This window comes from Danio rerio, chromosome 18 (genome assembly GCF_052040795.2).
Source record: "Danio rerio strain M-AB ecotype USA chromosome 18, GRCz13ab, whole genome shotgun sequence".
Classification (NCBI taxonomy): Eukaryota; Metazoa; Chordata; class Actinopteri; order Cypriniformes; family Danionidae; genus Danio; species Danio rerio.
Window position 1 is genome coordinate 34,162,786 of NC_141038.1, and position 72,089 is coordinate 34,234,874.

The 72,089-nt window shown below is 35.4% G+C and overlaps 2 long non-coding RNA genes across 2 annotated transcripts; both read right to left on the reverse strand.

Annotated features, from left to right (window-relative positions):
* Nucleotides 1-17,828: 17,828 nt before the first annotated feature.
* LOC147839774 (uncharacterized) lies at nucleotides 17,829-22,496 on the reverse strand. Its single transcript, XR_015515087.1, has 3 exons — nucleotides 20,637-22,496; nucleotides 19,594-20,449; nucleotides 17,829-18,849 (listed from the first exon to the last, which is right to left on the reverse strand). It is a non-coding gene; the product is annotated as an uncharacterized LOC147839774 (long non-coding RNA).
* Nucleotides 22,497-29,362: 6,866 nt separating this feature from the next.
* LOC147839775 (uncharacterized) lies at nucleotides 29,363-46,581 on the reverse strand. The gene is made up of 3 exons (XR_015515086.1): nucleotides 45,782-46,581; nucleotides 33,102-33,534; nucleotides 29,363-30,868 (listed from the first exon to the last, which is right to left on the reverse strand). It is a non-coding gene; the product is annotated as an uncharacterized LOC147839775 (long non-coding RNA).
* Between the last annotated feature and the right edge of the window lie 25,508 nt (nucleotides 46,582-72,089).

Consider the following 72,089-nt stretch of genomic DNA (forward strand, 5'->3'; position numbering starts at 1 on the left):
TAAAGCAAGTTGCAAGTGAAAATCTATGTCTCTGACTGAGTTTGCAACGTCCAATTCAGAATGTAATAAAACCTGATCCAGCTATAAAATGCATCATTCTTTTTTGTTTTAGACAACATTTCATGCACTGTTAAACATGTTAAAGCAAGTTGCAAGTGAAAATCTATGTCTCTGACTGAGTTTGCATTACTGTGATTTGACCTGTCTGCTGGCTGAGATAAGCTCATTTTCAACGTCCAATTCAGAATGTATTAAAACCAGATCCAGCCATAAAATGCATCATTCTTTTTTGTTTTAGACAACATTTCATGCACTGTTAAACATGTTAAAGCAAGTTGCAAGTGAAAATCTATGTCTCTGACTGAGTTTGCATTACTGTGATTTGACCTCTCTGCTGGCTGAGATAAGCTCATTTTCAACGTCCAATTCAGAATGTAATAAAACCAGATCCAGCTATAAAATGCATCATTCTTTTTTGTTTTAGACAACATTTCATGCACTGTTAAACATGTTAAAGCAAGTTGCAAGTGAAAATCTATGTCTCTGACTGAGTTTGCATTACTGTGAGTTGACCTCTCTGCTGGCTGAGATAAGCTCATTTTCAACGTCCAATTCAGAATGTAATAAAACCTGATCCAGCTATAAAATGCATCATTCTTTTTTGTTTTAGACAACATTTCATGCACTGTTAAACATGTTAAAGCAAGTTGCAAGTGAAAATCTATGTCTCTGACTGAGTTTGCATTACTGTGATTTGACCTCTCTGCTGGCTGAGATAAGCTCATTTTCAACGTCCAATTCAGAATGTAATAAAACCAGATCCAGCCATAAAATGCATCATTCTTTTTTGTTTTAGACAACATTTCATGCACTGTTAAACATGTTAAAGCAAGTTGCAAGTGAAAATCTATGTCTCTGACTGAGTTTGCATTACTGTGATTTGACCTCTCTGCTGGCTGAGATAAGCTCATTTTCAACGTCCAATTCAGAATGTAATAAAACCTAATCCAGCTATAAAATGCATCATTCTTTTTTGTTTTAGACAACATTTCATGCACTGTTAAACATGTTAAAGCAAGTTGCAAGTGAAAATCTATGTCTCTGACTGAGTTTGCATTACTGTGATTTGACCTCTCTGCTGGCTGAGATAAGCTCATTTTCAACGTCCAATTCAGAATGTAATAAAACCAGATCCAGCCATAAAATGCATCATTCTTTTTTGTTTTAGACAACATTTCATGCACTGTTAAACATGTTAAAGCAAGTTGCAAGTGAAAATCTATGTCTCTGACTGAGTTTGCATTGCTGCTTATTTTGACCTCTGCTGGCTCTGAAAAGCTCATTTTCAACGTTCAATTCAGAATGTGATAAAACCAGATCCAGCCATAAAATGCATCATTCTTTTTTGTTTAAGACAACATTTCATGCACTGTTAAACATGTTAAAGCAAGTTGCAAGTGAAAATCTATGTCTCTGACTGAGTTTGCATTACTGTGATTTCACCTCTCTGCTGGCTGAGATAAGCTCATTTTCAACGTCCAATTCAGAATGTAATAAAACCAGATCCAGCCATAAAATGCATCATTCTTTTTTGTTTTAGACAACATTTCATGCACTGTTAAACATGTTAAAGCAAGTTGCAAGTGAAAATCTATGTCTCTGACTGATTTTGCATTACTGTGATTTGACCTCTCTGCTGGCTGAGATAAGCTCATTTTCAACGTCCAATTCAGAATGTAATAAAACCAGATCCAGCCATAAAATGCATCATTCTTTTTTGTTTTAGACAACATTTCATGCACTGTTAAACATGTTAAAGCAAGTTGCAAGTGAAAATCTATGTCTCTGACTGAGTTTGCAACGTCCAATTCAGAATGTAATAAAACCTGATCCAGCTATAAAATGCATCATTCTTTTTTGCTTTAGACAACATTTCATGCACTGTTAAACATGTTAAAGCAAGTTGCAAGTGAAAATCTATGTCTCTGACTGAGTTTGCATTACTGTGATTTGACCTCTCTGCTGGCTGAGATAAGCTCATTTTCAACGTCCAATTCAGAATGTATTAAAACCAGATCCAGCCATAAAATGCATCATTCTTTTTTGTTTTAGACAACATTTCATGCACTGTTAAACATGTTAAAGCAAGTTGCAAGTGAAAATCTATGTCTCTGACTGAGTTTGCATTACTGTGATTTGACCTCTCTGCTGGCTGAGATAAGCTCATTTTCAACGTCCAATTCAGAATGTAATAAAACCAGATCCAGCTATAAAATGCATCATTCTTTTTTGTTTTAGACAACATTTCATGCACTGTTAAACATGTTAAAGCAAGTTGCAAGTGAAAATCTATGTCTCTGACTGAGTTTGCATTACTGTGATTTGACCTCTCTGCTGGCTGAGATAAGCTCATTTTCAACGTCCAATTCAGAATGTAATAAAACCAGATCCAGCCATAAAATGCATCATTCTTTTTTGTTTTAGACAACATTTCATGCACTGTTAAACATGTTAAAGCAAGTTGCAAGTGAAAATCTATGTCTCTGACTGAGTTTGCATTACTGTGATTTGACCTCTCTGCTGGCTGAGATAAGCTCATTTTCAACGTCCAATTCAGAATGTAATAAAACCAGATCCAGCCATAAAATGCATCATTCTTTTTTGTTTTAGACAACATTTCATGCACTGTTAAACATGTTAAAGCAAGTTGCAAGTGAAAATCTATGTCTCTGACTGAGTTTGCATTACTGTGATTTGACCTCTCTGCTGGCTGAGATAAGCTCATTTTCAACGTCCAATTCAGAATGTAATAAAACCAGATCCAGCCATAAAATGCATCATTCTTTTTTGTTTTAGACAACATTTCATGTACTGTTAAACATGTTAAAGCAAGTTGCAAGTGAAAATCTATGTCTCTGACTGAGTTTGCATTACTGCTTATTTTGACCTCTGCTGGCTCTGAAAAGCTCATTTTCAACGTTCAATTCAGAATGTGATAAAACCAGATCCAGCCATAAAATGCATCATACTTTTTTGTTTAAGACAACATTTCATGCACTGTTAAACATGTTAAAGCAAGTTGCAAGTGAAAATCTATGTCTCTGACTGAGTTTGCATTACTGTGATTTCACCTCTCTGCTGGCTGAGATAAGCTCATTTTCAACGTCCAATTCAGAATGTAATAAAACCAGATCCAGCCATAAAATGCATCATTCTTTTTTGCTTTAGACAACATTTCATGCACTGTTAAACATGTTAAAGCAAGTTGCAAGTGAAAATCTATGTCTCTGACTGAGTTTGCATTACTGTGATTTGACCTCTTTGCTGGCTGAGATAAGCTCATTTTCAACGTCCAATTCAGAATGTAATAAAACCAGATCCAGCCATAAAATGCATCATTCTTTTTTGTTTTAGACAACATTTCATGTACTGTTAAACATGTTAAAGCAAGTTGCAAGTGAAAATCTATGTCTCTGACTGAGTTTGCATTACTGCTTATTTTGACCTCTGCTGGCTCTGAAAAGCTCATTTTCAACGTTCAATTCAGAATGTGATAAAACCAGATCCAGCTATAAAATGCATCATTCTTTTTTGTTTAAGACAACATTTCATGCACTGTTAAACATGTTAAAGCAAGTTGCAAGTGAAAATCTATGTCTCTGACTGAGTTTGCATTACTGTGATTTCACCTCTCTGCTGGCTGAGATAAGCTCATTTTCAACGTCCAATTCAGAATGTAATAAAACCAGATCCAGCTATAAAATGCATCATTCTTTTTTGCTTTAGACAACATTTCATGCACTGTTAAACATGTTAAAGCAAGTTGCAAGTGAAAATCTATGTCTCTGACTGAGTTTGCATTACTGTGATTTGACCTCTCTGCTGGCTGAGATAAGCTCATTTTTAACGTCCAATTCAGAATGTAATAAAACCTGATCCAGCTATAAAATGCATCATTCTTTTTTGTTTTAGACAACATTTCATGCACTGTTAAACATGTTAAAGCAAATTGCAAGTGAAAATCTATGTCTCTGACTGAGTTTGCATTACTGTGATTTGACCTCTCTGCTGGCTGAGATAAGCTCATTTTCAACGTCCAATTCAGAATGTAATAAAACCAGATCCAGCCATAAAATGCATCATTCTTTTTTGTTTTAGACAACATTTCATGCACTGTTAAACATGTTAAAGCAAGTTGCAAGTGAAAATCTATGTCTCTGACTGAGTTTGCATTACTGTGATTTGACCTCTCTGCTGGCTGAGATAAGCTCATTTTCAACGTCCAATTCAGAAAGTGATAAAAACAGATCTAGCCATAAAATGCATCATTCTTTTTTGTTTTAGACAACATTTCATGCACTGTTAAACATGTTAAAGCAAGTTGCAAGTGAAAATCTATGTCTCTGACTGAGTTTGCATTACTGTGATTTGACCTCTCTGCTGGCTGAGATAAGCTCATTTTCAACGTCCAATTCAGAAAGTGATAAAAACAGATCTAGCCATAAAATGCATCATTCTTTTTTGTTTTAGACAACATTTCATGCACTGTTAAACATGTTAAAGCAAGTTGCAAGTGAAAATCTATGTCTCTGACTGAGTTTGCATTACTGTGATTTGACCTCTCTGCTGGCTGAGATAAGCTCATTTTCAACGTCCAATTCAGAATGTAATAAAACCAGATCCAGCCATAAAATGCATCATTCTTTTTTGTTTTAGACAACATTTCATCCACTGTTAAACATGTTAAAGCAAGTTGCAAGTGAAAATCTATGTCTCTGACTGAGTTTGCATTACTGTGATTTGACCTCTCTGCTGGCTGAGATAAGCTCATTTTCAACGTCCAATTCAGAATGTAATAAAACCTAATCCAGCTATAAAATGCATCATTCTTTTTTGTTTTAGACAACATTTCATGCACTGTTAAACATGTTAAAGCAAGTTGCAAGTGAAAATCTATGTCTCTGACTGAGTTTGCATTACTGTGATTTGACCTCTCTGCTGGCTGAGATAAGCTCATTTTCAACGTCCAATTCAGAATGTAATAAAACCAGATCCAGCCATAAAATGCATCATTCTTTTTTGTTTTAGACAACATTTCATGCACTGTTAAACATGTTAAAGCAAGTTGCAAGTGAAAATCTATGTCTCTGACTGAGTTTGCATTGCTGCTTATTTTGACCTCTGCTGGCTCTGAAAAGCTCATTTTCAACGTTCAATTCAGAATGTGATAAAACCAGATCCAGCCATAAAATGCATCATTCTTTTTTGTTTAAGACAACATTTCATGCACTGTTAAACATGTTAAAGCAAGTTGCAAGTGAAAATCTATGTCTCTGACTGAGTTTGCATTACTGTGATTTCACCTCTCTGCTGGCTGAGATAAGCTCATTTTCAACGTCCAATTCAGAATGTAATAAAACCAGATCCAGCCATAAAATGCATCATTCTTTTTTGTTTTAGACAACATTTCATGCACTGTTAAACATGTTAAAGCAAGTTGCAAGTGAAAATCTATGTCTCTGACTGATTTTGCATTACTGTGATTTGACCTCTCTGCTGGCTGAGATAAGCTCATTTTCAACGTCCAATTCAGAATGTAATAAAACCAGATCCAGCCATAAAATGCATCATTCTTTTTTGTTTTAGACAACATTTCATGCACTGTTAAACATGTTAAAGCAAGTTGCAAGTGAAAATCTATGTCTCTGACTGAGTTTGCAACGTCCAATTCAGAATGTAATAAAACCTGATCCAGCTATAAAATGCATCATTCTTTTTTGTTTTAGACAACATTTCATGCACTGTTAAACATGTTAAAGCAAGTTGCAAGTGAAAATCTATGTCTCTGACTGAGTTTGCATTACTGTGATTTGACCTGTCTGCTGGCTGAGATAAGCTCATTTTCAACGTCCAATTCAGAATGTATTAAAACCAGATCCAGCCATAAAATGCATCATTCTTTTTTGTTTTAGACAACATTTCATGCACTGTTAAACATGTTAAAGCAAGTTGCAAGTGAAAATCTATGTCTCTGACTGAGTTTGCATTACTGTGATTTGACCTCTCTGCTGGCTGAGATAAGCTCATTTTCAACGTCCAATTCAGAATGTAATAAAACCAGATCCAGCTATAAAATGCATCATTCTTTTTTGTTTTAGACAACATTTCATGCACTGTTAAACATGTTAAAGCAAGTTGCAAGTGAAAATCTATGTCTCTGACTGAGTTTGCATTACTGTGAGTTGACCTCTCTGCTGGCTGAGATAAGCTCATTTTCAACGTCCAATTCAGAATGTAATAAAACCTGATCCAGCTATAAAATGCATCATTCTTTTTTGTTTTAGACAACATTTCATGCACTGTTAAACATGTTAAAGCAAGTTGCAAGTGAAAATCTATGTCTCTGACTGAGTTTGCATTACTGTGATTTGACCTCTCTGCTGGCTGAGATAAGCTCATTTTCAACGTCCAATTCAGAATGTAATAAAACCAGATCCAGCCATAAAATGCATCATTCTTTTTTGTTTTAGACAACATTTCATGCACTGTTAAACATGTTAAAGCAAGTTGCAAGTGAAAATCTATGTCTCTGACTGAGTTTGCATTACTGTGATTTGACCTCTCTGCTGGCTGAGATAAGCTCATTTTCAACGTCCAATTCAGAATGTAATAAAACCTAATCCAGCTATAAAATGCATCATTCTTTTTTGTTTTAGACAACATTTCATGCACTGTTAAACATGTTAAAGCAAGTTGCAAGTGAAAATCTATGTCTCTGACTGAGTTTGCATTACTGTGATTTGACCTCTCTGCTGGCTGAGATAAGCTCATTTTCAACGTCCAATTCAGAATGTAATAAAACCAGATCCAGCCATAAAATGCATCATTCTTTTTTGTTTTAGACAACATTTCATGCACTGTTAAACATGTTAAAGCAAGTTGCAAGTGAAAATCTATGTCTCTGACTGAGTTTGCATTGCTGCTTATTTTGACCTCTGCTGGCTCTGAAAAGCTCATTTTCAACGTTCAATTCAGAATGTGATAAAACCAGATCCAGCCATAAAATGCATCATTCTTTTTTGTTTAAGACAACATTTCATGCACTGTTAAACATGTTAAAGCAAGTTGCAAGTGAAAATCTATGTCTCTGACTGAGTTTGCATTACTGTGATTTCACCTCTCTGCTGGCTGAGATAAGCTCATTTTCAACGTCCAATTCAGAATGTAATAAAACCAGATCCAGCCATAAAATGCATCATTCTTTTTTGTTTTAGACAACATTTCATGCACTGTTAAACATGTTAAAGCAAGTTGCAAGTGAAAATCTATGTCTCTGACTGATTTTGCATTACTGTGATTTGACCTCTCTGCTGGCTGAGATAAGCTCATTTTCAACGTCCAATTCAGAATGTAATAAAACCAGATCCAGCCATAAAATGCATCATTCTTTTTTGTTTTAGACAACATTTCATGCACTGTTAAACATGTTAAAGCAAGTTGCAAGTGAAAATCTATGTCTCTGACTGAGTTTGCAACGTCCAATTCAGAATGTAATAAAACCTGATCCAGCTATAAAATGCATCATTCTTTTTTGCTTTAGACAACATTTCATGCACTGTTAAACATGTTAAAGCAAGTTGCAAGTGAAAATCTATGTCTCTGACTGAGTTTGCATTACTGTGATTTGACCTCTCTGCTGGCTGAGATAAGCTCATTTTCAACGTCCAATTCAGAATGTATTAAAACCAGATCCAGCCATAAAATGCATCATTCTTTTTTGTTTTAGACAACATTTCATGCACTGTTAAACATGTTAAAGCAAGTTGCAAGTGAAAATCTATGTCTCTGACTGAGTTTGCATTACTGTGATTTGACCTCTCTGCTGGCTGAGATAAGCTCATTTTCAACGTCCAATTCAGAATGTAATAAAACCAGATCCAGCTATAAAATGCATCATTCTTTTTTGTTTTAGACAACATTTCATGCACTGTTAAACATGTTAAAGCAAGTTGCAAGTGAAAATCTATGTCTCTGACTGAGTTTGCATTACTGTGATTTGACCTCTCTGCTGGCTGAGATAAGCTCATTTTCAACGTCCAATTCAGAATGTAATAAAACCAGATCCAGCCATAAAATGCATCATTCTTTTTTGTTTTAGACAACATTTCATGCACTGTTAAACATGTTAAAGCAAGTTGCAAGTGAAAATCTATGTCTCTGACTGAGTTTGCATTACTGTGATTTGACCTCTCTGCTGGCTGAGATAAGCTCATTTTCAACGTCCAATTCAGAATGTAATAAAACCAGATCCAGCCATAAAATGCATCATTCTTTTTTGTTTTAGACAACATTTCATGCACTGTTAAACATGTTAAAGCAAGTTGCAAGTGAAAATCTATGTCTCTGACTGAGTTTGCATTACTGTGATTTGACCTCTCTGCTGGCTGAGATAAGCTCATTTTCAACGTCCAATTCAGAATGTAATAAAACCAGATCCAGCCATAAAATGCATCATTCTTTTTTGTTTTAGACAACATTTCATGTACTGTTAAACATGTTAAAGCAAGTTGCAAGTGAAAATCTATGTCTCTGACTGAGTTTGCATTACTGCTTATTTTGACCTCTGCTGGCTCTGAAAAGCTCATTTTCAACGTTCAATTCAGAATGTGATAAAACCAGATCCAGCCATAAAATGCATCATTCTTTTTTGTTTAAGACAACATTTCATGCACTGTTAAACATGTTAAAGCAAGTTGCAAGTGAAAATCTATGTCTCTGACTGAGTTTGCATTACTGTGATTTCACCTCTCTGCTGGCTGAGATAAGCTCATTTTCAACGTCCAATTCAGAATGTAATAAAACCAGATCCAGCCATAAAATGCATCATTCTTTTTTGCTTTAGACAACATTTCATGCACTGTTAAACATGTTAAAGCAAGTTGCAAGTGAAAATCTATGTCTCTGACTGAGTTTGCATTACTGTGATTTGACCTCTTTGCTGGCTGAGATAAGCTCATTTTCAACGTCCAATTCAGAATGTAATAAAACCAGATCCAGCCATAAAATGCATCATTCTTTTTTGTTTTAGACAACATTTCATGTACTGTTAAACATGTTAAAGCAAGTTGCAAGTGAAAATCTATGTCTCTGACTGAGTTTGCATTACTGCTTATTTTGACCTCTGCTGGCTCTGAAAAGCTCATTTTCAACGTTCAATTCAGAATGTGATAAAACCAGATCCAGCTATAAAATGCATCATTCTTTTTTGTTTAAGACAACATTTCATGCACTGTTAAACATGTTAAAGCAAGTTGCAAGTGAAAATCTATGTCTCTGACTGAGTTTGCATTACTGTGATTTCACCTCTCTGCTGGCTGAGATAAGCTCATTTTCAACGTCCAATTCAGAATGTAATAAAACCAGATCCAGCTATAAAATGCATCATTCTTTTTTGCTTTAGACAACATTTCATGCACTGTTAAACATGTTAAAGCAAGTTGCAAGTGAAAATCTATGTCTCTGACTGAGTTTGCATTACTGTGATTTGACCTCTCTGCTGGCTGAGATAAGCTCATTTTTAACGTCCAATTCAGAATGTAATAAAACCTGATCCAGCTATAAAATGCATCATTCTTTTTTGTTTTAGACAACATTTCATGCACTGTTAAACATGTTAAAGCAAATTGCAAGTGAAAATCTATGTCTCTGACTGAGTTTGCATTACTGTGATTTGACCTCTCTGCTGGCTGAGATAAGCTCATTTTCAACATCCAATTCAGAATGTAATAAAACCAGATCCAGCCATAAAATGCATCATTCTTTTTTGTTTTAGACAACATTTCATGCACTGTTAAACATGTTAAAGCAAGTTGCAAGTGAAAATCTATGTCTCTGACTGAGTTTGCATTACTGTGATTTGACCTCTCTGCTGGCTGAGATAAGCTCATTTTCAACGTCCAATTCAGAAAGTGATAAAAACAGATCTAGCCATAAAATGCATCATTCTTTTTTGTTTTAGACAACATTTCATGCACTGTTAAACATGTTAAAGCAAGTTGCAAGTGAAAATCTATGTCTCTGACTGAGTTTGCATTACTGTGATTTGACCTCTCTGCTGGCTGAGATAAGCTCATTTTCAACGTCCAATTCAGAATGTATTAAAACCAGATCCAGCCATAAAATGCATCATTCTTTTTTGTTTTAGACAACATTTCATGCACTGTTAAACATGTTAAAGCAAGTTGCAAGTGAAAATCTATGTCTCTGACTGAGTTTGCAATACTGTGATTTGACCTCTCTGCTGGCTGAGATAAGCTCATTTTCAACGTCCAATTCAGAATGTAATAAAACCAGATCCAGCTATAAAATGCATCATTCTTTTTTGTTTTAGACAACATTTCATGCACTGTTAAACATGTTAAAGCAAGTTGCAAGTGAAAATCTATGTCTCTGACTGAGTTTGCATTACTGTGATTTGACCTCTCTGCTGGCTGAGATAAGCTCATTTTCAACGTCCAATTCAGAATGTAATAAAACCAGATCCAGCCATAAAATGCATCATTCTTTTTTGTTTTAGACAACATTTCATGCACTGTTAAACATGTTAAAGCAAGTTGCAAGTGAAAATCTATGTCTCTGACTGAGTTTGCATTACTGTGATTTGACCTCTCTGCTGGCTGAGATAAGCTCATTTTCAACGTCCAATTCAGAATGTAATAAAACCAGATCCAGCCATAAAATGCATCATTCTTTTTTGTTTTAGACAACATTTCATGCACTGTTAAACATGTTAAAGCAAGTTGCAAGTGAAAATCTATGTCTCTGACTGAGTTTGCATTACTGTGATTTGACCTCTCTGCTGGCTGAGATAAGCTCATTTTCAACGTCCAATTCAGAATGTAATAAAACCAGATCCAGCCATAAAATGCATCATTCTTTTTTTGTTTTAGACAACATTTCATGCACTGTTAAACATGTTAAAGCAAGTTGCAAGTGAAAATCTATGTCTCTGACTGAGTTTGCATTACTGTGATTTGACCTCTCTGCTGGCTGAGATAAGCTCATTTTCAACGTCCAATTCAGAATGTAATAAAACCAGATCCAGCCATAAAATGCATCATTCTTTTTTGTTTTAGACAACATTTCATGCACTGTTAAACATGTTAAAGCAAGTTGCAAGTGAAAATCTATGTCTCTGACTGAGTTTGCATTACTGTGATTTGACCTCTCTGCTGGCTGAGATAAGCTCATTTTCAACGTCCAATTCAGAAAGTAATAAAACCAGATCCAGCCATAAAATGCATCATTCTTTTTTGTTTTAGACAACATTTCATGCACTGTTAAACATGTTAAAGCAAGTTGCAAGTGAAAATCTATGTCTCTGACTGAGTTTGCATTACTGTGATTTGACCTCTCTGCTGGCTGAGATAAGCTCATTTTCAACGTCCAATTCAGAATGTAATAAAACCAGATCCAGCCATAAAATGCATCATTCTTTTTTTGTTTTAGACAACATTTCATGTACTGTTAAACATGTTAAAGCAAGTTGCAAGTGAAAATCTATGTCTCTGACTGAGTTTGCATTACTGCTTATTTTGACCTCTGCTGGCTCTGAAAAGCTCATTTTCAACGTTCAATTCAGAATGTGATAAAACCAGATCCAGCCATAAAATGCATCATTCTTTTTTGTTTAAGACATTTCATGCACTGTTAAACATGTTAAAGCAAGTTGCAAGTGAAAATCTATGTCTCTGACTGAGTTTGCATTACTGTGATTTCACCTCTCTGCTGGCTGAGATAAGCTCATTTTCAACGTCCAATTCAGAATGTAATAAAACCAGATCCAGCTATAAAATGCATCATTCTTTTTTGCTTTAGACAACATTTCATGCACTGTTAAACATGTTAAAGCAAGTTGCAAGTGAAAATCTATGTCTCTGACTGAGTTTGCATTACTGTGATTTGACCTCTTTGCTGGCTGAGATAAGCTCATTTTCAACGTCCAATTCAGAATGTAATAAAACCAGATCCAGCCATAAAATGCATCATTCTTTTTTGTTTTAGACAACATTTCATGTACTGTTAAACATGTTAAAGCAAGTTGCAAGTGAAAATCTATGTCTCTGACTGAGTTTGCATTACTGCTTATTTTGACCTCTGCTGGCTCTGAAAAGCTCATTTTCAACGTTCAATTCAGAATGTGATAAAACCAGATCCAGCCATAAAATGCATCATTCTTTTTTGTTTAAGACAACATTTCATGCACTGTTAAACATGTTAAAGCAAGTTGCAAGTGAAAATCTATGTCTCTGACTGAGTTTGCATTACTGTGATTTCACCTCTCTGCTGGCTGAGATAAGCTCATTTTCAACGTCCAATTCAGAATGTAATAAAACCAGATCCAGCTATAAAATGCATCATTCTTTTTTGCTTTAGACAACATTTCATGCACTGTTAAACATGTTAAAGCAAGTTGCAAGTGAAAATCTATGTCTCTGACTGAGTTTGCATTACTGTGATTTGACCTCTTTGCTGGCTGAGATAAGCTCATTTTCAACGTCCAATTCAGAATGTAATAAAACCAGATCCAGCCATAAAATGCATCATTCTTTTTTGTTTTAGACAACATTTCATGTACTGTTAAACATGTTAAAGCAAGTTGCAAGTGAAAATCTATGTCTCTGACTGAGTTTGCATTACTGCTTATTTTGACCTCTGCTTGCTCTGAAAAGCTCATTTTCAACGTTCAATTCAGAATGTGATAAAACCAGATCCAGCCATAAAATGCATCATTCTTTTTTGTTTAAGACAACATTTCATGCACTGTTAAACATGTTAAAGCAAGTTGCAAGTGAAAATCTATGTCTCTGACTGAGTTTGCATTACTGTGATTTGACCTCTCTGCTGGCTGAGATAAGCTCATTTTTAACGTCCAATTCAGAATGTAATAAAACCTGATCCAGCTATAAAATGCATCATTCTTTTTTGTTTTAGACAACATTTCATGCACTGTTAAACATGTTAAAGCAAGTTGCAAGTGAAAATCTATGTCTCTGACTGAGTTTGCATTACTGTGATTTCACCTCTCTGCTGGCTGAGATAAGCTCATTTTCAACGTCCAATTCAGAATGTAATAAAACCAGATCCAGCTATAAAATGCATCATTCTTTTTTGCTTTAGACAACATTTCATGCACTGTTAAACATGTTAAAGCAAGTTGCAAGTGAAAATCTATGTCTCTGACTGAGTTTGCATTACTGTGATTTGACCTCTTTGCTGGCTGAGATAAGCTCATTTTCAACGTCCAATTCAGAATGTAATAAAACCAGATCCAGCCATAAAATGCATCATTCTTTTTTGTTTTAGACAACATTTCATGTACTGTTAAACATGTTAAAGCAAGTTGCAAGTGAAAATCTATGTCTCTGACTGAGTTTGCATTACTGCTTATTTTGACCTCTGCTTGCTCTGAAAAGCTCATTTTCAACGTTCAATTCAGAATGTGATAAAACCAGATCCAGCCATAAAATGCATCATTCTTTTTTGTTTAAGACAACATTTCATGCACTGTTAAACATGTTAAAGCAAGTTGCAAGTGAAAATCTATGTCTCTGACTGAGTTTGCATTACTGTGATTTGACCTCTCTGCTGGCTGAGATAAGCTCATTTTTAACGTCCAATTCAGAATGTAATAAAACCTGATCCAGCTATAAAATGCATCATTCTTTTTTGTTTTAGACAACATTTCATGCACTGTTAAACATGTTAAAGCAAATTGCAAGTGAAAATCTATGTCTCTGACTGAGTTTGCATTACTGTGATTTGACCTCTCTGCTGGCTGAGATAAGCTCATATTCAACGTCCAATTCAGAATGTAATAAAACCAGATCCAGCCATAAAATGCATCATTCTTTTATGTTTTAGACAACATTTCATGCACTGTTAAACATGTTAAAGCAAGTTGCAAGTGAAAATCTATGTCTCTGACTGAGTTTGCATTACTGTGATTTGACCTCTCTGCTGGCTGAGATAAGCTCATTTTCAACGTCCAATTCAGAAAGTGATAAAAACAGATCTAGCCATAAAATGCATCATTCTTTTTTGTTTTAGACAACATTTCATGCACTGTTAAACATGTTAAAGCAAGTTGCAAGTGAAAATCTATGTCTCTGACTGAGTTTGCATTACTGTGATTTGACCTCTCTGCTGGCTGAGATAAGCTCATTTTCAACGTCCAATTCAGAATGTAATAAAACCAGATCCAGCCATAAAATGCATCATTCTTTTTTGTTTTAGACAACATTTCATGCACTGTTAAACATGTTAAAGCAAGTTGCAAGTGAAAATCTATGTCTCTGACTGAGTTTGCATTACTGTGATTTGACCTCTCTGCTGGCTGAGATAAGCTCATTTTCAACGTCCAATTCAGAATGTAATAAAACCAGATCCAGCTATAAAATGCATCATTCTTTTTTGTTTTAGACAACATTTCATGCACTGTTAAACATGTTAAAGCAAGTTGCAAGTGAAAATCTATGTCTCTGACTGAGTTTGCATTACTGTGATTTGACCTCTCTGCTGGCTGAGATAAGCTCATTTTCAACGTCCAATTCAGAATGTAATAAAACCAGATCCAGCCATAAAATGCATCATTCTTTTTTGTTTTAGACAACATTTCATGCACTGTTAAACATGTTAAAGCAAGTTGGAAGTGAAAATCTATGTCTCTGACTGAGTTTGCATTACTGTGATTTGACCTCTCAGCTGGCTGAGATAAGCTCATTTTCAACGTCCAATTCAGAATGTAATAAAACCAGATCCAGCCATAAAATGCATCATTCTTTTTTGTTTTAGACAACATTTCATGCACTGTTAAACATGTTAAAGCAAGTTGCAAGTGAAAATCTATGTCTCTGACTGAGTTTGCATTACTGTGATTTGACCTCTCTGCTGGCTGAGATAAGCTCATTTTCAACGTCCAATTCAGAATGTAATAAAACCAGATCCAGCCATAAAATGCATCATTCTTTTTTGTTTTAGACAACATTTCATGTACTGTTAAACATGTTAAAGCAAGTTGCAAGTGAAAATCTATGTCTCTGACTGAGTTTGCATTACTGTGATTTGATCTCTCTGCTGGCTGAGATAAGCTCATTTTCAACGTCCAATTCAGAAAGTGATAAAAACAGATCTAGCCATAAAATGCATCATTCTTTTTTGTTTTAGACAACATTTCATGCACTGTTAAACATGTTAAAGCAAGTTGCAAGTGAAAATCTATGTCTCTGACTGAGTTTGCATTACTGTGATTTGACCTCTCTGCTGGCTGAGATAAGCTCATTTTCAACGTCCAATTCAGAATGTAATAAAACCAGATCCAGCCATAAAATGCATCATTCTTTTTTGTTTTAGACAACATTTCATGCACTGTTAAACATGTTAAAGCAAGTTGCAAGTGAAAATCTATGTCTCTGACTGAGTTTGCATTACTGTGAGTTGACCTCTCTGCTGGCTGAGATAAGCTCATTTTCAACGTCCAATTCAGAATGTAATAAAACCTGATCCAGCTATAAAATGCATCATTCTTTTTTGTTTTAGACAACATTTCATGCACTGTTAAACATGTTAAAGCAAGTTGCAAGTGAAAATCTATGTCTCTGACTGAGTTTGCATTACTGTGATTTGACCTCTCTGCTGGCTGAGATAAGCTCATTTTCAACGTCCAATTCAGAAAGTGATAAAAACAGATCTAGCCATAAAATGCATCATTCTTTTTTGTTTTAGACAACATTTCATGCACTGTTAAACATGTTAAAGCAAGTTGCAAGTGAAAATCTATGTCTCTGACTGAGTTTGCATTACTGTGATTTGACCTCTCTGCTGGCTGAGATAAGCTCATTTTCAACGTCCAATTCAGAATGTAATAAAACCAGATCCAGCCATAAAATGCATCATTCTTTTTTGTTTTAGACAACATTTCATGCACTGTTAAACATGTTAAAGCAAGTTGCAAGTGAAAATCTATGTCTCTGACTGAGTTTGCATTACTGCTTATTTTGACCTCTGCTGGCTCTGAAAAGCTCATTTTCAACGTTCAATTCAGAATGTGATAAAACCAGATCCAGCCATAAAATGCATCATTCTTTTTTGTTTAAGACAACAATTCATGCACTGTTAAACATGTTAAAGCAAGTTGCAAGTGAAAATCTATGTCTCTGACTGAGTTTGCATTACTGTGATTTCACCTCTCTGCTGGCTGAGATAAGCTCATTTTCAACGTCCAATTCAGAATGTAATAAAACCAGATCCAGCTATAAAATGCATCATTCTTTTTTGTTTTAGACAACATTTCATGCACTGTTAAACATGTTAAAGCAAGTTGCAAGTGAAAATCTATGTCTCTGACTGATTTTGCATTACTGTGATTTAACCTCTCTGCTGGCTGAGATAAGCTCATTTTCAACGTCCAATTCAGAATGTAATAAAACCAGATCCAGCCATAAAATGCATCATTCTTTTTTGATTTAGACAACATTTCATGTACTGTTAAACATGTTAAAGCAAGTTGCAAGTGAAAATCTATGTCTCTGACTGAGTTTGCATTACTGCTTATTTTGACCTCTGCTGGCTGAGATGAGCTCATTTTCAACGTCCAATTCAGAATGTAATAAAACCAGATCCAGCTATAAAATGCATCATTCTTTTTTGTTTTAGACAACATTTCATGCACTGTTAAACATGTTAAAGCAAGTTGCAAGTGAAAATCTATGTCTCTGACTGAGTTTGCATTACTGTGATTTGACCTCTCTGCTGGCTGAGATAAGCTCATTTTCAACGTCCAATTCAGAATGTAATAAAACCAGATCCAGCTATAAAATGCATCATTCTTTTTTGTTTTAGACAACATTTCATGCACTGTTAAACATGTTAAAGCAAGTTGCAAGTGAAAATCTATGTCTCTGACTGAGTTTGCATTACTGTGATTTGACCTCTCTGCTGGCTGAGATAAGCTCATTTTCAACGTCCAATTCAGAATGTAATAAAACCAGATCCAGCCATAAAATGCATCATTCTTTTTTTGTTTTAGACAACATTTCATGCACTGTTAAACATGTTAAAGCAAGTTGCAAGTGAAAATCTATGTCTCTGACTGAGTTTGCATTACTGTGATTTGACCTCTCTGCTGGCTGAGATAAGCTCATTTTCAACGTCCAATTCAGAATGTAATAAAACCTGATCCAGCTATAAAATGCATCATTCTTTTTTGCTTTAGACAACATTTCATGCACTGTTAAACATGTTAAAGCAAGTTGCAAGTGAAAATCTATGTCTCTGACTGAGTTTGCATTACTGTGATTTGACCTCTCTGCTGGCTGAGATAAGCTCATTTTCAACGTCCAATTCAGAATGTAATAAAACCAGATCCAGCCATAAAATGCATCATTCTTTTTTGTTTTAGACATCATTTCATGCACTGTTAAACATGTTAAAGCAAGTTGCAAGTGAAAATCTATGTCTCTGACTGAGTTTGCATTACTGTGATTTGACCTCTCTGCTGGCTGAGATAAGCTCATTTTCAACGTCCAATTCAGAATGTAATAAAACCAGATCCAGCTATAAAATGCATCATTCTTTTTTGTTTTAGACAACATTTCATGCACTGTTAAACATGTTAAAGCAAGTTGCAAGTGAAAATCTATGTCTCTGACTGAGTTTGCATTACTGTGATTTGACCTCTCTGCTGGCTGAGATAAGCTCATTTTCAACGTCCAATTCAGAATGTAATAAAACCAGATCCAGCCATAAAATGCATCATTCTTTTTTGTTTTAGACAACATTTCATGCACTGTTAAACATGTTAAAGCAAGTTGGAAGTGAAAATCTATGTCTCTGACTGAGTTTGCATTACTGTTATTTGACCTCTCAGCTGGCTGAGATAAGCTCATTTTCAACGTCCAATTCAGAATGTAATAAAACCAGATCCAGCCATAAAATGCATCATTCTTTTTTGTTTTAGACAACATTTCATGCACTGTTAAACATGTTAAAGCAAGTTGCAAGTGAAAATCTATGTCTCTGACTGAGTTTGCATTACTGTGATTTGACCTCTCTGCTGGCTGAGATAAGCTCATTTTCAACGTCCAATTCAGAATGTAATAAAACCAGATCCAGCCATAAAATGCATCATTCTTTTTTGTTTTAGACAACATTTCATGTACTGTTAAACATGTTAAAGCAAGTTGCAAGTGAAAATCTATGTCTCTGACTGAGTTTGCATTACTGTGATTTGATCTCTCTGCTGGCTGAGATAAGCTCATTTTCAACGTCCAATTCAGAAAGTGATAAAAACAGATCTAGCCATAAAATGCATCATTCTTTTTTGTTTTAGACAACATTTCATGCACTGTTAAACATGTTAAAGCAAGTTGCAAGTGAAAATCTATGTCTCTGACTGAGTTTGCATTACTGTGATTTGACCTCTCTGCTGGCTGAGATAAGCTCATTTTCAACGTCCAATTCAGAATGTAATAAAACCAGATCCAGCCATAAAATGCATCATTCTTTTTTGTTTTAGACAACATTTCATGCACTGTTAAACATGTTAAAGCAAGTTGCAAGTGAAAATCTATGTCTCTGACTGAGTTTGCATTACTGTGAGTTGACCTCTCTGCTGGCTGAGATAAGCTCATTTTCAACGTCCAATTCAGAATGTAATAAAACCTGATCCAGCTATAAAATGCATCATTCTTTTTTGTTTTAGACAACATTTCATGCACTGTTAAACATGTTAAAGCAAGTTGCAAGTGAAAATCTATGTCTCTGACTGAGTTTGCATTACTGTGATTTGACCTCTCTGCTGGCTGAGATAAGCTCATTTTCAACGTCCAATTCAGAATGTAATAAAACCAGATCCAGCCATAAAATGCATCATTCTTTTTTGTTTTAGACAACATTTCATGCACTGTTAAACATGTTAAAGCAAGTTGCAAGTGAAAATCTATGTCTCTGACTGAGTTTGCATTACTGTGATTTCACCTCTCTGCTGGCTGAGATAAGCTCATTTTCAACGTCCAATTCAGAATGTAATAAAACCAGATCCAGCTATAAAATGCATCATTCTTTTTTGTTTTAGACAACATTTCATGCACTGTTAAACATGTTAAAGCAAGTTGCAAGTGAAAATCTATGTCTCTGACTGATTTTGCATTACTGTGATTTAACCTCTCTGCTGGCTGAGATAAGCTCATTTTCAACGTCCAATTCAGAATGTAATAAAACCAGATCCAGCCATAAAATGCATCATTCTTTTTTGTTTTAGACAACATTTCATGTACTGTTAAACATGTTAAAGCAAGTTGCAAGTGAAAATCTATGTCTCTGACTGAGTTTGCATTACTGCTTATTTTGACCTCTGCTGGCTCTGAAAAGCTCATTTTCAACGTTCAATTCAGAATGTGATAAAACCAGATCCAGCCATAAAATGCATCATTCTTTTTTGTTTTAGACAACATTTCATGCACTGTTAAACATGTTAAAGCAAGTTGCAAGTGAAAATCTATGTCTCTGACTGAGTTTGCATTACTGTGATTTAACCTCTCTGCTGGCTGAGATAAGCTCATTTTCAACGTCCAATTCAGAAAGTGATAAAAACAGATCTAGCCATAAAATGCATCATTCTTTTTTGTTTTAGACAACATTTCATGCACTGTTAAACATGTTAAAGCAAGTTGCAAGTGAAAATCTATGTCTCTGACTGAGTTTGCATTACTGTGATTTGACCTCTCTGCTGGCTGAGATAAGCTCATTTTCAACGTCCAATTCAGAATGTAATAAAACCAGATCCAGCCATAAAATGCATCATTCTTTTTTGTTTTAGACAACATTTCATGCACTGTTAAACATGTTAAAGCAAGTTGCAAGTGAAAATCTATGTCTCTGACTGAGTTTGCATTACTGCTTATTTTGACCTCTGCTGGCTCTGAAAAGCTCATTTTCAACGTTCAATTCAGAATGTGATAAAACCAGATCCAGCCATAAAATGCATCATTCTTTTTTGTTTAAGACAACAATTCATGCACTGTTAAACATGTTAAAGCAAGTTGCAAGTGAAAATCTATGTCTCTGACTGAGTTTGCATTACTGTGATTTCACCTCTCTGCTGGCTGAGATAAGCTCATTTTCAACGTCCAATTCAGAATGTAATAAAACCAGATCCAGCTATAAAATGCATCATTCTTTTTTGTTTTAGACAACATTTCATGCACTGTTAAACATGTTAAAGCAAGTTGCAAGTGAAAATCTATGTCTCTGACTGATTTTGCATTACTGTGATTTAACCTCTCTGCTGGCTGAGATAAGCTCATTTTCAACGTCCAATTCAGAATGTAATAAAACCAGATCCAGCCATAAAATGCATCATTCTTTTTTGTTTTAGACAACATTTCATGTACTGTTAAACATGTTAAAGCAAGTTGCAAGTGAAAATCTATGTCTCTGACTGAGTTTGCATTACTGCTTATTTTGACCTCTGCTGGCTCTGAAAAGCTCATTTTCAACGTTCAATTCAGAATGTGATAAAACCAGATCCAGCCATAAAATGCATCATTCTTTTTTGTTTTAGACAACATTTCATGCACTGTTAAACATGTTAAAGCAAGTTGCAAGTGAAAATCTATGTCTCTGACTGAGTTTGCATTACTGTGATTTAACCTCTCTGCTGGCTGAGATAAGCTCATTTTCAACGTCCAATTCAGAATGTAATAAAACCAGATCCAGCCATAAAATGCATCATTCTTTTTTGTTTTAGACAACATTTCATGCACTGTTAAACATGTTAAAGCAAGTTGGAAGTGAAAATCTATGTCTCTGACTGAGTTTGCATTACTGTGATTTGACCTCTCAGCTGGCTGAGATAAGCTCATTTTCAACGTCCAATTCAGAATGTAATAAAACCAGATCCAGCCATAAAATGCATCATTCTTTTTTGTTTTAGACAACATTTCATGCACTGTTAAACATGTTAAAGCAAGTTGCAAGTGAAAATCTATGTCTCTGACTGTGTTTGCATTACTGTGATTTGACCTCTCTGCTGGCTGAGATAAGCTCATTTTCAACGTCCAATTCAGAATGTAATAAAACCAGATCCAGCCATAAAATGCATCATTCTTTTTTGTTTTAGACAACATTTCATGTACTGTTAAACATGTTAAAGCAAGTTGCAAGTGAAAATCTATGTCTCTGACTGAGTTTGCATTACTGTGATTTGATCTCTCTGCTGGCTGAGATAAGCTCATTTTCAACGTCCAATTCAGAAAGTGATAAAAACAGATCTAGCCATAAAATGCATCATTCTTTTTTGTCTTAGACAACATTTCATGCACTGTTAAACATGTTAAAGCAAGTTGCAAGTGAAAATCTATGTCTCTGACTGAGTTTGCATTACTGTGATTTGACCTCTCTGCTGGCTGAGATAAGCTCATTTTCAACGTCCAATTCAGAATGTAATAAAACCAGATCCAGCCATAAAATGCATCATTCTTTTTTGTTTTAGACAACATTTCATGCACTGTTAAACATGTTAAAGCAAGTTGCAAGTGAAAATCTATGTCTCTGACTGAGTTTGCATTACTGTGAGTTGACCTCTCTGCTGGCTGAGATAAGCTCATTTTCAACGTCCAATTCAGAATGTAATAAAACCTGATCCAGCTATAAAATGCATCATTCTTTTTTGTTTTAGACAACATTTCATGCACTGTTAAACATGTTAAAGCAAGTTGCAAGTGAAAATCTATGTCTCTGACTGAGTTTGCATTACTGTGATTTGACCTCTCTGCTGGCTGAGATAAGCTCATTTTCAACGTCCAATTCAGAAAGTGATAAAAACAGATCTAGCCATAAAATGCATCATTCTTTTTTGTTTTAGACAACATTTCATGCACTGTTAAACATGTTAAAGCAAGTTGCAAGTGAAAATCTATGTCTCTGACTGAGTTTGCATTACTGTGATTTGACCTCTCTGCTGGCTGAGATAAGCTCATTTTCAACGTCCAATTCAGAATGTAATAAAACCCGATCCAGCCATAAAATGCATCATTCTTTTTTGTTTTAGACAACATTTCATGCACTGTTAAACATGTTAAAGCAAGTTGCAAGTGAAAATCTATGTCTCTGACTGAGTTTGCATTACTGCTTATTTTGACCTCTGCTGGCTCTGAAAAGCTCATTTTCAACGTTCAATTCAGAATGTGATAAAACCAGATCCAGCCATAAAATGCATCATTCTTTTTTGTTTAAGACAACAATTCATGCACTGTTAAACATGTTAAAGCAAGTTGCAAGTGAAAATCTATGTCTCTGACTGAGTTTGCATTACTGTGATTTCACCTCTCTGCTGGCTGAGATAAGCTCATTTTCAACGTCCAATTCAGAATGTAATAAAACCAGATCCAGCTATAAAATGCATCATTCTTTTTTGTTTTAGACAACATTTCATGCACTGTTAAACATGTTAAAGCAAGTTGCAAGTGAAAATCTATGTCTCTGACTGATTTTGCATTACTGTGATTTAACCTCTCTGCTGGCTGAGATAAGCTCATTTTCAACGTCCAATTCAGAATGTAATAAAACCAGATCCAGCCATAAAATGCATCATTCTTTTTTGTTTTAGACAACATTTCATGTACTGTTAAACATGTTAAAGCAAGTTGCAAGTGAAAATCTATGTCTCTGACTGAGTTTGCATTACTGTGATTTAACCTCTCTGCTGGCTGAGATAAGCTCATTTTCAACGTCCAATTCAGAATGTAATAAAACCAGATCCAGCCATAAAATGCATCATTCTTTTTTGTTTTAGACAACATTTCATGCACTGTTAAACATGTTAAAGCAAGTTGGAAGTGAAAATCTATGTCTCTGACTGAGTTTGCATTACTGTGATTTGACCTCTCAGCTGGCTGAGATAAGCTCATTTTCAACGTCCAATTCAGAATGTAATAAAACCAGATCCAGCCATAAAATGCATCATTCTTTTTTGTTTTAGACAACATTTCATGCACTGTTAAACATGTTAAAGCAAGTTGCAAGTGAAAATCTATGTCTCTGACTGTGTTTGCATTACTGTGATTTGACCTCTCTGCTGGCTGAGATAAGCTCATTTTCAACGTCCAATTCAGAATGTAATAAAACCAGATCCAGCCATAAAATGCATCATTCTTTTTTGTTTTAGACAACATTTCATGTACTGTTAAACATGTTAAAGCAAGTTGCAAGTGAAAATCTATGTCTCTGACTGAGTTTGCATTACTGTGATTTGATCTCTCTGCTGGCTGAGATAAGCTCATTTTCAACGTCCAATTCAGAAAGTGATAAAAACAGATCTAGCCATAAAATGCATCATTCTTTTTTGTCTTAGACAACATTTCATGCACTGTTAAACATGTTAAAGCAAGTTGCAAGTGAAAATCTATGTCTCTGACTGAGTTTGCATTACTGTGATTTGACCTCTCTGCTGGCTGAGATAAGCTCATTTTCAACGTCCAATTCAGAATGTAATAAAACCAGATCCAGCCATAAAATGCATCATTCTTTTTTGTTTTAGACAACATTTCATGCACTGTTAAACATGTTAAAGCAAGTTGCAAGTGAAAATCTATGTCTCTGACTGAGTTTGCATTACTGTGAGTTGACCTCTCTGCTGGCTGAGATAAGCTCATTTTCAACGTCCAATTCAGAATGTAATAAAACCTGATCCAGCTATAAAATGCATCATTCTTTTTTGTTTTAGACAACATTTCATGCACTGTTAAACATGTTAAAGCAAGTTGCAAGTGAAAATCTATGTCTCTGACTGAGTTTGCATTACTGTGATTTGACCTCTCTGCTGGCTGAGATAAGCTCATTTTCAACGTCCAATTCAGAAAGTGATAAAAACAGATCTAGCCATAAAATGCATCATTCTTTTTTGTTTTAGACAACATTTCATGCACTGTTAAACATGTTAAAGCAAGTTGCAAGTGAAAATCTATGTCTCTGACTGAGTTTGCATTACTGTGATTTGACCTCTCTGCTGGCTGAGATAAGCTCATTTTCAACGTCCAATTCAGAATGTAATAAAACCCGATCCAGCCATAAAATGCATCATTCTTTTTTGTTTTAGACAACATTTCATGCACTGTTAAACATGTTAAAGCAAGTTGCAAGTGAAAATCTATGTCTCTGACTGAGTTTGCATTACTGCTTATTTTGACCTCTGCTGGCTCTGAAAAGCTCATTTTCAACGTTCAATTCAGAATGTGATAAAACCAGATCCAGCCATAAAATGCATCATTCTTTTTTGTTTAAGACAACAATTCATGCACTGTTAAACATGTTAAAGCAAGTTGCAAGTGAAAATCTATGTCTCTGACTGAGTTTGCATTACTGTGATTTCACCTCTCTGCTGGCTGAGATAAGCTCATTTTCAACGTCCAATTCAGAATGTAATAAAACCAGATCCAGCTATAAAATGCATCATTCTTTTTTGTTTTAGACAACATTTCATGCACTGTTAAACATGTTAAAGCAAGTTGCAAGTGAAAATCTATGTCTCTGACTGATTTTGCATTACTGTGATTTAACCTCTCTGCTGGCTGAGATAAGCTCATTTTCAACGTCCAATTCAGAATGTAATAAAACCAGATCCAGCCATAAAATGCATCATTCTTTTTTGTTTTAGACAACATTTCATGTACTGTTAAACATGTTAAAGCAAGTTGCAAGTGAAAATCTATGTCTCTGACTGAGTTTGCATTACTGCTTATTTTGACCTCTGCTGGCTGAGATGAGCTCATTTTCAACGTCCAATTCAGAATGTAATAAAACCAGATCCAGCTATAAAATGCATCATTCTTTTTTGTTTTAGACAACATTTCATGCACTGTTAAACATGTTAAAGCAAGTTGCAAGTGAAAATCTATGTCTCTGACTGAGTTTGCATTACTGTGATTTGACCTCTCTGCTGGCTGAGATAAGCTCATTTTCAACGTCCAATTCAGAATGTAATAAAACCAGATCCAGCTATAAAATGCATCATTCTTTTTTGTTTTAGACAACATTTCATGCACTGTTAAACATGTTAAAGCAAGTTGCAAGTGAAAATCTATGTCTCTGACTGAGTTTGCATTACTGTGATTTGACCTCTCTGCTGGCTGAGATAAGCTCATTTTCAACGTCCAATTCAGAATGTAATAAAACCAGATCCAGCCATAAAATGCATCATTCTTTTTTTGTTTTAGACAACATTTCATGCACTGTTAAACATGTTAAAGCAAGTTGCAAGTGAAAATCTATGTCTCTGACTGAGTTTGCATTACTGTGATTTGACCTCTCTGCTGGCTGAGATAAGCTCATTTTCAACGTCCAATTCAGAATGTAATAAAACCTGATCCAGCTATAAAATGCATCATTCTTTTTTGCTTTAGACAACATTTCATGCACTGTTAAACATGTTAAAGCAAGTTGCAAGTGAAAATCTATGTCTCTGACTGAGTTTGCATTACTGTGATTTGACCTCTCTGCTGGCTGAGATAAGCTCATTTTCAACGTCCAATTCAGAATGTAATAAAACCAGATCCAGCCATAAAATGCATCATTCTTTTTTGTTTTAGACAACATTTCATGCACTGTTAAACATGTTAAAGCAAGTTGCAAGTGAAAATCTATGTCTCTGACTGAGTTTGCATTACTGTGATTTGACCTCTCTGCTGGCTGAGATAAGCTCATTTTCAACGTCCAATTCAGAATGTAATAAAACCAGATCCAGCTATAAAATGCATCATTCTTTTTTGTTTTAGACAACATTTCATGCACTGTTAAACATGTTAAAGCAAGTTGCAAGTGAAAATCTATGTCTCTGACTGAGTTTGCATTACTGTGATTTGATCTCTCTGCTGGCTGAGATAAGCTCATTTTCAACGTCCAATTCAGAAAGTGATAAAAACAGATCTAGCCATAAAATGCATCATTCTTTTTTGTTTTAGACAACATTTCATGCACTGTTAAACATGTTAAAGCAAGTTGCAAGTGAAAATCTATGTCTCTGACTGAGTTTGCATTACTGTGATTTGACCTCTCTGCTGGCTGAGATAAGCTCATTTTCAACGTCCAATTCAGAATGTAATAAAACCAGATCCAGCCATAAAATGCATCATTCTTTTTTGTTTTAGACAACATTTCATGCACTGTTAAACATGTTAAAGCAAGTTGCAAGTGAAAATCTATGTCTCTGACTGAGTTTGCATTACTGTGAGTTGACCTCTCTGCTGGCTGAGATAAGCTCATTTTCAACGTCCAATTCAGAATGTAATAAAACCTGATCCAGCTATAAAATGCATCATTCTTTTTTGTTTTAGACAACATTTCATGCACTGTTAAACATGTTAAAGCAAGTTGCAAGTGAAAATCTATGTCTCTGACTGAGTTTGCATTACTGTGATTTGACCTCTCTGCTGGCTGAGATAAGCTCATTTTCAACGTCCAATTCAGAAAGTGATAAAAACAGATCTAGCCATAAAATGCATCATTCTTTTTTGTTTTAGACAACATTTCATGCACTGTTAAACATGTTAAAGCAAGTTGCAAGTGAAAATCTATGTCTCTGACTGAGTTTGCATTACTGTGATTTGACCTCTCTGCTGGCTGAGATAAGCTCATTTTCAACGTCCAATTCAGAATGTAATAAAACCAGATCCAGCCATAAAATGCATCATTCTTTTTTGTTTTAGACAACATTTCATGCACTGTTAAACATGTTAAAGCAAGTTGCAAGTGAAAATCTATGTCTCTGACTGAGTTTGCATTACTGTGATTTGACCTCTCTGCTGGCTGAGATAAGCTCATTTTCAACGTCCAATTCAGAATGTAATAAAACCTGATCCAGCTATAAAATGCATCATTCTTTTTTGTTTTAGACAACATTTCATGCACTGTTAAACATGTTAAAGCAAGTTGCAAGTGAAAATCTATGTCTCTGACTGAGTTTGCATTACTGTGATTTGACCTCTCTGCTGGCTGAGATAAGCTCATTTTCAACGTCCAATTCAGAATGTAATAAAACCAGATCCAGCCATAAAATGCATCATTCTTTTTTGTTTTAGACAACATTTCATGCACTGTTAAACATGTTAAAGCAAGTTGCAAGTGAAAATCTATGTCTCTGACTGAGTTTGCATTACTGTGATTTGACCTCTCTGCTGGCTGAGATAAGCTCATTTTCAACGTCCAATTCAGAATGTAATAAAACCAGATCCAGCTATAAAATGCATCATTCTTTTTTGTTTTAGACAACATTTCATGCACTGTTAAACATGTTAAAGCAAGTTGCAAGTGAAAATCTATGTCTCTGACTGATTTTGCATTACTGTGATTTGACCTCTCTGCTGGCTTAGATAAGCTCATTTTCAACGTCCAATTCAGAATGTAATAAAACCAGATCCAGCCATAAAATGCATCATTCTTTTTTGTTTTAGACAACATTTCATGCACTGTTAAACATGTTAAAGCAAGTTGCAAGTGAAAATCTATGTCTCTGACTGAGTTTGCATTACTGTGATTTGACCTCTCTGCTGGCTGAGATAAGCTCATTTTCAACGTCCAATTCAGAATGTAATAAAACCAGATCCAGCCATAAAATGCATCATTCTTTTTTGTTTTAGACAACATTTCATGCACTGTTAAACATGTTAAAGCAAGTTGCAAGTGAAAATCTATGTCTCTGACTGAGTTTGCATTACTGTGAGTTGACCTCTCTGCTGGCTGAGATAAGCTCATTTTCAACGTCCAATTCAGAATGTAATATAACCTGATCCAGCTATAAAATGCATCATTCTTTTTTGTTTTAGACAACATTTCATGCACTGTTAAACATGTTAAAGCAAGTTGCAAGTGAAAATCTATGTCTCTGACTGAGTTTGCATTACTGTGATTTGACCTCTCTGCTGGCTGAGATAAGCTCATTTTCAACGTCCAATTCAGAAAGTGATAAAAACAGATCTAGCCATAAAATGCATCATTCTTTTTTTGTTTTAGACAACATTTCATGCACTGTTAAACATGTTAAAGCAAGTTGCAAGTGAAAATCTATGTCTCTGACTGAGTTTGCATTACTGTGATTTGACCTCTCTGCTGGCTGAGATAAGCTCATTTTCAACGTCCAATTCAGAATGTAATAAAACCAGATCCAGCCATAAAATGCATCATTCTTTTTTGTTTTAGACAACATTTCATGCACTGTTAAACATGTTAAAGCAAGTTGCAAGTGAAAATCTATGTCTCTGACTGAGTTTGCATTACTGTGATTTGACCTCTCTGCTGGCTGAGATAAGCTCATTTTCAACGTCCAATTCAGAATGTAATAAAACCTAATCCAGCTATAAAATGCATCATTCTTTTTTGTTTTAGACAACATTTCATGCACTGTTAAACATGTTAAAGCAAGTTGCAAGTGAAAATCTATGTCTCTGACTGAGTTTGCATTACTGTGATTTGACCTCTCTGCTGGCTGAGATAAGCTCATTTTCAACGTCCAATTCAGAATGTAATAAAACCAGATCCAGCCATAAAATGCATCATTCTTTTTTGTTTTAGACAACATTTCATGCACTGTTAAACATGTTAAAGCAAGTTGCAAGTGAAAATCTATGTCTCTGACTGAGTTTGCATTACTGTGATTTGACCTCTCTGCTGGCTGAGATAAGCTCATTTTCAACGTCCAATTCAGAATGTAATAAAACCAGATCCAGCTATAAAATGCATCATTCTTTTTTGTTTTAGACAACATTTCATGCACTGTTAAACATGTTAAAGCAAGTTGCAAGTGAAAATCTATGTCTCTGACTGATTTTGCATTACTGTGATTAGACCTCTCTGCTGGCTTAGATAAGCTCATTTTCAACGTCCAATTCAGAATGTAATAAAACCAGATCCAGCCATAAAATGCATCATTCTTTTTTGTTTTAGACAACATTTCATGCACTGTTAAACATGTTAAAGCAAGTTGCAAGTGAAAATCTATGTCTCTGACTGAGTTTGCATTACTGTGATTTGACCTCTCTGCTGGCTGAGATAAGCTCATTTTCAACGTCCAATTCAGAATGTAATAAAACCAGATCCAGCCATAAAATGCATCATTCTTTTTTGTTTTAGACAACATTTCATGCACTGTTAAACATGTTAAAGCAAGTTGCAAGTGAAAATCTATGTCTCTGACTGAGTTTGCATTACTGTGATTTGACCTCTCTGCTGGCTGAGATAAGCTCATTTTCAACGTCCAATTCAGAATGTAATAAAACCAGATCCAGCCATAAAATGCATCATTCTTTTTTGTTTTAGACAACATTTCATGCACTGTTAAACATGTTAAAGCAAGTTGCAAGTGAAAATCTATGTCTCTGACTGAGTTTGCATTACTGTGAGTTGACCTCTCTGCTGGCTGAGATAAGCTCATTTTCAACGTCCAATTCAGAATGTAATATAACCTGATCCAGCTATAAAATGCATCATTCTTTTTTGTTTTAGACAACATTTCATGCACTGTTAAACATGTTAAAGCAAGTTGCAAGTGAAAATCTATGTCTCTGACTGAGTTTGCATTACTGTGATTTGACCTCTCTGCTGGCTGAGATAAGCTCATTTTCAACGTCCAATTCAGAAAGTGATAAAAACAGATCTAGCCATAAAATGCATCATTCTTTTTTTGTTTTAGACAACATTTCATGCACTGTTAAACATGTTAAAGCAAGTTGCAAGTGAAAATCTATGTCTCTGACTGAGTTTGCATTACTGTGATTTGACCTCTCTGCTGGCTGAGATAAGCTCATTTTCAACGTCCAATTCAGAATGTAATAAAACCAGATCCAGCCATAAAATGCATCATTCTTTTTTGTTTTAGACAACATTTCATGCACTGTTAAACATGTTAAAGCAAGTTGCAAGTGAAAATCTATGTCTCTGACTGAGTTTGCATTACTGTGATTTGACCTCTCTGCTGGCTGAGATAAGCTCATTTTCAACGTCCAATTCAGAATGTAATAAAACCTAATCCAGCTATAAAATGCATCATTCTTTTTTGTTTTAGACAACATTTCATGCACTGTTAAACATGTTAAAGCAAGTTGCAAGTGAAAATCTATGTCTCTGACTGAGTTTGCATTACTGTGATTTGACCTCTCTGCTGGCTGAGATAAGCTCATTTTCAACGTCCAATTCAGAATGTAATAAAACCAGATCCAGCCATAAAATGCATCATTCTTTTTTGTTTTAGACAACATTTCATGCACTGTTAAACATGTTAAAGCAAGTTGCAAGTGAAAATCTATGTCTCTGACTGAGTTTGCATTACTGTGATTTGACCTCTCTGCTGGCTGAGATAAGCTCATTTTCAACGTCCAATTCAGAATGTAATAAAACCAGATCCAGCTATAAAATGCATCATTCTTTTTTGTTTTAGACAACATTTCATGCACTGTTAAACATGTTAAAGCAAGTTGCAAGTGAAAATCTATGTCTCTGACTGATTTTGCATTACTGTGATTAGACCTCTCTGCTGGCTTAGATAAGCTCATTTTCAACGTCCAATTCAGAATGTAATAAAACCAGATCCAGCCATAAAATGCATCATTCTTTTTTGTTTTAGACAACATTTCATGCACTGTTAAACATGTTAAAGCAAGTTGCAAGTGAAAATCTATGTCTCTGACTGAGTTTGCATTACTGTGATTTGACCTCTCTGCTGGCTGAGATAAGCTCATTTTCAACGTCCAATTCAGAATGTAATAAAACCAGATCCAGCCATAAAATGCATCATTCTTTTTTGTTTTAGACAACATTTCATGCACTGTTAAACATGTTAAAGCAAGTTGCAAGTGAAAATCTATGTCTCTGACTGAGTTTGCATTACTGTGATTTCACCTCTCTGCTGGCTGAGATAAGCTCATTTTCAACGTCCAATTCAGAATGTAATAAAACCAGATCCAGCCATAAAATGCATCATTCTTTTTTGTTTTAGACAACATTTCATGCACTGTTAAACATGTTAAAGCAAGTTGCAAGTAAAAATCTATGTCTCTGACTGAGTTTGCATTACTGTGATTTGACCTCTCTGCTGGCTGAGATAAGCTCATTTTCAACGTCCAATTCAGAATGTAATAAAACCTGATCCAGCTATAAAATGCATCATTCTTTTTTGTTTTAGACAACATTTCATGCACTGTTAAACATGTTAAAGCAAGTTGCAAGTGAAAATCTATGTCTCTGACTGAGTTTGCATTACTGTGATTTGACCTCTCTGCTGGCTGAGATAAGCTCATTTTCAACGTCCAATTCAGAATGTAATAAAACCAGATCCAGCCATAAAATGCATCATTCTTTTTTGTTTTAGACAACATTTCATGCACTGTTAAACATGTTAAAGCAAGTTGCAAGTGAAAATCTATGTCTCTGACTGAGTTTGCATTACTGTGATTTCACCTCTCTGCTGGCTGAGATAAGCTCATTTTCAACGTCCAATTCAGAATGTAATAAAACCAGATCCAGCCATAAAATGCATCATTCTTTTTTGTTTTAGACAACATTTCATGCACTGTTAAACATGTTAAAGCAAGTTGCAAGTGAAAATCTATGTCTCTGACTGAGTTTGCATTACTGTGATTTGACCTCTCTGCTGGCTGAGATAAGCTCATTTTCAACGTCCAATTCAGAATGTAATAAAACCAGATCCAGCCATAAAATGCATCATTCTTTTTTGTTTTAGACAACATTTCATGCACTGTTAAACATGTTAAAGCAAGTTGCAAGTGAAAATCTATGTCTCTGACTGAGTTTGCATTACTGTGATTTGACCTCTCTGCTGGCTGAGATAAGCTCATTTTCAACGTCCAATTCAGAATGTAATAAAACCTGATCCAGCTATAAAATGCATCATTCTTTTTTGTTTTAGACAACATTTCATGCACTGTTAAACATGTTAAAGCAAGTTGCAAGTGAAAATCTATGTCTCTGACTGAGTTTGCATTACTGTGATTTGACCTCTCTGCTGGCTGAGATAAGCTCATTTTCAACGTCCAATTCAGAATGTAATAAAACCAGATCCAGCCATAAAATGCATCATTCTTTTTTGTTTTAGACAACATTTCATGCACTGTTAAACATGTTAAAGCAAGTTGCAAGTGAAAATCTATGTCTCTGACTGAGTTTGCATTACTGCTTATTTTGACCTCTGCTGGCTCTGAAAAGCTCATTTTCAACGTTCAATTCAGAATGTGATAAAACCAGATCCAGCCACTAAAAAGCATTTTCTTTTTGCTTTAGACAACATTTCATGCACTGTTAAATATGTTTAAGAAAGTTGCAAGTGAAAATCTATGTCTCTGACTGATTTTGCATTACTGTGATTTGACCTCTCTGCTGGCTTAGATAAGCTCATTTTCAACGTCCAATTCAGAATGTAATAAAACCAGATCCAGCCATAAAATGCATCATTCTTTTTTGTTTTAGACAACATTTCATGCACTGTTAAACATGTTAAAGCAAGTTGCAAGTGAAAATCTATGTCTCTGACTGAGTTTGCATTACTGTGATTTGACCTCTCTGCTGGCTGAGATAAGCTCATTTTCAACGTCCAATTCAGAATGTAAAAAAAACCAGATCCAGCCATAAAATGCATCATTCTTTTTTGTTTTAGACAACATTTCATGCACTGTTAAACATGTTAAAGCAAGTTGCAAGTGAAAATCTATGTCTCTGACTGAGTTTGCATTACTGTGATTTGACCTCTCTGCTGGCTGAGATAAGCTCATTTTCAACGTCCAATTCAGAATGTAATAAAACCAGATCCAGCCATAAAATGCATCATTCTTTTTTGTTTTAGACAACATTTCATGCACTGTTAAACATGTTAAAGCAAGTTGCAAGTGAAAATCTATGTCTCTGACTGAGTTTGCATTACTGTGATTTGACCTCTCTGCTGGCTGAGATAAGCTCATTTTCAACGTCCAATTCAGAATGTAATAAAACCTGATCCAGCTATAAAATGCATCATTCTTTTTTGTTTTAGACAACATTTCATGCACTGTTAAACATGTTAAAGCAAGTTGCAAGTGAAAATCTATGTCTCTGACTGAGTTTGCATTACTGTGATTTGACCTCTCTGCTGGCTGAGATAAGCTCATTTTCAACGTCCAATTCAGAATGTAATAAAACCAGATCCAGCCATAAAATGCATCATTCTTTTTTGTTTTAGACAACATTTCATGCACTGTTAAACATGTTAAAGCAAGTTGCAAGTGAAAATCTATGTCTCTGACTGAGTTTGCATTACTGTGAGTTGACCTCTCTGCTGGCTGAGATAAGCTCATTTTCAACGTCCAATTCAGAATGTAATAAAACCTGATCCAGCTATAAAATGCATCATTCTTTTTTGTTTTAGACAACATTTCATGCACTGTTAAACATGTTAAAGCAAGTTGCAAGTGAAAATCTATGTCTCTGACTGAGTTTGCATTACTGTGATTTGACCTCTCTGCTGGCTGAGATAAGCTCATTTTCAACGTCCAATTCAGAATGTAATAAAACCAGATCCAGCCATAAAATGCATCATTCTTTTTTGTTTTAGACAACATTTCATGCACTGTTAAACATGTTAAAGCAAGTTGCAAGTGAAAATCTATGTCTCTGACTGAGTTTGCATTACTGTGATTTGACCTCTCTGCTGGCTGAGATAAGCTCATTTTCAACGTCCAATTCAGAATGTAATAAAACCAGATCCAGCTATAAAATGCATCATTCTTTTTTGTTTTAGACAACATTTCATGCACTGTTAAACATGTTAAAGCAAGTTGCAAGTGAAAATCTATGTCTCTGACTGATTTTGCATTACTGTGATTTGACCTCTCTGCTGGCTTAGATAAGCTCATTTTCAACGTCCAATTCAGAATGTAATAAAACCAGATCCAGCCATAAAATGCATCATTCTTTTTTGTTTTAGACAACATTTCATGCACTGTTAAACATGTTAAAGCAAGTTGCAAGTGAAAATCTATGTCTCTGACTGAGTTTGCATTACTGTGATTTGACCTCTCTGCTGGCTGAGATAAGTTCATTTTCAACGTCCAATTCAGAATGTAATAAAACCAGATCCAGCCATAAAATGCATCATTCTTTTTTGTTTTAGACAACATTTCATGCACTGTTAAACATGTTAAAGCAAGTTGCAAGTGAAAATCTATGTCTCTGACTGAGTTTGCATTACTGTGATTTCACCTCTCTGCTGGCTGAGATAAGCTCATTTTCAACGTCCAATTCAGAATGTAATAAAACCAGATCCAGCCATAAAATGCATCATTCTTTTTTGTTTTAGACAACATTTCATGCACTGTTAAACATGTTAAAGCAAGTTGCAAGTGAAAATCTATGTCTCTGACTGAGTTTGCATTACTGTGATTTGACCTCTCTGCTGGCTGAGATAAGCTCATTTTCAACGTCCAATTCAGAATGTAATAAAACCTGATCCAGCTATAAAATGCATCATTCTTTTTTGTTTTAGACAACATTTCATGCACTGTTAAACATGTTAAAGCAAGTTGCAAGTGAAAATCTATGTCTCTGACTGAGTTTGCATTACTGTGATTTGACCTCTCTGCTGGCTGAGATAAGCTCATTTTCAACGTCCAATTCAGAATGTAATAAAACCAGATCCAGCCATAAAATGCATCATTCTTTTTTGTTTTAGACAACATTTCATGCACTGTTAAACATGTTAAAGCAAGTTGCAAGTGAAAATCTATGTCTCTGACTGAGTTTGCATTACTGTGATTTGACCTCTCTGCTGGCTGAGATAAGCTCATTTTCAACGTCCAATTCAGAATGTAATAAAACCAGATCCAGCCATAAAATGCATCATTCTTTTTTGTTTTAGACAACATTTCATGCACTGTTAAACATGTTAAAGCAAGTTGCAAGTGAAAATCTATGTCTCTGACTGAGTTTGCATTACTGTGATTTGACCTCTCTGCTGGCTGAGATAAGCTCATTTTCAACGTCCAATTCAGAATGTAATAAAACCAGATCCAGCCATAAAATGCATCATTCTTTTTTGTTTTAGACAACATTTCATGCACTGTTAAACATGTTAAAGCAAGTTGCAAGTGAAAATCTATGTCTCTGACTGAGTTTGCATTACTGTGATTTGACCTCTCTGCTGGCTGAGATAAGCTCATTTTCAACGTCCAATTCAGAATGTAATAAAACCTGATCCAGCTATAAAATGCATCATTCTTTTTTGTTTTAGACAACATTTCATGCACTGTTAAACATGTTAAAGCAAGTTGCAAGTGAAAATCTATGTCTCTGACTGAGTTTGCATTACTGTGATTTGACCTCTCTGCTGGCTGAGATAAGCTCATTTTCAACGTCCAATTCAGAATGTAATAAAACCAGATCCAGCCATAAAATGCATCATTCTTTTTTGTTTTAGACAACATTTCATGCACTGTTAAACATGTTAAAGCAAGTTGCAAGTGAAAATCTATGTCTCTGACTGAGTTTGCATTACTGTGATTTGACCTCTCTGCTGGCTGAGATAAGCTCATTTTCAACGTCCAATTCAGAATGTAATAAAACCTGATCCAGCTATAAAATGCATCATTCTTTTTTGTTTTAGACAACATTTCATGCACTGTTAAACATGTTAAAGCAAGTTGCAAGTGAAAATCTATGTCTCTGACTGAGTTTGCATTACTGTGATTTGACCTCTCTGCTGGCTGAGATAAGCTCATTTTCAACGTCCAATTCAGAATGTAATAAAACCAGATCCAGCCATAAAATGCATCATTCTTTTTTGTTTTAGACAACATTTCATGCACTGTTAAACATGTTAAAGCAAGTTGCAAGTGAAAATCTATGTCTCTGACTGAGTTTGCATTACTGTGATTTGACCTCTCTGCTGGCTGAGATAAGCTCATTTTCAACGTCCAATTCAGAATGTAATAAAACCAGATCCAGCCATAAAATGCATCATTCTTTTTTGTTTTAGACAACATTTCATGCACTGTTAAACATGTTAAAGCAAGTTACAAGTGAAAATCTATGTCTCTGACTGAGTTTGCATTACTGTGATTTGACCTTTCTGCTGGCTGAGATAAGCTCATTTTCAACGTCCAATTCAGAATGTAATAAAACCAGATCCAGCCATAAAATGCATCATTCTATTTTGTTTTAGACAACATTTCATGCACTGTTAAACATGTTAAAGCAAGTTGCAAGTGAAAATCTATGTCTCTGACTGAGTTTGCATTACTGTGATTTGACCTCTCTGCTGGCTGAGATAAGCTCATTTTCAACGTCCAATTCAGAATGTAATAAAACCAGATCCAGCCATAAAATGCATCATTCTTTTTTGTTTTAGACAACATTTCATGCACTGTTAAACATGTTAAAGCAAGTTGCAAGTGAAAATCTATGTCTCTGACTGAGTTTGCATTACTGTGATTTGACCTCTCTGCTGGCTGAGATAAGCTCATTTTCAACGTCCATTTCAGAATGTAATAAAACCAGATCCAGCCATAAAATGCATCATTCTTTTTTGTTTTAGACAACATTTCATGCACTGTTAAACATGTTAAAGCAAGTTGCAAGTGAAAATCTATGTCTCTGACTGAGTTTGCATTACTGTGATTTGACCTCTCTGCTGGCTGAGATAAGCTCATTTTCAACGTCCAATTCAGAATGTAATAAAACCTGATCGAGCTATAAAATGCATCATTCTTTTTTGTTTTAGACAACATTTCATGCACTGTTAAACATGTTAAAGCAAGTTGCAAGTGAAAATCTATGTCTCTGACTGAGTTTGCATTACTGTGATTTGACCTCTCTGCTGGCTGAGATAAGCTCATTTTCAACGTCCAATTCAGAATGTAATAAAACCAGATCCAGCCATAAAATGCATCATTCTTTTTTGTTTTAGACAACATTTCATGCACTGTTAAACATGTTAAAGCAAGTTGCAAGTGAAAATCTATGTCTCTGACTGAGTTTGCATTACTGTGATTTGACCTCTCTGCTGGCTGAGATAAGCTCATTTTCAACGTCCAATTCAGAATGTAATAAAACCTGATCCAGCTATAAAATGCATCATTCTTTTTTGTTTTAGACAACATTTCATGCACTGTTAAACATGTTAAAGCAAGTTGCAAGTGAAAATCTATGTCTCTGACTGAGTTTGCATTACTGTGATTTGACCTCTCTGCTGGCTGAGATAAGCTCATTTTCAACGTCCAATTCAGAATGTAATAAAACCAGATCCAGCCATAAAATGCATCATTCTTTTTTGTTTTAGACAACATTTCATGCACTGTTAAACATGTTAAAGCAAGTTGCAAGTGAAAATCTATGTCTCTGACTGAGTTTGCATTACTGTGATTTGACCTCTCTGCTGGCTGAGATAAGCTCATTTTCAACGTCCAATTCAGAATGTAATAAAACCAGATCCAGCCATAAAATGCATCATTCTTTTTTGTTTTAGACAACATTTCATGCACTGTTAAACATGTTAAAGCAAGTTGCAAGTGAAAATCTATGTCTCTGACTGAGTTTGCATTACTGTGATTTGACCTTTCTGCTGGCTGAGATAAGCTCATTTTCAACGTCCAATTCAGAATGTAATAAAACCAGATCCAGCCATAAAATGCATCATTCTTTTTTGTTTTAGACAACATTTCATGCACTGTTAAACATGTTAAAGCAAGTTGCAAGTGAAAATCTATGTCTCTGACTGAGTTTGCATTACTGTGATTTGACCTCTCTGCTGGCTGAGATAAGCTCATTTTCAACGTCCAATTCAGAATGTAATAAAACCAGATCCAGCCATAAAATGCATCATTCTTTTTTGTTTTAGACAACATTTCATGCACTGTTAAACATGTTAAAGCAAGTTGCAAGTGAAAATCTATGTCTCTGACTGAGTTTGCATTACTGTGATTTGACCTCTCTGCTGGCTGAAATAAGCTCATTTTCAACGTCCAATTCAGAATGTAATAAAACCAGATCCAGCCATAAAATGCATCATTCTTTTTTGTTTTAGACAACATTTCATGCACTGTTAAACATGTTAAAGCAAGTTGCAAGTGAAAATCTATGTCTCTGACTGAGTTTGCATTGCTGCTTATTTTGGTGTGGTTTATTCATAAACTAATTTCGAGAGGATCACGTGCTTATAATCAACACGGCTGGCTCCTTGTTAGCTCCGTAATCAGCCCTATTAGATGATTACGGAAGCATTATAAATAACCTGAGTTTTCCACTCCAGTTATCTTCGTCTTGAAGCTCCCCCCCTTCCACCCCTACATCCTCCCACTTTTTTTGATCGGGCGACACGGTGGCCCAGTGGCTAGCACTGTTGCCTCACAGCAAGAACACCGCTAGTCCAACCCATCGAGCTGGTTGGTGTTTCTGTGTGGAGTTTGCATGTTCTCCCCGTGTTCGCGTGGGTTTTCCCCGGGTTCTCCGGTTTCCTCCCACCGTCCAAAAACATAAACCATAGCAATCGACTAAAACAATTATCACTCAATACAACCTGAGTTTGCACTTCTCACGGTGACAAGCAGGGGAGTTCTCGAGACCTACCTGACCTCGAATTCCCCTCTCGCCCTTCTAACGGGAGGGAGCCCCGGGCTCGAGGATATTACGAGCTCAGGGCTCTCTTCCGGGACAGCATGCCAAATACGCTTTATTGATTATCAGCTAAGTGTGAACTCTTGAAACCTCTGCTGGCTCTGAAAAGCTCATTTTCAACGTTCAATTCAGAATGTGATAAAACCAGATCCAGCCATAAAATGCATCATTCTTTTTTGTTTAAGACAACATTTCATGCACTGTTAAACATGTTAAAGCAAGTTGCAAGTGAAAATCTATGTCTCTGACTGAGTTTGCATTACTGTGATTTGACCTCTCTGCTGGCTGAGATAAGCTCATTTTCAACGTCCAATTCAGAATGTAATAAAACCAGATCCAGCTATAAAATGCATCATTCTTTTTTGTTTTAGACAACATTTCATGCACTGTTAAACATGTTAAAGCAAGTTGCAAGTGAAAATCTATGTCTCTGACTGATTTTGCATTACTGTGATTTGACCTCTCTGCTGGCTGAGATAAGCTCATTTTCAACGTCCAATTCAGAATGTAATAAAACCAGATCCAGCCATAAAATGCATCATTCTTTTTTGTTTTAGACAACATTTCATGCACTGTTAAACATGTTAAAGCAAGTTGCAAGTGAAAATCTATGTCTCTGACTGAGTTTGCAACGTCCAATTCAGAATGTAATAAAACCTGATCCAGCTATAAAATGCATCATTCTTTTTTGTTTTAGACAACATTTCATGCACTGTTAAACATGTTAAAGCAAGTTGCAAGTGAAAATCTATGTCTCTGACTGAGTTTGCATTACTGTGATTTGACCTCTCTGCAGGCTGAGATAAGCTCATTTTCAACGTCCAATTCAGAATGTATTAAAACCAGATCCAGCCATAAAATGCATCATTCTTTTTTGTTTTAGACAACATTTCATGCACTGTTAAACATGTTAAAGCAAGTTGCAAGTGAAAATCTATGTCTCTGACTGAGTTTGCATTACTGTGATTTGACCTCTCTGCTGGCTGAGATAAGCTCATTTTCAACGTCCAATTCAGAATGTAATAAAACCAGATCCAGCCATAAAATGCATCATTCTTTTTTGTTTTAGACAACATTTCATGCACTGTTAAACATGTTAAAGCAAGTTACAAGTGAAAATCTATGTCTCTGACTGAGTTTGCATTACTGTGATTTGACCTTTCTGCTGGCTGAGATAAGCTCATTTTCAACGTCCAATTCAGAATGTAATAAAACCAGATCCAGCCATAAAATGCATCATTCTATTTTGTTTTAGACAACATTTCATGCACTGTTAAACATGTTAAAGCAAGTTGCAAGTGAAAATCTATGTCTCTGACTGAGTTTGCATTACTGTGATTTGACCTCTCTGCTGGCTGAGATAAGCTCATTTTCAACGTCCAATTCAGAATGTAATAAAACCAGATCCAGCCATAAAATGCATCATTCTTTTTTGTTTTAGACAACATTTCATGCACTGTTAAACATGTTAAAGCAAGTTGCAAGTGAAAATCTATGTCTCTGACTGAGTTTGCATTACTGTGATTTCACCTCTCTGCTGGCTGAGATAAGCTCATTTTCAACGTCCATTTCAGAATGTAATAAAACCAGATCCAGCCATAAAATGCATCATTCTTTTTTGTTTTAGACAACATTTCATGCACTGTTAAACATGTTAAAGCAAGTTGCAAGTGAAAATCTATGTCTCTGACTGAGTTTGCATTACTGTGATTTGACCTCTCTGCTGGCTGAGATAAGCTCATTTTCAACGTCCAATTCAGAATGTAATAAAACCTGATCGAGCTATAAAATGCATCATTCTTTTTTGTTTTAGACAACATTTCATGCACTGTTAAACATGTTAAAGCAAGTTGCAAGTGAAAATCTATGTCTCTGACTGAGTTTGCATTACTGTGATTTGACCTCTCTGCTGGCTGAGATAAGCTCATTTTCAACGTCCAATTCAGAATGTAATAAAACCAGATCCAGCCATAAAATGCATCATTCTTTTTTGTTTTAGACAACATTTCATGCACTGTTAAACATGTTAAAGCAAGTTGCAAGTGAAAATCTATGTCTCTGACTGAGTTTGCATTACTGTGATTTGACCTCTCTGCTGGCTGAGATAAGCTCATTTTCAACGTCCAATTCAGAATGTAATAAAACCTGATCCAGCTATAAAATGCATCATTCTTTTTTGTTTTAGACAACATTTCATGCACTGTTAAACATGTTAAAGCAAGTTGCAAGTGAAAATCTATGTCTCTGACTGAGTTTGCATTACTGTGATTTGACCTCTCTGCTGGCTGAGATAAGCTCATTTTCAACGTCCAATTCAGAATGTAATAAAACCAGATCCAGCCATAAAATGCATCATTCTTTTTTGTTTTAGACAACATTTCATGCACTGTTAAACATGTTAAAGCAAGTTGCAAGTGAAAATCTATGTCTCTGACTGAGTTTGCATTACTGTGATTTGACCTCTCTGCTGGCTGAGATAAGCTCATTTTCAACGTCCAATTCAGAATGTAATAAAACCAGATCCAGCCATAAAATGCATCATTCTTTTTTGTTTTAGACAACATTTCATGCACTGTTAAACATGTTAAAGCAAGTTGCAAGTGAAAATCTATGTCTCTGACTGAGTTTGCATTACTGTGATTTGACCTTTCTGCTGGCTGAGATAAGCTCATTTTCAACGTCCAATTCAGAATGTAATAAAACCAGATCCAGCCATAAAATGCATCATTCTTTTTTGTTTTAGACAACATTTCATGCACTGTTAAACATGTTAAAGCAAGTTGCAAGTGAAAATCTATGTCTCTGACTGAGTTTGCATTACTGTGATTTGACCTCTCTGCTGGCTGAGATAAGCTCATTTTCAACGTCCAATTCAGAATGTAATAAAACCAGATCCAGCCATAAAATGCATCATTCTTTTTTGTTTTAGACAACATTTCATGCACTGTTAAACATGTTAAAGCAAGTTGCAAGTGAAAATCTATGTCTCTGACTGAGTTTGCATTACTGTGATTTGACCTCTCTGCTGGCTGAAATAAGCTCATTTTCAACGTCCAATTCAGAATGTAATAAAACCAGATCCAGCCATAAAATGCATCATTCTTTTTTGTTTTAGACAACATTTCATGCACTGTTAAACATGTTAAAGCAAGTTGCAAGTGAAAATCTATGTCTCTGACTGAGTTTGCATTGCTGCTTATTTTGGTGTGGTTTATTCATAAACTAATTTCGAGAGGATCACGTGCTTATAATCAACACGGCTGGCTCCTTGTTAGCTCCGTAATCAGCCCTATTAGATGATTACGGAAGCATTATAAATAACCTGAGTTTTCCACTCCAGTTATCTTCGTCTTGAAGCTCCCCCCCTTCCACCCCTACATCCTCCCACTTTTTTTGATCGGGCGACACGGTGGCCCAGTGGCTAGCACTGTTGCCTCACAGCAAGAACACCGCTAGTCCAACCCATCGAGCTGGTTGGTGTTTCTGTGTGGAGTTTGCATGTTCTCCCCGTGTTCGCGTGGGTTTTCCCCGGGTTCTCCGGTTTCCTCCCACCGTCCAAAAACATAAACCATAGCAATCGACTAAAACAATTATCACTCAATACAACCTGAGTTTGCACTTCTCACGGTGACAAGCAGGGGAGTTCTCGAGACCTACCTGACCTCGAATTCCCCTCTCGCCCTTCTAACGGGAGGGAGCCCCGGGCTCGAGGATATTACGAGCTCAGGGCTCTCTTCCGGGACAGCATGCCAAATACGCTTTATTGATTATCAGCTAAGTGTGAACTCTTGAAACCTCTGCTGGCTCTGAAAAGCTCATTTTCAACGTTCAATTCAGAATGTGATAAAACCAGATCCAGCCATAAAATGCATCATTCTTTTTTGTTTAAGACAACATTTCATGCACTGTTAAACATGTTAAAGCAAGTTGCAAGTGAAAATCTATGTCTCTGACTGAGTTTGCATTACTGTGATTTGACCTCTCTGCTGGCTGAGATAAGCTCATTTTCAACGTCCAATTCAGAATGTAATAAAACCAGATCCAGCTATAAAATGCATCATTCTTTTTTGTTTTAGACAACATTTCATGCACTGTTAAACATGTTAAAGCAAGTTGCAAGTGAAAATCTATGTCTCTGACTGATTTTGCATTACTGTGATTTGACCTCTCTGCTGGCTGAGATAAGCTCATTTTCAACGTCCAATTCAGAATGTAATAAAACCAGATCCAGCCATAAAATGCATCATTCTTTTTTGTTTTAGACAACATTTCATGCACTGTTAAACATGTTAAAGCAAGTTGCAAGTGAAAATCTATGTCTCTGACTGAGTTTGCAACGTCCAATTCAGAATGTAATAAAACCTGATCCAGCTATAAAATGCATCATTCTTTTTTGTTTTAGACAACATTTCATGCACTGTTAAACATGTTAAAGCAAGTTGCAAGTGAAAATCTATGTCTCTGACTGAGTTTGCATTACTGTGATTTGACCTCTCTGCAGGCTGAGATAAGCTCATTTTCAACGTCCAATTCAGAATGTATTAAAACCAGATCCAGCCATAAAATGCATCATTCTTTTTTGTTTTAGACAACATTTCATGCACTGTTAAACATGTTAAAGCAAGTTGCAAGTGAAAATCTATGTCTCTGACTGAGTTTGCATTACTGTGATTTGACCTCTCTGCTGGCTGAGATAAGCTCATTTTCAACGTCCAATTCAGAATGTAATAAAACCAGATCCAGCCATAAAATGCATCATTCTTTTTTGTTTTAGACAACATTTCATGCACTGTTAAACATGTTAAAGCAAGTTGCAAGTGAAAATCTATGTCTCTGACTGAGTTTGCATTACTGTGATTTGACCTCTCTGCTGGCTGAGATAAGCTCATTTTCAACGTCCAATTCAGAATGTAATAAAACCAGATCCAGCCATAAAATGCATCATTCTTTTTTGTTTTAGACAACATTTCATGCACTGTTAAACATGTTAAAGCAAGTTGCAAGTGAAAATCTATGTCTCTGACTGAGTTTGCATTACTGTGATTTGACCTCTCTGCTGGCTGAGATAAGCTCATTTTCAACGTCCAATTCAGAATGTAATAAAACCAGATCCAGCCATAAAATGCATCATTCTTTTTTGTTTTAGACAACATTTCATGCACTGTTAAACATGTTAAAGCAAGTTGCAAGTGAAAATCTATGTCTCTGACTGAGTTTGCATTACTGTGATTTGACCTCTCTGCTGGCTGAGATAAGCTCATTTTCAACGTCCAATTCAGAATGTAATAAAACCAGATCCAGCCATAAAATGCATCATTCTTTTTTGTTTTAGACAACATTTCATGCACTGTTAAACATGTTAAAGCAAGTTGCAAGTGAAAATCTATGTCTCTGACTGAGTTTGCATTACTGTGATTTGACCTCTCTGCTGGCTGAGATAAGCTCATTTTCAACGTCCAATTCAGAATGTAATAAAACCAGATCCAGCCATAAAATGCATCATTCTTTTTTGTTTTAGACAACATTTCATGCACTGTTAAACATGTTAAAGCAAGTTGCAAGTAAAAATCTATGTCTCTGACTGAGTTTGCATTACTGTGATTTGACCTCTCTGCTGGCTGAGATAAGCTCATTTTCAACGTCCAATTCAGAATGTAATAAAACCTGATCCAGCTATAAAATGCATCATTCTTTTTTGTTTTAGACAACATTTCATGCACTGTTAAACATGTTAAAGCAAGTTGCAAGTGAAAATCTATGTCTCTGACTGAGTTTGCATTACTGTGATTTGACCTCTCTGCTGGCTGAGATAAGCTCATTTTCAACGTCCAATTCAGAATGTAATAAAACCAGATCCAGCCATAAAATGCATCATTCTTTTTTGTTTTAGACAACATTTCATGCACTGTTAAACATGTTAAAGCAAGTTGCAAGTGAAAATCTATGTCTCTGACTGAGTTTGCATTACTGTGATTTCACCTCTCTGCTGGCTGAGATAAGCTCATTTTCAACGTCCAATTCAGAATGTAATAAAACCAGATCCAGCCATAAAATGCATCATTCTTTTTTGTTTTAGACAACATTTCATGCACTGTTAAACATGTTAAAGCAAGTTGCAAGTGAAAATCTATGTCTCTGACTGAGTTTGCATTACTGTGATTTGACCTCTCTGCTGGCTGAGATAAGCTCATTTTCAACGTCCAATTCAGAATGTAATAAAACCAGATCCAGCCATAAAATGCATCATTCTTTTTTGTTTTAGACAACATTTCATGCACTGTTAAACATGTTAAAGCAAGTTGCAAGTGAAAATCTATGTCTCTGACTGAGTTTGCATTACTGTGATTTGACCTCTCTGCTGGCTGAGATAAGCTCATTTTCAACGTCCAATTCAGAATGTAATAAAACCTGATCCAGCTATAAAATGCATCATTCTTTTTTGTTTTAGACAACATTTCATGCACTGTTAAACATGTTAAAGCAAGTTGCAAGTGAAAATCTATGTCTCTGACTGAGTTTGCATTACTGTGATTTGACCTCTCTGCTGGCTGAGATAAGCTCATTTTCAACGTCCAATTCAGAATGTAATAAAACCAGATCCAGCCATAAAATGCATCATTCTTTTTTGTTTTAGACAACATTTCATGCACTGTTAAACATGTTAAAGCAAGTTGCAAGTGAAAATCTATGTCTCTGACTGAGTTTGCATTACTGTGATTTGACCTCTCTGCTGGCTGAGATAAGCTCATTTTCAACGTCCAATTCAGAATGTAATAAAACCTGATCCAGCTATAAAATGCATCATTCTTTTTTGCTTTAAACAACATTTCATGCACTGTTAAACATGTTAAAGCAAGTTGCAAGTGAAAATCTATGTCTCTGACTGAGTTTGCATTACTGTGATTTGACCTCTCTGCTGGCTGAGATAAGCTCATTTTTAACGTCCAATTCAGAATGTAATAAAACCTGATCCAGCTATAAAATGCATCATTCTTTTTTGTTTTAGACAACATTTCATGCACTGTTAAACATGTTAAAGCAAATTGCAAGTGAAAATCTATGTCTCTGACTGAGTTTGCATTACTGTGATTTGACCTCTCTGCTGGCTGAGATAAGCTCATTTTCAACGTCCAATTCAGAAAGTGATAAAAACAGATCTAGCCATAAAATGCATCATTCTTTTTTGTTTTAGACAACATTTCATGCACTGTTAAACATGTTAAAGCAAGTTGCAAGTGAAAATCTATGTCTCTGACTGAGTTTGCATTACTGTGATTTGACCTCTCTGCTGGCTGAGATAAGCTCATTTTCAACGTCCAATTCAGAATGTAATAAAACCAGATCCAGCCATAAAATGCATCATTCTTTTTTGTTTTAGACAACATTTCATGCACTGTTAAACATGTTAAAGCAAGTTGCAAGTGAAAATCTATGTCTCTGACTGAGTTTGCATTACTGTGATTTGACCTCTCTGCTGGCTGAGATAAGCTCATTTTCAACGTCCAATTCAGAATGTAATAAAACCAGATCCAGCTATAAAATGCATCATTCTTTTTTGTTTTAGACAACATTTCATGCACTGTTAAACATGTTAAAGCAAGTTGCAAGTGAAAATCTATGTCTCTGACTGAGTTTGCATTACTGTGATTTGACCTCTCTGCTGGCTGAGATAAGCTCATTTTCAACGTCCAATTCAGAATGTAATAAAACCAGATCCAGCCATAAAATGCATCATTCTTTTTTGTTTTAGACAACATTTCATGCACTGTTAAACATGTTAAAGCAAGTTGCAAGTGAAAATCTATGTCTCTGACTGAGTTTGCATTACTGTGATTTGACCTCTCTGCTGGCTGAGATAAGCTCATTTTCAACGTCCAATTCAGAATGTAATAAAACCAGATCCAGCTATAAAATGCATCATTCTTTTTTGTTTTAGACAACATTTCATGCACTGTTAAACATGTTAAAGCAAGTTGCAAGTGAAAATCTATGTCTCTGACTGATTTTGCATTACTGTGATTTGACCTCTCTGCTGGCTTAGATAAGCTCATTTTCAACGTCCAATTCAGAATGTAATAAAACCAGATCCAGCCATAAAATGCATCATTCTTTTTTGTTTTAGACAACATTTCATGCACTGTTAAACATGTTAAAGCAAGTTGCAAGTGAAAATCTATGTCTCTGACTGAGTTTGCATTACTGTGATTTGACCTCTCTGCTGGCTGAGATAAGCTCATTTTCAACGTCCAATTCAGAATGTAATAAAACCAGATCCAGCCATAAAATGCATCATTCTTTTTTGTTTTAGACAACATTTCATGCACTGTTAAACATGTTAAAGCAAGTTGCAAGTGAAAATCTATGTCTCTGACTGAGTTTGCATTACTGTGATTTCACCTCTCTGCTGGCTGAGATAAGCTCATTTTCAACGTCCAATTCAGAATGTAATAAAACCAGATCCAGCCATAAAATGCATCATTCTTTTTTGTTTTAGACAACATTTCATGCACTGTTAAACATGTTAAAGCAAGTTGCAAGTAAAAATCTATGTCTCTGACTGAGTTTGCATTACTGTGATTTGACCTCTCTGCTGGCTGAGATAAGCTCATTTTCAACGTCCAATTCAGAATGTAATAAAACCTGATCCAGCTATAAAATGCATCATTCTTTTTTGTTTTAGACAACATTTCATGCACTGTTAAACATGTTAAAGCAAGTTGCAAGTGAAAATCTATGTCTCTGACTGAGTTTGCATTACTGTGATTTGACCTCTCTGCTGGCTGAGATAAGCTCATTTTCAACGTCCAATTCAGAATGTAATAAAACCAGATCCAGCCATAAAATGCATCATTCTTTTTTGTTTTAGACAACATTTCATGCACTGTTAAACATGTTAAAGCAAGTTGCAAGTGAAAATCTATGTCTCTGACTGAGTTTGCATTACTGTGATTTGACCTCTCTGCTGGCTGAGATAAGCTCATTTTCAACGTCCAATTCAGAATGTAATAAAACCAGATCCAGCCATAAAATGCATCATTCTTTTTTGTTTTAGACAACATTTCATGCACTGTTAAACATGTTAAAGCAAGTTGCAAGTGAAAATCTATGTCTCTGACTGAGTTTGCATTACTGTGATTTGACCTCTCTGCTGGCTGAGATAAGCTCATTTTCAACGTCTAATTCAGAATGTAATAAAACCAGATCCAGCTATAAAATGCATCATTCTTTTTTTTTTTAGACAACATTTCATGCACTGTTAAACATGTTAAAGCAAGTTGCAAGTGAAAATCTATGTCTCTGACTGATTTTGCATTACTGTGATTTGACCTCTCTGCTGGCTTAGATAAGCTCATTTTCAACGTCCAATTCAGAATGTAATAAAACCAGATCCAGCCATAAAATGCATCATTCTTTTTTGTTTTAGACAACATTTCATGCACTGTTAAACATGTTAAAGCAAGTTGCAAGTGAAAATCTATGTCTCTGACTGAGTTTGCATTACTGTGATTTGACCTCTCTGCTGGCTGAGATAAGCTCATTTTCAACGTCCAATTCAGAATGTAATAAAACCAGATCCAGCCATAAAATGCATCATTCTTTTTTGTTTTAGACAACATTTCATGCACTGTTAAACATGTTAAAGCAAGTTGCAAGTGAAAATCTATGTCTCTGACTGAGTTTGCATTACTGTGATTTCACCTCTCTGCTGGCTGAGATAAGCTCATTTTCAACGTCCAATTCAGAATGTAATAAAACCAGATCCAGCCATAAAATGCATCATTCTTTTTTGTTTTAGACAACATTTCATGCACTGTTAAACATGTTAAAGCAAGTTGCAAGTAAAAATCTATGTCTCTGACTGAGTTTGCATTACTGTGATTTGACCTCTCTGCTGGCTGAGATAAGCTCATTTTCAACGTCCAATTCAGAATGTAATAAAACCTGATCCAGCTATAAAATGCATCATTCTTTTTTGTTTTAGACAACATTTCATGCACTGTTAAACATGTTAAAGCAAGTTGCAAGTGAAAATCTATGTCTCTGACTGAGTTTGCATTACTGTGATTTGACCTCTCTGCTGGCTGAGATAAGCTCATTTTCAACGTCCAATTCAGAATGTAATAAAACCAGATCCAGCCATAAAATGCATCATTCTTTTTTGTTTTAGACAACATTTCATGCACTGTTAAACATGTTAAAGCAAGTTGCAAGTGAAAATCTATGTCTCTGACTGAGTTTGCATTACTGTGATTTCACCTCTCTGCTGGCTGAGATAAGCTCATTTTCAACGTCCAATTCAGAATGTAATAAAACCAGATCCAGCCATAAAATGCATCATTCTTTTTTGTTTTAGACAACATTTCATGCACTGTTAAACATGTTAAAGCAAGTTGCAAGTGAAAATCTATGTCTCTGACTGAGTTTGCATTACTGTGATTTGACCTCTCTGCTGGCTGAGATAAGCTCATTTTCAACGTCCAATTCAGAATGTAATAAAACCAGATCCAGCCATAAAATGCATCATTCTTTTTTGTTTTAGACAACATTTCATGCACTGTTAAACATGTTAAAGCAAGTTGCAAGTGAAAATCTATGTCTCTGACTGAGTTTGCATTACTGTGATTTGACCTCTCTGCTGGCTGAGATAAGCTCATTTTCAACGTCCAATTCAGAATGTAATAAAACCTGATCCAGCTATAAAATGCATCATTCTTTTTTGTTTTAGACAACATTTCATGCACTGTTAAACATGTTAAAGCAAGTTGCAAGTGAAAATCTATGTCTCTGACTGAGTTTGCATTACTGTGATTTGACCTCTCTGCTGGCTGAGATAAGCTCATTTTCAACGTCCAATTCAGAATGTAATAAAACCAGATCCAGCCATAAAATGCATCATTCTTTTTTGTTTTAGACAACATTTCATGCACTGTTAAACATGTTAAAGCAAGTTGCAAGTGAAAATCTATGTCTCTGACTGAGTTTGCATTACTGTGATTTGACCTCTCTGCTGGCTGAGATAAGCTCATTTTCAACGTCCAATTCAGAATGTAATAAAACCAGATCCAGCTATAAAATGCATCATTCTTTTTTGTTTTAGACAACATTTCATGCACTGTTAAACATGTTAAAGCAAGTTGCAAGTGAAAATCTATGTCTCTGACTGATTTTGCATTACTGTGATTTGACCTCTCTGCTGGCTTAGATAAGCTCATTTTCAACGTCCAATTCAGAATGTAATAAAACCAGATCCAGCCATAAAATGCATCATTCTTTTTTGTTTTAGACAACATTTCATGCACTGTTAAACATGTTAAAGCAAGTTGCAAGTGAAAATCTATGTCTCTGACTGAGTTTGCATTACTGTGATTTGACCTCTCTGCTGGCTGAGATAAGCTCATTTTCAACGTCCAATTCAGAATGTAATAAAACCAGATCCAGCCATAAAATGCATCATTCTTTTTTGTTTTAGACAACATTTCATGCACTGTTAAACATGTTAAAGCAAGTTGCAAGTGAAAATCTATGTCTCTGACTGAGTTTGCATTACTGTGATTTGACCTCTCTGCTGGCTGAGATAAGCTCATTTTCAACGTCCAATTCAGAATGTAATAAAACCAGATCCAGCCATAAAATGCATCATTCTTTTTTGTTTTAGACAACATTTCATGCACTGTTAAACATGTTAAAGCAAGTTGCAAGTGAAAATCTATGTCTCTGACTGAGTTTGCATTACTGTGATTTGACCTCTCTGCTGGCTGAGATAAGCTCATTTTCAACGTCCAATTCAGAATGTAATAAAACCTGATCCAGCTATAAAATGCATCATTCTTTTTTGTTTTAGACAACATTTCATGCACTGTTAAACATGTTAAAGCAAGTTGCAAGTGAAAATCTATGTCTCTGACTGAGTTTGCATTACTGTGATTTGACCTCTCTGCTGGCTGAGATAAGCTCATTTTCAACGTCCAATTCAGAATGTAATAAAACCAGATCCAGCCATAAAATGCATCATTCTTTTTTGTTTTAGACAACATTTCATGCACTGTTAAACATGTTAAAGCAAGTTGCAAGTGAAAATCTATGTCTCTGACTGAGTTTGCATTACTGTGATTTGACCTCTCTGCTGGCTGAGATAAGCTCATTTTCAACGTCCAATTCAGAATGTAATAAAACCAGATCCAGCCATAAAATGCATCATTCTTTTTTGTTTTAGACAACATTTCATGCACTGTTAAACATGTTAAAGCAAGTTGCAAGTGAAAATCTATGTCTCTGACTGAGTTTGCATTACTGTGATTTGACCTCTCTGCTGGCTGAGATAAGCTCATTTTCAACGTCCAATTCAGAATGTAATAAAACCAGATCCAGCCATAAAATGCATCATTCTTTTTTGTTTTAGACAACATTTCATGCACTGTTAAACATGTTAAAGCAAGTTGCAAGTGAAAATCTATGTCTCTGACTGAGTTTGCATTACTGTGATTTGACCTCTCTGCTGGCTGAGATAAGCTCATTTTCAACGTCCAATTCAGAATGTAATAAAACCTGATCCAGCTATAAAATGCATCATTCTTTTTTGTTTTAGACAACATTTCATGCACTGTTAAACATGTTAAAGCAAGTTGCAAGTGAAAATCTATGTCTCTGACTGAGTTTGCATTACTGTGATTTGACCTCTCTGCTGGCTGAGATAAGCTCATTTTCAACGTCCAATTCAGAATGTAATAAAACCAGATCCAGCCATAAAATGCATCATTCTTTTTTGTTTTAGACAACATTTCATGCACTGTTAAACATGTTAAAGCAAGTTGCAAGTGAAAATCTATGTCTCTGACTGAGTTTGCATTACTGTGATTTGACCTCTCTGCTGGCTGAGATAAGCTCATTTTCAACGTCCAATTCAGAATGTAATAAAACCTGATCCAGCTATAAAATGCATCATTCTTTTTTGTTTTAGACAACATTTCATGCACTGTTAAACATGTTAAAGCAAGTTGCAAGTGAAAATCTATGTCTCTGACTGAGTTTGCATTACTGTGATTTGACCTCTCTGCTGGCTGAGATAAGCTCATTTTCAACGTCCAATTCAGAATGTAATAAAACCAGATCCAGCCATAAAATGCATCATTCTTTTTTGTTTTAGACAACATTTCATGCACTGTTAAACATGTTAAAGCAAGTTGCAAGTGAAAATCTATGTCTCTGACTGAGTTTGCATTACTGTGATTTGACCTCTCTGCTGGCTGAGATAAGCTCATTTTCAACGTCCAATTCAGAATGTAATAAAACCAGATCCAGCCATAAAATGCATCATTCTTTTTTGTTTTAGACAACATTTCATGCACTGTTAAACATGTTAAAGCAAGTTACAAGTGAAAATCTATGTCTCTGACTGAGTTTGCATTACTGTGATTTGACCTTTCTGCTGGCTGAGATAAGCTCATTTTCAACGTCCAATTCAGAATGTAATAAAACCAGATCCAGCCATAAAATGCATCATTCTATTTTGTTTTAGACAACATTTCATGCACTGTTAAACATGTTAAAGCAAGTTGCAAGTGAAAATCTATGTCTCTGACTGAGTTTGCATTACTGTGATTTGACCTCTCTGCTGGCTGAGATAAGCTCATTTTCAACGTCCAATTCAGAATGTAATAAAACCAGATCCAGCCATAAAATGCATCATTCTTTTTTGTTTTAGACAACATTTCATGCACTGTTAAACATGTTAAAGCAAGTTGCAAGTGAAAATCTATGTCTCTGACTGAGTTTGCATTACTGTGATTTGACCTCTCTGCTGGCTGAGATAAGCTCATTTTCAACGTCCATTTCAGAATGTAATAAAACCAGATCCAGCCATAAAATGCATCATTCTTTTTTGTTTTAGACAACATTTCATGCACTGTTAAACATGTTAAAGCAAGTTGCAAGTGAAAATCTATGTCTCTGACTGAGTTTGCATTACTGTGATTTGACCTCTCTGCTGGCTGAGATAAGCTCATTTTCAACGTCCAATTCAGAATGTAATAAAACCTGATCCAGCTATAAAATGCATCATTCTTTTTTGTTTTAGACAACATTTCATGCACTGTTAAACATGTTAAAGCAAGTTGCAAGTGAAAATCTATGTCTCTGACTGAGTTTGCATTACTGTGATTTGACCTCTCTGCTGGCTGAGATAAGCTCATTTTCAACGTCCAATTCAGAATGTAATAAAACCAGATCCAGCCATAAAATGCATCATTCTTTTTTGTTTTAGACAACATTTCATGCACTGTTAAACATGTTAAAGCAAGTTGCAAGTGAAAATCTATGTCTCTGACTGAGTTTGCATTACTGTGATTTGACCTCTCTGCTGGCTGAGATAAGCTCATTTTCAACGTCCAATTCAGAATGTAATAAAACCTGATCCAGCTATAAAATGCATCATTCTTTTTTGTTTTAGACAACATTTCATGCACTGTTAAACATGTTAAAGCAAGTTGCAAGTGAAAATCTATGTCTCTGACTGAGTTTGCATTACTGTGATTTGACCTCTCTGCTGGCTGAGATAAGCTCATTTTCAACGTCCAATTCAGAATGTAATAAAACCAGATCCAGCCATAAAATGCATCATTCTTTTTTGTTTTAGACAACATTTCATGCACTGTTAAACATGTTAAAGCAAGTTGCAAGTGAAAATCTATGTCTCTGACTGAGTTTGCATTACTGTGATTTGACCTCTCTGCTGGCTGAGATAAGCTCATTTTCAACGTCCAATTCAGAATGTAATAAAACCAGATCCAGCCATAAAATGCATCATTCTTTTTTGTTTTAGACAACATTTCATGCACTGTTAAACATGTTAAAGCAAGTTGCAAGTGAAAATCTATGTCTCTGACTGAGTTTGCATTACTGTGATTTGACCTTTCTGCTGGCTGAGATAAGCTCATTTTCAACGTCCAATTCAGAATGTAATAAAACCAGATCCAGCCATAAAATGCATCATTCTTTTTTGTTTTAGACAACATTTCATGCACTGTTAAACATGTTAAAGCAAGTTGCAAGTGAAAATCTATGTCTCTGACTGAGTTTGCATTACTGTGATTTGACCTCTCTGCTGGCTGAGATAAGCTCATTTTCAACGTCCAATTCAGAATGTAATAAAACCTGATCCAGCTATAAAATGCATCATTCTTTTTTGTTTTAGACAACATTTCATGCACTGTTAAACATGTTAAAGCAAGTTGCAAGTGAAAATCTATGTCTCTGACTGAGTTTGCATTGCTGCTTATTTTGGTGTGGTTTATTCATAAACTAATTTCGAGAGGATCACGTGCTTATAATCAACACGGCTGGCTCCTTGTTAGCTCCGTAATCAGCCCTATTAGATGATTACGGAAGCATTATAAATAACCTGAGTTTTCCACTCCAGTTATCTTCGTCTTGAAGCTCCCCCCCTTCCACCCCTACATCCTCCCACTTTTTTTGATCGGGCGACACGGTGGCCCAGTGGCTAGCACTGTTGCCTCACAGCAAGAACACCGCTAGTCCAACCCATCGAGCTGGTTGGTGTTTCTGTGTGGAGTTTGCATGTTCTCCCCGTGTTCGCGTGGGTTTTCCCCGGGTTCTCCGGTTTCCTCCCACCGTCCAAAAACATAAACCATAGCAATCGACTAAAACAATTATCACTCAATACAACCTGAGTTTGCACTTCTCACGGTGACAAGCAGGGGAGTTCTCGAGACCTACCTGATCTCGAATTCCCCTCTCGCCCTTCTAACGGGAGGGAGCCCCGGGCTCGAGGATATTACGAGCTCAGGGCTCTCTTCCGGGACAGCATGCCAAATACGCTTTATTGATTATCAGCTAAGTGTGAACTCTTGAAACCTCTGCTGGCTCTGAAAAGCTCATTTTCAACGTTCAATTCAGAATGTGATAAAACCAGATCCAGCCATAAAATGCATCATTCTTTTTTGTTTAAGACAACATTTCATGCACTGTTAAACATGTTAAAGCAAGTTGCAAGTGAAAATCTATGTCTCTGACTGAGTTTGCATTACTGTGATTTGACCTCTCTGCTGGCTGAGATAAGCTCATTTTCAACGTCCAATTCAGAATGTAATAAAACCAGATCCAGCTATAAAATGCATCATTCTTTTTTGTTTTAGACAACATTTCATGCACTGTTAAACATGTTAAAGCAAGTTGCAAGTGAAAATCTATGTCTCTGACTGATTTTGCATTACTGTGATTTGACCTCTCTGCTGGCTGAGATAAGCTCATTTTCAACGTCCAATTCAGAATGTAATAAAACCAGATCCAGCCATAAAATGCATCATTCTTTTTTGTTTTAGACAACATTTCATGCACTGTTAAACATGTTAAAGCAAGTTGCAAGTGAAAATCTATGTCTCTGACTGAGTTTGCAACGTCCAATTCAGAATGTAATAAAACCTGATCCAGCTATAAAATGCATCATTCTTTTTTGTTTTAGACAACATTTCATGCACTGTTAAACATGTTAAAGCAAGTTGCAAGTGAAAATCTATGTCTCTGACTGAGTTTGCATTACTGTGATTTGACCTCTCTGCTGGCTGAGATAAGCTCATTTTCAACGTCCAATTCAGAATGTATTAAAACCAGATCCAGCCATAAAATGCATCATTCTTTTTTGTTTTAGACAACATTTCATGCACTGTTAAACATGTTAAAGCAAGTTGCAAGTGAAAATCTATGTCTCTGACTGAGTTTGCATTACTGTGATTTGACCTCTCTGCTGGCTGAGATAAGCTCATTTTCAACGTCCAATTCAGAATGTAATAAAACCAGATCCAGCTATAAAATGCATCATTCTTTTTTGTTTTAGACAACATTTCATGCACTGTTAAACATGTTAAAGCAAGTTGCAAGTGAAAATCTATGTCTCTGACTGAGTTTGCATTACTGTGATTTGACCTCTCTGCTGGCTGAGATAAGCTCATTTTCAACGTCCAATTCAGAATGTAATAAAACCAGATCCAGCCATAAAATGCATCATTCTTTTTTGTTTTAGACAACATTTCATGCACTGTTAAACATGTTAAAGCAAGTTGCAAGTGAAAATCTATGTCTCTGACTGAGTTTGCATTACTGTGATTTGACCTCTCTGCTGGCTGAGATAAGCTCATTTTCAACGTCCAATTCAGAATGTAATAAAACCAGATCCAGCCATAAAATGCATCATTCTTTTTTGTTTTAGACAACATTTCATGCACTGTTAAACATGTTAAAGCAAGTTGCAAGTGAAAATCTATGTCTCTGACTGAGTTTGCATTACTGTGATTTGACCTCTCTGCTGGCTGAGATAAGCTCATTTTCAACGTCCAATTCAGAATGTAATAAAACCAGATCCAGCCATAAAATGCATCATTCTTTTTTGTTTTAGACAACATTTCATGTACTGTTAAACATGTTAAAGCAAGTTGCAAGTGAAAATCTATGTCTCTGACTGAGTTTGCATTACTGCTTATTTTGACCTCTGCTGGCTCTGAAAAGCTCATTTTCAACGTTCAATTCAGAATGTGATAAAACCAGATCCAGCCATAAAATGCATCATTCTTTTTTGTTTAAGACAACATTTCATGCACTGTTAAACATGTTAAAGCAAGTTGCAAGTGAAAATCTATGTCTCTGACTGAGTTTGCATTACTGTGATTTCACCTCTCTGCTGGCTGAGATAAGCTCATTTTCAACGTCCAATTCAGAATGTAATAAAACCAGATCCAGCTATAAAATGCATCATTCTTTTTTGCTTTAGACAACATTTCATGCACTGTTAAACATGTTAAAGCAAGTTGCAAGTGAAAATCTATGTCTCTGACTGAGTTTGCATTACTGTGATTTGACCTCTCTGCTGGCTGAGATAAGCTCATTTTCAACGTCCAATTCAGAATGTAATAAAACCAGATCCAGCCATAAAATGCATCATTCTTTTTTGTTTTAGACAACATTTCATGTACTGTTAAACATGTTAAAGCAAGTTGCAAGTGAAAATCTATGTGTCTGACTGAGTTTGCATTACTGTGATTTGACCTCTCTGCTGGCTGAGATAAGCTCATTTTCAACGTCCAATTCAGAATGTAATAAAACCAGATCCAGCCATAAAATGCATCATTCTTTTTTGTTTTAGACAACATTTCATGCACTGTTAAACATGTTAAAGCAAGTTGCAAGTGAAAATCTATGTCTCTGACTGAGTTTGCATTACTGTGATTTGACCTCTCTGCTGGCTGAGATAAGCTCATTTTCAACGTCCAATTCAGAATGTAATAAAACCTGATCCAGCTATAAAATGCATCATTCTTTTTTGCTTTAAACAACATTTCATGCACTGTTAAACATGTTAAAGCAAGTTGCAAGTGAAAATCTATGTCTCTGACTGAGTTTGCATTACTGTGATTTGACCTCTCTGCTGGCTGAGATAAGCTCATTTTTAACGTCCAATTCAGAATGTAATAAAACCTGATCCAGCTATAAAATGCATCATTCTTTTTTGTTTTAGACAACATTTCATGCACTGTTAAACATGTTAAAGCAAATTGCAAGTGAAAATCTATGTCTCTGACTGAGTTTGCATTACTGTGATTTGACCTCTCTGCTGGCTGAGATAAGCTCATTTTCAACGTCCAATTCAGAATGTAATAAAACCAGATCCAGCCATAAAATGCATCATTCTTTTTTGTTTTAGACAACATTTCATGCACTGTTAAACATGTTAAAGCAAGTTGCAAGTGAAAATCTATGTCTCTGACTGAGTTTGCATTACTGTGATTTGACCTCTCTGCTGGCTGAGATAAGCTCATTTTCAACGTCCAATTCAGAATGTAATAAAACCAGATCCAGCCATAAAATGCATCATTCTTTTTTGTTTTAGACAACATTTCATGCACTGTTAAACATGTTAAAGCAAGTTGCAAGTGAAAATCTATGTCTCTGACTGAGTTTGCATTACTGTGATTTGACCTCTCTGCTGGCTGAGATAAGCTCATTTTCAACGTCCAATTCAGAAAGTGATAAAAACAGATCTAGCCATAAAATGCATCATTCTTTTTTGTTTTAGACAACATTTCATGCACTGTTAAACATGTTAAAGCAAGTTGCAAGTGAAAATCTATGTCTCTGACTGAGTTTGCATTACTGTGATTTGACCTCTCTGCTGGCTGAGATAAGCTCATTTTCAACGTCCAATTCAGAATGTAATAAAACCAGATCCAGCCATAAAATGCATCATTCTTTTTTGTTTTAGACAACATTTCATGCACTGTTAAACATGTTAAAGCAAGTTGCAAGTGAAAATCTATGTCTCTGACTGAGTTTGCATTACTGTGATTTGACCTCTCTGCTGGCTGAGATAAGCTCATTTTCAACGTCCAATTCAGAATGTAATAAAACCAGATCCAGCTATAAAATGCATCATTCTTTTTTGTTTTAGACAACATTTTATGCACTGTTAAACATGTTAAAGCAAGTTGCAAGTGAAAATCTATGTCTCTGACTGAGTTTGCATTACTGTGATTTGACCTCTCTGCTGGCTGAGATAAGCTCATTTTCAACGTCCAACTCAGAATGTAATAAAACCAGATCCAGCTATAAAATGCATCATTCTTTTTTGTTTTAGACAACATTTCATGCACTGTTAAACATGTTAAAGCAAGTTGCAAGTGAAAATCTATGTCTCTGACTGAGTTTGCATTACTGTGATTTCACCTCTCTGCTGGCTGAGATAAGCTCATTTTCAACGTCCAATTCAGAATGTAATAAAACCTGATCCAGCTATAAAATGCATCATTCTTTTTTGTTTTAGACAACATTTCATGCACTGTTAAACATGTTAAAGCAAGTTGCAAGTGAAAATCTATATCTCTGACTGAGTTTGCATTACTGTGATTTGACCTCTCTGCTGGCTGAGATAAGCTCATTTTCAACGTCCAATTCAGAATGTAATAAAACCAGATCCAGCCATAAAATGCATCATTCTTTTTTGTTTAAGACAACATTTCATGCACTGTTAAACAAGTTAAAGCAAGTTGCAAGTGAAAATCTATGTCTCTGACTGAGTTTGCATTACTGTGATTTCACCTCTCTGCTGGCTGAGATAAGCTCATTTTCAACGTCCAATTCAGAATGTAATAAAACCAGATCCAGCTATAAAATGCATCATTCTTTTTTGTTTTAGACAACATTTCATGCACTGTTAAACATGTTAAAGCAAGTTGCAAGTGAAAATCTATGTCTCTGACTGATTTTGCATTACTGTGATTTGACCTCTCTGCTGGCTGAGATAAGCTCATTTTCAACGTCCAATTCAGAATGTAATAAAACCAGATCCAGCCATAAAATGCATCATTCTTTTTTGTTTTAGACAACATTTCATGCACTGTTAAACATGTTAAAGCAAGTTGCAAGTGAAAATCTATGTCTCTGACTGAGTTTGCATTACTGTGATTTGACCTCTCTGCTGGCTGAGATAAGCTCATTTTCAACGTCCAATTCAGAATGTAATAAAACCAGATCCAGCCATAAAATGCATCATTCTTTTTTGTTTAATACAACATTTCATGCACTGTTAAACATGTTAAAGCAAGTTGCAAGTGAAAATCTATGTCTCTGACTGAGTTTGCATTACTGTGATTTCACCTCTCTGCTGGCTGAGATAAGCTCATTTTCAACGTCCAATTCAGAATGTAATAAAACCAGATCCAGCTATAAAATGCATCATTCTTTTTTGTTTTAGACAACATTTCATGCACTGTTAAACATGTTAAAGCAAGTTGCAAGTGAAAATCTATGTCTCTGACTGATTTTGCATTACTGTGATTTGACCTCTCTGCTGGCTGAGATAAGCTCATTTTCAACGTCCAATTCAGAATGTAATAAAACCAGATCCAGCCATAAAATGCATCATTCTTTTTTGTTTTAGACAACATTTCATGCACTGTTAAACATGTTAAAGCAAGTTGCAAGTGAAAATCTATGTCTCTGACTGAGTTTGCATTACTGTGATTTGACCTCTCTGCTGGCTGAGATAAGCTCATTTTCAACGTCCAATTCAGAATGTAATAAAACCAGATCCAGCCATAAAATGCATCATTCTTTTTTGTTTTAGACAACATTTCATGCACTGTTAAACATGTTAAAGCAAGTTGCAAGTGAAAATCTATGTCTCTGACTGAGTTTGCATTACTGTGATTTGACCTCTCTGCTGGCTGAGATAAGCTCATTTTTCAACGTCCAATTCAGAATGTAATAAAACCAGATCCAGCCATAAAATGCATCATTCTTTTTTGTTTTAGACAACATTTCATGTACTGTTAAACATGTTAAAGCAAGTTGCAAGTGAAAATCTATGTCTCTGACTGAGTTTGCATTACTGCTTATTTTGACCTCTGCTGGCTCTGAAAAGCTCATTTTCAACGTTCAATTTAGAATGTGATAAAACCAGATCCAGCCATAAAATGCATCATTCTTTTTTGTTTAAGACAACATTTCATGCACTGTTAAACATGTTAAAGCAAGTTGCAAGTGAAAATCTATGTCTCTGACTGAGTTTGCATTACTGTGATTTGACCTCTCTGCTGGCTGAGATAAGCTCATTTTCAACGTCCAATTCAGAATATAATAAAACCTGATCCAGCTATAAAATGCATCATTCTTTTTTGTTTTAGACAACATTTCATGCACTGTTAAACATGTTAAAGCAAGTTGCAAGTGAAAATCTATGTCTCTGACTGAGTTTGCATTACTGTGATTTGACCTCTCTGCTGGCTGAGATAAGCTCATTTTCAACGTCCAATTCAGAATGTAATAAAACCTGATCCAGCTATAAAATGCATCATTCTTTTTTGTTTTAGACAACATTTCATGCACTGTTAAACATGTTAAAGCAAGTTGCAAGTGAAAATCTATGTCTCTGACTGAGTTTGCATTACTGTGATTTGACCTCTCTGCTGGCTGAGATAAGCTCAGTTTCAACGTCCAATTCAGAAAGTGATAAAAACAGATCCAGCCATAAAATGCATCATTCTTTTTTGATTTAGACAACATTTCATGCACTGTTAAACATGTTAAAGCAAGTTGCAAGTGAAAATCTATGTCTCTGACTGAGTTTGCATTACTGTGATTTGACCTCTCTGCTGGCTGAGATAAGCTCATTTTCAACGTCCAATTCAGAATGTAATAAAACCTGATCCAGCTATAAAATGCATCATTCTTTTTTTGTTTTAGACAACATTTCATGCACTGTTAAACATGTTAAAGCAAGTTGCAAGTGAAAATCTATGTCTCTGACTGAGTTTGCATTACTGTGATTTGACCTCTCTGCTGGCTGAGATAAGCTCAGTTTCAACGTCCAATTCAGAAAGTGATAAAAACAGATCCAGCCATAAAATGCATCATTCTTTTTTGTTTTAGACAACATTTCATGCACTGTTAAACATGTTAAAGCAAGTTGCAAGTGAAAATCTATGTCTCTGACTGAGTTTGCATTACTGTGATTTGACCTCTCTGCTGGCTGAGATAAGCTCATTTTCAACGTCCAATTCAGAATGTAATAAAACCAGATCCAGCCATAAAATGCATCATTCTTTTTTGTTTTAGACAACATTTCATGCACTGTTAAACATGTTAAAGCAAGTTGCAAGTGAAAATCTATGTCTCTGACTGATTTTGCATTACTGTGATTTGACCTCTCTGCTGGCTGAGATAAGCTCATTTTCAACGTCCAATTCAGAATGTAATAAAACCAGATCCAGCCATAAAATGCATCATTCTTTTTTGTTTTAGACAACATTTCATGCACTGTTAAACATGTTAAAGCAAGTTGCAAGTGAAAATCTATGTCTCTGACTGAGTTTGCATTACTGTGATTTGACCTCTCTGCTGGCTGAGATAAGCTCATTTTCAACGTCCAATTCAGAATGTAATAAAACCTGATCCAGCTATAAAATGCATCATTCTTTTTTGTTTTAGACAACATTTCATGCACTGTTAAACATGTTAAAGCAAGTTGCAAGTGAAAATCTATGTCTCTGACTGAGTTTGCATTACTGTGATTTGACCTCTCTGCTGGCTGAGATAAGCTCATTTTCAACGTCCAATTCAGAATGTAATAAAACCAGATCCAGCTATAAAATGCATCATTCTTTTTTGTTTTAGACAACATTTCATGCACTGTTAAACATGTTAAAGCAAGTTGCAAGTGAAAATCTATGTCTCTGACTGAGTTTGCAACGTCCAATTCAGAATGTAATAAAACCTGATCCAGCTATAAAATGCATCATTCTTTTTTGTTTTAGACAACATTTCATGCACTGTTAAACATGTTAAAGCAAGTTGCAAGTGAAAATCTATGTCTCTGACTGAGTTTGCATTACTGTGATTTGACCTCTCTGCTGGCTGAGATAAGCTCATTTTCAACGTCCAATTCAGAAAGTGATAAAAACAGATCTAGCCATAAAATGCATCATTCTTTTTTGTTTTAGACAACATTTCATGCACTGTTAAACATGTTAAAGCAAGTTGCAAGTGAAAATCTATGTCTCTGACTGAGTTTGCATTACTGTGATTTGACCTCTCTGCTGGCTGAGATAAGCTCATTTTCAACGTCCAATTCAGAATGTAATAAAACCAGATCCAGCCATAAAATGCATCATTCTTTTTTGTTTTAGACAACATTTCATGCACTGTTAAACATGTTAAAGCAAGTTGCAAGTGAAAATCTATGTCTCTGACTGAGTTTGCATTACTGTGATTTCACCTCTCTGCTGGCTGAGATAAGCTCATTTTCAACGTCCAATTCAGAATGTAATAAAACCAGATCCAGCTATAAAATGCATCATTCTTTTTTGTTTTAGACAACATTTCATGCACTGTTAAACATGTTAAAGCAAGTTGCAAGTGAAAATCTATGTCTCTGACTGAGTTTGCATTACTGTGATTTGACCTCTCTGCTGGCTGAGATAAGCTCATTTTCAACGTCCAATTCAGAATGTAATAAAACCAGATCCAGCCATAAAATGCATCATTCTTTTTTGTTTTAGACAACATTTCATGCACTGTTAAACATGTTAAAGCAAGTTGCAAGTGAAAATCTATGTCTCTGACTGAGTTTGCATTACTGTGATTTGACCTCTCTGCTGGCTGAGATAAGCTCATTTTCAACGTCCAATTCAGAATGTAATAAAACCTGATCCAGCTATAAAATGCATCATTCTTTTTTGTTTTAGACAACATTTCATGCACTGTTAAACATGTTAAAGCAAGTTGCAAGTGAAAATCTATGTCTCTGACTGAGTTTGCATTACTGTGATTTGACCTCTCTGCTGGCTGAGATAAGCTCATTTTCAACGTCCAATTCAGAATGTAATAAAACCAGATCCAGCTATAAAATGCATCATTCTTTTTTGTTTTAGACAACATTTCATGCCGTGTTAAACATGTTAAAGCAAGTTGCAAGTGAAAATCTATGTCTCTGACTGAGTTTGCATTACTATGATTTGACCTCTCTGCTGGCTGAGATAAGCTCATTTTCAACGTCCAATTCAGAATGTAATAAAACCAGATCCAGCTATAAAATGCATCATTCTTTTTTGTTTTAGACAACATTTCATGCACTGTTAAACATGTTAAAGCAAGTTGCAAGTGAAAATCTATGTCTCTGACTGATTTTGCATTACTGTGATTTGACCTCTCTGCTGGCTGAGATAAGCTCATTTTCAACGTCCAATTCAGAATGTAATAAAACCAGATCCAGCCATAAAATGCATCATTCTTTTTTGTTTTAGACAACATTTCATGCACTGTTAAACATGTTAAAGCAAGTTGCAAGTGAAAATCTATGTCTCTGACTGAGTTTGCTTTACTGTGATTTGACCTCTCTGCTGGCTGAGATAAGCTCATTTTCAACGTCCAATTCAGAATGTAATAAAACCAGATCCAGCCATAAAATGCATCATTCTTTTTTGTTTTAGACAACATTTCATGCACTGTTAAACATGTTAAAGCAAGTTGCAAGTGAAAATCTATGTCTCTGACTGAGTTTGCATTACTGCTTATTTTGACCTCTGCTGGCTCTGAAAAGCTCATTTTCAACGTCCAATTCAGAATGTAATAAAACCAGATCCAGCTATAAAATGCATCATTCTTTTTTGTTTTAGACAACATTTCATGCACTGTTAAACATGTTAAAGCAAGTTGCAAGTGAAAATCTATGTCTCTGACTGATTTTGCATTACTGTGATTTGACCTCTCTGCTGGCTGAGATAAGCTCATTTTCAACGTCCAATTCAGAATGTAATAAAACCAGATCCAGCTATAAAATGCATCATTCTTTTTTGTTTTAGACAACATTTCATGCACTGTTAAACATGTTAAAGCAAGTTGCAAGTGAAAATCTATGTCTCTGACTGAGTTTGCATTACTGTGATTTGACCTCTCTGCTGGCTGAGAAAAGCTCATTTTCAACGTCCAATTCAGAATATAATAAAACCTGATCCAGCTATAAAATGCATCATTCTTTTTTGTTTTAGACAACATTTCATGCACTGTTAAACATGTTAAAGCAAGTTGCAAGTGAAAATCTGTCTCTGACTGAGTTTGCATTACTGTGATTTGACCTCTCTGCTGGCTGAGATAAGCTCATTTTCAACGTCCAATTCAGAATGTAATAAAACCTGATCCAGCTATAAAATGCATCATTCTTTTTTGTTTTAGACAACATTTCATGCACTGTTAAACATGTTAAAGCAAGTTGCAAGTGAAAATCTATGTCTCTGACTGAGTTTGCATTACTGTGATTTGACCTCTCTGCTGGCTGAGATAAGCTCATTTTCAACGTCCAATTCAGAAAGTGATAAAAACAGATCTAGCCATAAAATGCATCATTCTTTTTTGTTTTAGACAACATTTCATGCACTGTTAAACATGTTAAAGCAAGTTGCAAGTGAAAATCTATGTCTCTGACTGAGTTTGCATTACTGTGATTTGACCTCTCTGCTGGCTGAGATAAGCTCATTTTCAACGTCCAATTCAGAAAGTGATAAAAACAGATCTAGCCATAAAATGCATCATTCTTTTTTGTTTTAGACAACATTTCATGCACTGTTAAACATGTTAAAGCAAGTTGCAAGTGAAAATCTATGTCTCTGACTGAGTTTGCATTACTGTGATTTGACCTCTCTGCTGGCTGAGATAAGCTCATTTTCAACGTCCAATTCAGAATGTAATAAAACCAGATCCAGCTATAAAATGCATCATTCTTTTTTGTTTTAGACAACATTTCATGCACTGTTAAACATGTTAAAGCAAGTTGCAAGTGAAAATCTATGTCTCTGACTGATTTTGCATTACTGTGATTTGACCTCTCTGCTGGCTGAGATAAGCTCATTTTCAACGTCCAATTCAGAATGTAATAAAACCAGATCCAGCCATAAAATGCATCATTCTTTTTTGTTTTAGACAACATTTCATGCACTGTTAAACATGTTAAAGCAAGTTGCAAGTGAAAATCTATGTCTCTGACTGAGTTTGCATTACTGTGATTTGACCTCTCTGCTGGCTGAGATAAGCTCATTTTCAACGTCCAATTCAGAATGTAATAAAACCAGATCCAGCCATAAAATGCATCATTCTTTTTTGTTTAAGACAACATTTCATGCACTGTTAAACATGTTAAAGCAAGTTGCAAGTGAAAATCTATGTCTCTGACTGATTTTGCATTACTGTGATTTCACCTCTCTGCTGGCTGAGATAAGCTCATTTTCAACGTCCAATTCAGAATGTAATAAAACCAGATCCAGCCATAAAATGCATCATTCTTTTTTGTTTTAGACAACATTTCATGCACTGTTAAACATGTTAAAGCAAGTTGCAAGTGAAAATCTATGTCTCTGATTGAGTTTGCATTACTGTGATTTGACCTCTCTGCTGGCTGAGATAAGCTCATTTTCAACGTCCAATTCAGAATGTAATAAAACCTGATCCAGCTATAAAATGCATCATTCTTTTTTGTTTTAGACAACATTTCATGCACTGTTAAACATGTTAAAGCAAGTTGCAAGTGAAAATCTATGTCTCTGACTGAGTTTGCATTACTGTGATTTGACCTCTCTGCTGGCTGAGATAAGCTCATTTTCAACGTCCAATTCAGAATGTAATAAAACCAGATCCAGCCATAAAATGCATCATTCTTTTTTGTTTTAGAAAACATTTCATGCACTGTTAAACATGTTAAAGCAAGTTGCAAGTGAAAATCTATGTCTCTGACTGAGTTTGCATTACTGTGATTTGACCTCTCTGCTGGCTGAGATAAGCTCATTTTCAACGTCCAATTCAGAATGTAATAAAACCAGATCCAGCCATAAAATGCATCATTCTTTTTTGTTTTAGACAACATTTCATGCACTGTTAAACATGTTAAAGCAAGTTGCAAGTGAAAATCTATGTCTCTGACTGAGTTTGCATTACTGTGATTTGACCTCTCTGCTGGCTGAGATAAGCTCATTTTCAACGTTCAATTCAGAAAGTGATAAAAACAGATCTAGCCATAAAATGCATCATTCTTTTTTGTTTTAGACAACATTTCATGCACTGTTAAACATGTTAAAGCAAGTTGCAAGTGAAAATCTATGTCTCTGACTGAGTTTGCATTACTGTGATTTGACCTCTCTGCTGGCTGAGATAAGCTCATTTTCAACGTCCAATTCAGAATGTAATAAAACCAGATCCAGCTATAAAATGCATCATTCTTTTTTGTTTTAGACAACATTTCATGCACTGTTAAACATGTTAAAGCAAGTTGCAAGTGAAAATCTATGTCTCTGACTGATTTTGCATTACTGTGATTTGACCTCTCTGCTGGCTGAGATAAGCTCATTTTCAACGTCCAATTCAGAATGTAATAAAACCAGATCCAGCCATAAAATGCATCATTCTTTTTTGTTTTAGACAACATTTCATGCACTGTTAAACATGTTAAAGCAAGTTGCAAGTGAAAATCTATGTCTCTGACTGAGTTTGCATTACTGTGATTTCACCTCTCTGCTGGCTGAGATAAGCTCATTTTCAACGTCCAATTCAGAATGTAATAAAACCAGATCCAGCCATAAAATGCATCATTCTTTTTTGTTTAAGACAACATTTCATGCACTGTTAAACATGTTAAAGCAAGTTGCAAGTGAAAATCTATGTCTCTGACTGATTTTGCATTACTGTGATTTCACCTCTCTGCTGGCTGAGATAAGCTCATTTTCAACGTCCAATTCAGAATGTAATAAAACCAGATCCAGCCATAAAATGCATCATTCTTTTTTGTTTTAGACAACATTTCATGCACTGTTAAACATGTTAAAGCAAGTTGCAAGTGAAAATCTATGTCTCTGATTGAGTTTGCATTACTGTGATTTGACCTCTCTGCTGGCTGAGATAAGCTCATTTTCAACGTCCAATTCAGAATGTAATAAAACCTGATCCAGCTATAAAATGCATCATTCTTTTTTGTTTTAGACAACATTTCATGCACTGTTAAACATGTTAAAGCAAGTTGCAAGTGAAAATCTATGTCTCTGACTGAGTTTGCATTACTGTGATTTGACCTCTCTGCTGGCTGAGATAAGCTCATTTTCAACGTCCAATTCAGAATGTAATAAAACCAGATCCAGCCATAAAATGCATCATTCTTTTTTGTTTTAGACAACATTTCATGCACTGTTAAACATGTTAAAGCAAGTTGCAAGTGAAAATCTATGTCTCTGACTGAGTTTGCATTACTGTGATTTGACCTCTCTGCTGGCTGAGATAAGCTCATTTTCAACGTCCAATTCAGAATGTAATAAAACCAGATCCAGCCATAAAATGCATCATTCTTTTTTGTTTTAGACAACATTTCATGTACTGTTAAACATGTTAAAGCAAGTTGCAAGTGAAAATCTATGTCTCTGACTGAGTTTGCATTACTGCTTATTTTGACCTCTGCTGGCTCTGAAAAGCTCATTTTCAACGTTCAATTCAGAATGTGATAAAACCAGATCCAGCCATAAAATGCATCATTCTTTTTTGTTTAAGACAACATTTCATGCACTGTTAAACATGTTAAAGCAAGTTGCAAGTGAAAATCTATGTCTCTGACTGAGTTTGCATTACTGTGATTTGACCTCTCTGCTGGCTGAGATAAGCTCATTTTCAACGTCCAATTCAGAATATAATAAAACCTGATCCAGCTATAAAATGCATCATTCTTTTTTGTTTTAGACAACATTTCATGCACTGTTAAACATGTTAAAGCAAGTTGCAAGTGAAAATCTATGTCTCTGACTGAGTTTGCATTACTGTGATTTGACCTCTCTGCTGGCTGAGATAAGCTCATTTTCAACGTCCAATTCAGAATGTAATAAAACCTGATCCAGCTATAAAATGCATCATTCTTTTTTGTTTTAGACAACATTTCATGCACTGTTAAACATGTTAAAGCAAGTTGCAAGTGAAAATCTATGTCTCTGACTGAGTTTGCATTACTGTGATTTGACCTCTCTGCTGGCTGAGATAAGCTCAGTTTCAACGTCCAATTCAGAAAGTGATAAAAACAGATCCAGCCATAAAATGCATCATTCTTTTTTGATTTAGACAACATTTCATGCACTGTTAAACATGTTAAAGCAAGTTGCAAGTGAAAATCTATGTCTCTGACTGAGTTTGCATTACTGTGATTTGACCTCTCTGCTGGCTGAGATAAGCTCATTTTCAACGTCCAATTCAGAATGTAATAAAACCTGATCCAGCTATAAAATGCATCATTCTTTTTTGTTTTAGACAACATTTCATGCACTGTTAAACATGTTAAAGCAAGTTGCAAGTGAAAATCTATGTCTCTGACTGAGTTTGCATTACTGTGATTTGACCTCTCTGCTGGCTGAGATAAGCTCATTTTCAACGTCCAATTCAGAATGTAATAAAACCTGATCCAGCTATAAAATGCATCATTCTTTTTTGTTTTAGACAACATTTCATGCACTGTTAAACATGTTAAAGCAAGTTGCAAGTGAAAATCTATGTCTCTGACTGAGTTTGCATTACTGTGATTTGACCTCTCTGCTGGCTGAGATAAGCTCATTTTCAACGTCCAATTCAGAAAGTGATAAAAACAGATCTAGCCATAAAATGCATCATTCTTTTTTGTTTTAGACAACATTTCATGCACTGTTAAACATGTTAAAGCAAGTTGCAAGTGAAAATCTATGTCTCTGACTGAGTTTGCATTACTGTGATTTGACCTCTCTGCTGGCTGAGATAAGCTCATTTTCAACGTCCAATTCAGAATGTAATAAAACCAGATCCAGCCATAAAATGCATCATTCTTTTTTGTTTTAGACAACATTTCATGCACTGTTAAACATGTTAAAGCAAGTTGCAAGTGAAAATCTATGTCTCTGACTGAGTTTGCATTACTGTGATTTGACCTCTCTGCTGGCTGAGATAAGCTCATTTTCAACGTCCAATTCAGAATGTAATAAAACCAGATCCAGCCATAAAATGCATCATTCTTTTTTGTTTTAGACAACATTTCATGCACTGTTAAACATGTTAAAGCAAGTTGCAAGTGAAAATCTATGTCTCTGACTGAGTTTGCATTACTGTGATTTGACCTCTCTGCTGGCTGAGATAAGCTCATTTTCAACGTCCAATTCAGAATGTAATAAAACCAGATCCAGCTATAAAATGCATCATTCTTTTTTGTTTTAGACAACATTTCATGCACTGTTAAACATGTTAAAGCAAGTTGCAAGTGAAAATCTATGTCTCTGACTGATTTTGCATTACTGTGATTTGACCTCTCTGCTGGCTGAGATAAGCTCATTTTCAACGTCCAATTCAGAATGTAATAAAACCAGATCCAGCCATAAAATGCATCATTCTTTTTTGTTTTAGACAACATTTCATGCACTGTTAAACATGTTAAAGCAAGTTGCAAGTGAAAATCTATGTCTCTGACTGAGTTTGCATTACTGTGATTTGACCTCTCTGCTGGCTGAGATAAGCTCATTTTCAACGTCCAATTCAGAATGTAATAAAACCAGATCCAGCCATAAAATGCATCATTCTTTTTTGTTTTAGACAACATTTCATGCACTGTTAAACATGTTAAAGCAAGTTGCAAGTGAAAATCTATGTCTCTGACTGAGTTTGCATTACTGCTTATTTTGACCTCTGCTGGCTCTGAAAAGCTCATTTTCAACGTCCAATTCAGAATGTAATAAAACCAGATCCAGCTATAAAATGCATCATTCTTTTTTGTTTTAGACAACATTTCATGCACTGTTAAACATGTTAAAGCAAGTTGCAAGTGAAAATCTATGTCTCTGACTGATTTTGCATTACTGTGATTTGACCTCTCTGCTGGCTGAGATAAGCTCATTTTCAACGTCCAATTCAGAATGTAATAAAACCAGATCCAGCTATAAAATGCATCATTCTTTTTTGTTTTAGACAACATTTTATGCACTGTTAAACATGTTAAAGCAAGTTGCAAGTGAAAATCTATGTCTCTGACTGAGTTTGCATTACTGTGATTTGACCTCTCTGCTGGCTGAGATAAGCTCATTTTCAACGTCCAATTCAGAATTTAATAAAACCTGATCCAGCTATAAAATGCATCATTCTTTTTTGTTTTAGACAACATTTCATGCACTGTTAAACATGTTAAAGCAAGTTGCAAGTGAAAATCTGTCTCTGACTGAGTTTGCATTACTGTGATTTGACCTCTCTGCTGGCTGAGATAAGCTCATTTTCAACGTCCAATTCAGAATGTAATAAAACCTGATCCAGCTATAAAATGCATCATTCTTTTTTGTTTTAGACAACATTTCATGCACTGTTAAACATGTTAAAGCAAGTTGCAAGTGAAAATCTATGTCTCTGACTGAGTTTGCATTACTGTGATTTGACCTCTCTGCTGGCTGAGATAAGCTCATTTTCAACGTCCAATTCAGAAAGTGATAAAAACAGATCTAGCCATAAAATGCATCATTCTTTTTTGTTTTAGACAACATTTCATGCACTGTTAAACATGTTAAAGCAAGTTGCAAGTGAAAATCTATGTCTCTGACTGAGTTTGCATTACTGTGATTTGACCTCTCTGCTGGCTGAGATAAGCTCATTTTCAACGTTCAATTCAGAAAGTGATAAAAACAGATCTAGCCATAAAATGCATCATTCTTTTTTGTTTTAGACAACATTTCATGCACTGTTAAACATGTTAAAGCAAGTTGCAAGTGAAAATCTATGTCTCTGACTGAGTTTGCATTACTGTGATTTGACCTCTCTGCTGGCTGAGATAAGCTCATTTTCAACGTCCAATTCAGAATGTAATAAAACCAGATCCAGCTATAAAATGCATCATTCTTTTTTGTTTTAGACAACATTTCATGCACTGTTAAACATGTTAAAGCAAGTTGCAAGTGAAAATCTATGTCTCTGACTGATTTTGCATTACTGTGATTTGACCTCTCTGCTGGCTGAGATAAGCTCATTTTCAACGTCCAATTCAGAATGTAATAAAACCAGATCCAGCCATAAAATGCATCATTCTTTTTTGTTTTAGACAACATTTCATGCACTGTTAAACATGTTAAAGCAAGTTGCAAGTGAAAATCTATGTCTCTGACTGAGTTTGCATTACTGTGATTTGACCTCTCTGCTGGCTGAGATAAGCTCATTTTCAACGTCCAATTCAGAATGTAATAAAACCAGATCCAGCCATAAAATGCATCATTCTTTTTTGTTTAAGACAACATTTCATGCACTGTTAAACATGTTAAAGCAAGTTGCAAGTGAAAATCTATGTCTCTGACTGATTTTGCATTACTGTGATTTCACCTCTCTGCTGGCTGAGATAAGCTCATTTTCAACGTCCAATTCAGAATGTAATAAAACCAGATCCAGCCATAAAATGCATCATTCTTTTTTGTTTTAGACAACATTTCATGCACTGTTAAACATGTTAAAGCAAGTTGCAAGTGAAAATCTATGTCTCTGATTGAGTTTGCATTACTGTGATTTGACCTCTCTGCTGGCTGAGATAAGCTCATTTTCAACGTCCAATTCAGAATGTAATAAAACCTGATCCAGCTATAAAATGCATCATTCTTTTTTGTTTTAGACAACATTTCATGCACTGTTAAACATGTTAAAGCAAGTTGCAAGTGAAAATCTATGTCTCTGACTGAGTTTGCATTACTGTGATTTGACCTCTCTGCTGGCTGAGATAAGCTCATTTTCAACGTCCAATTCAGAATGTAATAAAACCAGATCCAGCCATAAAATGCATCATTCTTTTTTGTTTTAGACAACATTTCATGCACTGTTAAACATGTTAAAGCAAG